Source organism: Mus musculus, chromosome 12 (genome assembly GCF_000001635.26).
Source record: "Mus musculus strain C57BL/6J chromosome 12, GRCm38.p6 C57BL/6J".
NCBI classification, from domain to species: domain Eukaryota; kingdom Metazoa; phylum Chordata; class Mammalia; order Rodentia; family Muridae; genus Mus; species Mus musculus.
Window position 1 is genome coordinate 54,088,009 of NC_000078.6, and position 72,089 is coordinate 54,160,097.

The window sequence follows — 72,089 nt, forward strand, 5'->3', positions numbered from 1 at the left end:
GAGACAGGGTTTCTCTGTATAGCCCTGGCTGTCCTGGAACTCACTTTGTAGACCAGGCTGGCCTTGAACTCAGAAATCCGCCTGCGTCTGCCTCCCGAGTGCTGGGATAAAAGGCGTGTGCCACCACACCTGGTGTCATAATGATTTTTAATAGCTTACATTGTAGGTCTACAGCTTCACAACTATAGTGTGAGCTGATTTTTATTCTCATCTTTAACCTTCTTAAACTGAATCTATTCAAGCCAAAGTAAAGAGAACTATGTAGGTTTATTATAAACTTCCTTGAGGTCATAGTGAGATGTGAGAATGAAGGTGGCCCTGGCTAAATTTTTAGCTCCTGATTCCTAAAGAATAAAGGGGAGTGGAAACTGAACAGTAGCAACCAGATATACAAGTGACCTAATATCATAAACTTCACACCAGAACATACAGGAGCAAAGAGGAAAAAACTCCACAAACCCATTCCTGAGTCCTCACCCCTTGCCCGAGAGTTTAAACTATTGATTGTATTAAAGTACTGAGAATTCTCATTAATACAATAATGCAATGAGGTGGATCTCATTTAACTGCATCGCCCAGGAAACAGGCTCCCAGTATGGCAGCACTAAGGTGGTGGGCAAGCCTCAGTCCACATGGGTACTGCCAGCAGAAGGGGCAAGTACTGCCTTCAAAATGAGAGATAGTCGATTGTCACAAAGTGAGTCTACCCTAAGTGCTTGCTCCTTTTTCTTTTTTTCCCACAGAGCTGTAACTCTTGTCTGTTTCTCTACCCTGGGATTGTCATCAGAAGTCAAGGAAAAAAAAGAGGAGGGGGAGGGGATTAGGAGAGAGGAGGAGGAGATAGGAAGAGGAGGAGGAGAGAGGAGAGGAGAATTGGATTTCCAGTCTCCAAAACCATGAGCTAAATAAGGTTTTTGTTTTTCTTTATAAAGAAACCGGCTTCGGGTATTTTGTTATAGTAACACAAAAAGGGTTAATGACAACACCAGTCTGGAGGGAAGCAAACTGCATGATTAACATTAACTTTCTTCTCCTGGCAGACAATTAGGAAAAACCTACGAAAGTGGGAAAGTAAACTACAGGGCTGATAAAAGCTAGCCAGGGTCATCTCACCTGGCTAGAGGCAAACACTTGAGTGTGTCTGTGAGAGCGTGTTCAAACTGGATAAACTGAGTGGCAGGGTCAGACATAAACCAGCATCCTGAATGTGGGTGGCACCAACACATATGCTGGAGGCTTCCTGGTAACAAAAGCAGACAAAGAAGAAAGGTAGCTGAGAGCTGGCATTCCCCATGTCCTGGCCAGCCATAACACTGAGCTAAGAAGTACTTGCCATGTTCTTCCTGCCATGATTGGCTGCTCTTCTGTGTCTGTGAGGAAACAAATCTCCCTGACCTAGAAGTTGGTTTGCAACGTATTTGTCATAGCAAAACAAAATTAAATACGGGAGCAGAGTGAGGACTCTCAGTTTGATCATTCTGTCCAAAAGACACCATGCGCTCCCCAACGACAGGCAGTGCATCTGGGAGAGAGCAAGGAAAACCAGAGCCCTGGGTTTTATGTCAACTTGACACAAGCTGGAATTATTTGGGAAGAAGAAATTTCAAGTGAGAAAAGACCACCAACAAATTGGTCTGAGGACAAGTCTATGGGGCATCTTCTTGATTGATGGTTGACCTTAGAGGATTCGGCTCACTGCAGGTAGTGCCACCCCTGAGCAGGTGGTCCTGGGTGGTGTAAGAAAGCAGGATGCCTTGGGAAGCAAGCCAACAAGCAGCACTCCTCAATGGTCTCTGCTTCAGTTCCCTCAGGTTCCAGGAGCCTACCTTGACTTCACTCCATGATGGAAGATAAAATTAACCCTTTCCAGCTGGGCAGTGGTGGCACACTCCTTTAATTCCAGCACTTGGGAGGCAGAGGCAGGTGGATTTCTGAGTTCGAGGCCAACCTGGTCTACAGAGTGAGTTCCAGGACAGCCAGGGCTACACAAAGAAAGTCTCGGAAAAAATAAATAAATAAAATAAAATTAACCCTTTCCTCCTCAAGTTGCTTTTGGTCAGAGTATTATCTCAGCCATGGGAATCAAACTGAGACAACAGCCAAGATCACATGACCTCCGTCTACTCTGGGCTCACACCCAAGACCCTGCCACTTCCTCACATTAAAGAAAGCAGCAACAGCCTCCCTCACATTATAGATTTGAGGAAATGAAATGAGATATCACAGGGAAGGATTTTTAAAGTCATCCACACCGGAGCAGAGCAAACAGAAGAATCCGCACACAGCTTCCCAGGCAGAGCCGGGATGGAGACAATGAAAACTGAAAGAATCCAGCCTGGAAGTCTGTCCACACACCAAGCAGAACCAACCGAAGTAAGCAAGTGTTTGCAACTAGAGTTTAAAGACAAAGTGGTAATAGGTGAGGGTGAAAGGAGATGCAGATGAAAGAAAACACACTGAAATCCACAACCACATTATAAAATTTACAGCAAAAAAATAGAACTGAAAAGAACAAATGAGGTACTTCTGGAAATTCATTCCAGAAATGGGAATGGCTCAGGATAAAAACACTGAATACACATGGAAATTAAAGAGAATCTAACAGACACTGGAAAAGTAAAAGGACTTTTGGGGGTTTTTATCATTATTTATTTGCTTGTTTTGCTTTGTTCTGACACAGAATCTTTCTCCATAGTCCTGGCTGTCCTGTCTCTATATAGACCAGGCTGCCCTGAACCAGTGATTCAGCCTATAGAGTCTGGTATCAAAGGAGAACCACCACAGCCCACGCCATAGCTTTAAAAGAGTCTTAAATCTAAGATATTTAATATACAGTACATACTTATAAGCTAGGGATGAATAAAAGAATGTACAATATACATAAGTGCATTACTCTAAGTGTATTTATGTACTGCATGTGGCGCAGCACAGTTATGTGTTAAGTATACACAAGAAGTCATCTAAAGAGAATATCAACCCCAGAACCAACAGGGTGTGTCCTGCCTACATCAGGGAGCACACAGGTTCTGGGGGATCATACAGGACAGCACTTTTGCAGTAAGAAACAAGACGAGATCACGCTCTAATCAAAATGAAGACAAATCCTAATAGTTTTATAAGACTTCAATAATTTTTTTTAATAGAGAATTCTTCAACATCTGGAAAGTCAAATAAACATCACCTTAAGAATGGAAAGAAACATCTGACTGGCTTCAAATTCCTGTACTGAAAGATTTCTGCACCCACACTCAGAGTTAGTGAGAGAGATAGAAAATGTGCATATATCCCATACATACCCCCAAAAAGGATAAATTTCATTTTTTTAAATCTTAAAAAAAAAATTAAAGGAAGGCATTTTAATGCAGGAATATCCAGCCTTAGTAAGATTGGATGTTGAACAGTAAACCCACTGAAATATTAATTCAATACTCTTGCTGTCCTTAATTTGAATTTATTAGCATCTATGACAAAGATGACTAACAGATGCTGCAGGGTATCGGAGAGACAGGAAGGGTGGGGCGTCATCTCCTATTACTTCTTCTGCGTGTCATTTACTGGGAAACTTGAGTTATAACCTGGGCAGCACACAACTGAACGGCTGTCTGAGTACTTTCAAGCCTTTGAGGGGTGCTTTCAAAATCAATCTCTAGGAGCAAAAGAAGATGTGTTCCAAATTCACCATCTTAGTCTTGTTTGTACATTTTTGTTTCTGTTAAACTCAGCAGACTTGAACTAAGTATTTATAGAAAAGAATCTATTATGATTCTATGTCTGTAAAGATTTTTTTAATATCTGAAATTTTTAAAACAGCCTCTATAATAAGCCCCATATACCCACATGGTAGACAGCTTTCTGCCACTATAGCAAAACTCCTGAGTGTACCTGATGGTAGTGGTTTCTTATGCTTCATGATTCTAAAAGGTCCCTATGTCTATGTGTGTGTGTGGGGGGGGGGGGGGAATGATGTGTCTATGTGTGTGTGTGTGTGTGTGTATGTGTGTGTGTGTGTGTGTGTGTATGTGTGCGTGAGTGTGTGTGTGAGGGATGTGTGTGTGTGTGTGTGTGTGTGTGGTATGATGTGTGTATGTGTGTGTGTATGTGGTGTGTGCGTGTGTGTATGTGTGTGTGAGTGTATGTGTGAGGGATGTGTGTGTGTGTGTGTGTGTGTGTGTGTGTGTGTGTGTGTGTTGTGTGAGAAAGGAAACAGAACCCTCCCTGGACCAGGAGGGAAAGACCAGGATCCCAGAAGCCCCTTCAAGAGCAAACCATTTGAGTCCAGCTCCCCTAGTAGACTCACTTTCACCTCTGTCTCTGTAGAAGCTAAGTCTTGAAACATGGACCATAGCAGCCCTCTATCTAACTTGCTGGGAGCTAACATTCACTTGTCTTGTTTCATCCACCAACCATGCACATATCCTGTAACTAACTCTTTTTTAAAAAGTGTTTATGGTTGCCACCCAAAGATCAGGCTTTGTATGGACACCTTCACATATCTATATATTACACTTTGCTCTTATTACCTCTCGATAGCGGCTTCTCCGGAATCCTCTGTCCATCTCTACCCCGATAGCTCCATCCTTGCTTTAATTGCTTACACTCTCCACTGCCCACTTTGCTTCCCTTTAGAACCCATCATCCCCTCTCAGTGTCCCACTGTAAGTTCTTGTCCTACATGTGTGTGTATGTATGAATTTAAGTTCATGTCTCCCATGACAGAAAGCACATGCTTTTGGTCTGACTTGGACTTTATCCCAGCTGCACCCCCTTCTAGTTACATAGCTTCTCAAACCCCCATTTTCCTAATCAGGATGCTGGACAGGGTGGGTCAGGGGTCATACAAGCCTCAAGGTATTAGCTCACCTCGGTGCAGTGAGCATTAAGGGAAACCTGCAGGGTTCTGACCAATAAATGCTACTGTTATCATAGTATCATGATAAGCAACATCCCCTGACACCCTGATCTTCTGCTACAGTCCTGCTAGTTTGGAGAACTCTCTATCTGGCAGATGATGAAGCCAGGGCAACACCGCCTTCCTCTCTGTTTGACCTGGATGTTGACAAAGGATACCCTTCCAAGACCCTTGGGCAGTGCTGCACAGGTTCAATAGTTGCCTAATGGCAGGCACACAGCATACCATCCAAGATGCTTCTAGAGAAGTATGTGGCAGGGCACACCTGTAATGGCAGTACTGTGGTGGGAAGACTGTCAGGCCCTGGGACTTGCTAGCCAGATAGGCTGACCTACTTGGGAAACTCCAGGCCAGTGAGAGACCCTGTCAAAAAAAAAAAAAAAAAAAAAACAAGGCAGGAGTTAGAAAGATGGCTCAGTGACTGAGAGCACTTGCTGCAGAGGACCTGAATTTTGTTCCTAGTATCCATATCATGTGGTTCACAAACCACCTATAGCTCCTGTCCCAGGAAACCCAACATCTCTTCTGGCCTCTGTAGGCACCTGCTGACATTCCTTTGAGGTTTTCTGGGAGTGTACATACATACACTCAGACCCACACACATACACTTAAAATAAATAAATCTTGGGAGAAAAAAAAAAAAAACAAGGTAGATGGCTCACAAGGAACAACACCTAGAGTTGACCTCTAAAGTCCACGTGCACACACACAGATCTCCATGTACACACACACACACACACACACACACACAAACACACACACAAACACACACGAAGTTCCTAGACTATATGGCATCCCAGAAATGGAGTGTTAGCCTTCCCAACTATATAATCTATTGGAAATGTTTGTTCCCATGAAAGAGTGCGTTAATAACCAGGAGCCAGGGCGCCTAATTAGCCGTACAGCATTATGCAGGCAGCTTCTCCCCACAAAACGATGTCTGATGTGGAACTGTGACCCTAACTTCTCTGCCAGCTCGATGCTCACTCTGATCAGGTGCCTCCCACAAAGCTGGCAGAGATGGCCAGAAGCCATGGCAGTCTAAAAACACCTCCACAAAGAGCCTCTTACCATCAGAGCTGTCACATTTGACTGGAAAAACAAAACTCTTTGTCGCTTCTAATAAGGATGAAGAGCCTAACGAGGTAATGACTTCTTTTCCTCCCCCAGCACTAATCTCAAATACAATAATGCCTAAATACGATTTTTATGCTTGGACATTCTACTGCTGACTCAAAAGTGAGCTCTTTGTTTGTACCTCAGTCCACAGCTCAGAAACCAAGATGGGGGGAGGTGGATGTGCTGGGGGAACCGCCCTCCCTCCTGCCTGAAATGGCTTATGACAGACGAGATATATGATGAGGTGTACAAAGCCCTGGTGATAATAGCTTTTCTTATTTATCGATTGCAAATAAAATTCACAGAGTGTGAAGCTGCCAACTACAGTGGCAGGAGCTGGGCTGCTGGGAGGCCATCGGGAAGTGTGTGCACAGCTCAGAGCTAGGAAGGTCTGGTGGAGGCCAGGCTAGACCTGGAGATGGCTGAGCCTGGTGGCAGCTGCCCACTACTGCTAGCCTACTAACATCCTGGGCAGAAGGCGCAGTTGCCTTCCTGCCTCTGTCTCCCTAGGCAAGGGAGAGGTCCCCAAATTTAGAACCAGCTGCTGTACCACTTCTGAGCAAGCTATGAGACTGAACAGGAGTTGGTAGCCCTCCTGGCCTCTGTGTTCTTCCCTGTGAACTAAGAGGCTATCCTCAGTCAACAGACAGCCAGCTACACAGAGCTGGGAAGTTATGGTGCCAAGATGGGCAAATGAGCGCACCAGCCTTGCTGGAAAGAGCGGGCAGGTAGGTTTTCAATCTACTGCATAGCCAGCACAGTGAAGAGAAAGCCTGCGGCATCTGAAGTGCAGGACATTCCCTGTGTCTGTTATGGATCTCATGCTAGACCCCACACTCCAAAGCCACACTGTCCACACACACTACAAGATGTTCACCACAAGAAAAAATGGGCTCAAAATCAACAAAAACAGAAACCGGACTCCCAGGAGAAGCCTGAGAAGGAACAGAAGGGATGGTAGACCCGAGGGCTCATTTGCATATGGCTGGAAGCTTTAAATGCTCCTGGAAACCAAGCTGCCCCTCTCTGGACCTTCTCTCCTCTCTCGTGTCACTACTCAGATGGCGCAAGAGAAAAGACCGACTGGCTGTCAGCAGTTCATACGGTGACAGAGCTGAGAGCCCTGGCCCCTCTTACTTGCAGTGTGGGCATCTCTGTAACATGTCCTTTGTATTTCAAGATCTGCAGAAGAACCGGACAACTTCTCTCATCGGATGAGGTCAGGCCCACCTGTGTGGAGCATCCTCTTGATTAAAATCAACTGATTTGCCTTGAAGATTTCTAGGACCTTCATCATGGAACCCAAGCAGAGGAATCACATCACTCTCCTCCTTCAGCAAGGTCATATGTGTATGCAAGTCGCTGCCCTGCCCCCATTATCCTCTCTCTCCCATCCCCCACTCCCTCTGAACCTCTTCTTTTCAGCAGTCCTCCCTCTATTCTTCATGTTCGTGTCTTTTGTTTGTGACCCATGGGTGTGAGTTCCTTGGGGTGGCAGAAAACGACTCCCTTTCCCTGAGTACCCCTTCACTGACAAGAGCCCTCCAGGAAGAGGTGGCATGTCCTGAGCCCCTACCCATCCACCTCCATCATTTGTGGGGATGCAATTGTACAAGCACATGGCCATCTTGGACTCCACCAAAGGATCCCCCTTCATACCCTTTCGTATGGTTACTACTTGGGTTTGAGTGACACATGTTGTATAGGCTAATTGCCATGTGCTCTTTGAGTTCATGGAGAAGTTGGCTATAGAGACAGGATTGCACATAAACACACACCGTGTTTTCTCAACACAGCCTCCAAGGCCCCTTATCCAAACATGGGTGGGTGTGCCCCCCCCCCCCAGCGGGTGACTGTGACACGAAAAGCAGAGAACAAAACAGCCCGCACTGTACTCTTGAGAGCATCTGGAAACTTAAACATTCGATTCTCTGGCTTACCTCACACAAGCGGGCCTGCAGTGGGCAAGAGCTGCCAGACATTCAGCCAATGGGAAGCACTGCCACAGAGAGAAAGCTCAACCGGGAACACCAGCTGACTGCCTCATCTGTCCAGTCAGCTTTGCTGGATGCTGTGAACATCCAGTTCGAAGATGTTTTCTGCTATTTGGTCTTTTAGTCAGAAGCTTCCCCTGAGAGGACCCTGTTCTGCTTCTGTCCTCTGCCCTCTGTCTCTCTGTCTCTCTCAATATCTCTGTGTCTCTGTCTCTGTGTCTCTGTCTCTCTGTCTGTCTGTCTGTCTGTCTGTCTCTCTCTCTCTCTGCTACTTGATATTTACTCTTTTACTTTGGCTTGCCGTATATTTAATAAATTCACTCATTCAAGACTGAAAGACTCATTCATGTGTGTGGTAAATCAGTCTCCAGACCATAAAAAACAGTTGGTTTCAGTTGTAGAACTTTTGACTCTTGCTAAAGGAAAATCTTCTAAAGAAATAAGCCTTCCCCCGTTAGAACCATCAGTGTGGTACCCAGGTTCTGTCTTGTTTATTCTGAGGTTGGGAACTGAGAGTTATGGAAAGGGTTTTACCTCTATCCTAGCAAGTTTTTTTTCAAAAAGAAACAAGATTTATTTTATGTGTGTGGGTGTTTTGCCTACACGTATGTCTATGTACCTTGTGTGTGTCTAGTGCCCAAGATGGCCAGAAGAGGGCATTGGGTCCCCTGTAACTGGAGTTACAGACTAGTAAGAATCCTGTGGGTGACTCTGGGCCTCTGGAAAAGCAGACAGTACACTTCTGCTCCAATCTTGCAATCCCTGGTGCATCTCTCCAGGGTGCAACTAGAAGAAGGTGCTGTCCTAGGGCAAGGCCAGTTTCTAAGAACGTGGCTGGGTGAGCCTGAGTTTAATCACATAGTGATTATCACTTCTCTGCTATTAAATATTCAGAAAGTTATTTGAGCTTGGGGGTGGGGCTTTGCTCGCAGACTGAGTCTGCTCTGAAACCTATGACATGATAACTTCAGCCAGCAACTGTGTATTGGACACTTGGACCATGCTCAAAGGGAACCATACATATTCTTATTACAAAAAGATAACTATGTGAGTTGATGGACACTTTAATAATCTTGACTGAGGTGACCACTTCACACTGCATACGTCAGTGTTTATATTATAGATAAGGTTCTGTATTGTATGTGTTCACAATTTCTCAGTTGACATCTCTAAAGTAGGGGGAAAGAATTGCCAGAGGTAGGATCTATGAGAAGTTTGCATCCCTCCCATGTGGAGGCTGCAGGTGGAGACTGCACTGGTTGCTCTCTTTGGGGTTAGCGTTCTGCAAAAGCATACACAATAAAGCCTGAGCTAACTTTTTACATTCATACAATTGATGTGTGAAAGAGTCGGGGCGGGGGGGGGGGGGAGAGCTGTGGACACTGTAAATCAGATCAACCTCATCTGGAAGCCCTGAAGACACCAAGTCAAGGAAATAGAAGTGGCCATTTTCAGTTAAAAGACGAACAACAGTGGCTGGGCGTGGCAACATACATCTTCCATTTCAGCACTCAAGTTGCAGAGACAGAGGCAGAGGCAGGTGGATCTCTGTGAGTTCAAGGCCATCCTAGTCTACATAGTGAGACCTTGGCTCAATGAAGGAAGGATTGGGTGGGAGCACATCAGCAACCTTAAAATATTTTCAATATTCAAAAAGTCAATTTGGAAAGACTTTGAGCATACATATAGCCAGTGAGTGAGGTGCTAAATAAATCATGAACCATGTTTAAATCCTTTAAAAAAAAATGGAAGGCAGGCTGAAAAGATGGCTCATAGGTTAAGAGCACCTACTACTCTAGCAGAGAGCCTGTGTTCCGATACTAGCACCCAAATAGCAGCTCACTATTGAGCTCCAGTTTCAGGGAATTTGATGTCCTCTCCTGGCCTTCATGGGCACCTGCATGCATGCCACATATGTACACACATAGGCAAATACACACACACACACACACACACACACATGATCAATAATTAAACCTTTAGAAAAAAAAGCACTTCATGCATTAAATCAGACTCTGGTCTATAGATTCATGTGTGAGTCTTTTCAGCAAAGATTTGGATGGCAGAGCAAGAACGTGGGTTTTCAGTTAATAGTGAAAGTCTCCAGACAAGAAACAAATTACAGAGAATAAAACTCAGGATCACAGAAGGTCCCAGCCAAGGCTGAGCTCCTGTAGTTGCGATGCAACTGCTGGAGCACTGATGAAATAAACCAAACCAGGTGTAGAAGCCCACGCCTCTAATCTCAGCAGATTAGATAGCTGGCAGATGTCTATGAGTTCCAAGCCAGCCAAGGATATGTAGCAAGACCCTGTCTTTAAAAAAAAAAAAATTAAAATTCATCGTGCCTCAGAAATCAGTGTGCAGGCTTCCATTCATGACTGACACACACAGTCGTTATTCATTCGACGGAGATTTACTGGGTGGTTGACAGGCTGGCAGAGGGATGCCAGAAAGATCTCTATCTTCCCTAAAGCTTATTGTCCAGTGAAGACTAACTGCAGCTCAGCCAAACTGTTATCAGAGGCAGTTCTTACTTATTGGAGATCTTAAGCCAAAGATAATGATAACCAGCATTTTCTGACTGATCTGCAGATAGCCAGCCGTTCACGTTCTCTTCCCCATTCAGTCTTCCGCTGGCTAATGCTATCCCAGGTCCTGAAGGAAGATGCCAACATCATATGCAGGTCATTTCCTACCGTGGTTCCTGAACTTTCTGCTGTCAAAGCTGTGCTGCCACACCAGGCTCAATTCCTCACTGTTGCCTATCAAAGCCTTAAGCCTCTAAGATGGCACTAGAGTGTGGTCTGCTGGAGTTTTCGGCTGGCTGCTATGTTCTTATGGGCCATGGGTAAGGGAAGCTACAGGATGCCTTGGGCAGAGACTGTGCCTGCCTGTCTGACATGCAAGGCGACTCCCACACCACTGCCCTGCCTGGATGGAGCGGACACGCCTTGGGTTGTGGGAGAATTTGGCCGCTAGAGGGCAGGATGCACATTGAGCAATCCCCACAAAAACAGGGATAGACCTTTGTAAGAAGACAAATTGCAGGCCTCCTTAAGGAGCCCAATGCTGGTAAATGTTTGCTTTGTTCCCACACTGACTTTTACAACAGAATATAATACATGATATTCCCACGTCAAGCCAAAGTGATGGGAAGAATCTTCCTTGTGATTGGCTCCCATTTTTTTCTATTCTCAGAATTGCAAAGCTTCATATAGTTCAATTAAGAGATGAAAGACCAGAAGCTTGTTATCTTAGCATCTTTCATGAACTTTACAGTACAGACTAAAAGAGCAAACACCCACAACCTAATGTCCATGGGATAATAAATCCCAAGGGCTTGGGTATCAGCCAAAGGTTCAAATCCTGGTCCAAATACTCACCAACTTTGACTTTGTTCAAGTCTCTTAACCTTCATGAACATCAGTCTCCTCATCTATAAATCAGAGCCTACCCAAGATGGTTTATAGAATGGGGCAGGTGTTAGATGAATTGCTAAGTACGAACACTTATAGTCAGCACGCTTAGCCTAGGCTGCCATCTGTAATGGTCATTGTTAGCAGGATAGAAGTTTAGCTGTACATTCTAAAGGTTACCTTGTCCTCCTATTGTCACAAATCTCCTGTGGTGCAGCCATCACCTTCTTCTCTGTTACAAATCAAGAGGTTTCCTTCCTCAGACAAAAGGCCAGCCCTTCAGTCCACAGCCCAGAGTCAGTCACATTCTCCCATCTTCCCTGGGAACTGGACGTCTCTGAACAACACCACACCTGATTGTACATCTTCATCTCTCTCCCTCCACCCACCCACTCACCTCTCCCCTTGCATTCCCAAGTTTAAATGTAGCTGAGCCTATTTTGTCTCAAAAGAAAAACAGATAAGTAATGGCAAAACCTCCATAATAGCTGTGGTGATTTGAATATGCTTGGCCCATAGGAAATGACATTATTGGTAGATGTGGCCTTACTGGAGGAAGTGCAACCTTGTTAGAGGAAGTGCGTCACTGTGGAGGCGGGGCTTTGAGGTCTCACAGGTATGTTCAAGACTGGCCAGTGTGATCCAGACCCTCCCACTGGCTTCCTTTGAATCAAGACGTAGAACTCTTGGCTTCTCCAGCACCATGTAGGCCTGGAAGCTGCCATGTTTCCCGTCATGATGGTGTCTACCATTCCATTTCGCTTCTCACTTGACTTTCAACAGTGGTGGCATCTGAATCAGCAGTTTGGCACAAGTGTCCCTCGATTGCCACAACACAAACTATTCTTAGGTCTGTGGTTCCCCTACCTTTTCTGCCAAGTTGGCAGATGCTGGGAACCTCCAGGCTCCTAGACCATCTTTCCTCTCTTATCTACTTATGATTGGTCCTTAGGGTCCAGTTCTCTCTCCATGCCCAGTGTGCCCCTTTGACACCTTAGCATCACCTGAACACCTGGACTCATCACGCTCAAACTGAACATGCTTCCTCCTCCCTGTGCCCTGCCCATTACACATGTGACTCTGCTTCTCCATCATGCTCTAAGGGTGAAGCAAAATCTGCACCTCATGCAGCCATGCAGTGAGGTCAGAAATTTCTAGAGCATTCTTACTGCTTTCCTTTTCAATTTGCATGCACTTGATGTTCTTTCAGAGGACCAGAGTTCAGTTCCGAACACCTATATGGAGCAGTTCCCAACTACTATCTATGACTGGTGTACCAGGGGATCTGAAGCCTTCTTCCAGCCTCTGTGGGCATTCACACACATGCACACACACATATACACAGAAGGTGTTTTAAATTAACTATTTTTTTAAATTTCCATCTCAAAATCCATGCTCCAAAATGCATCTGGGTTTGGGAGTGTAGCTTAGTGTTGCTGCTTTAGCACAGCTTAACATGCTGAGGTCCTGGACTCAGTGCATGGGCCTCTCAAAAAGTGAATGGAATGAGCTTACTGGGCTTCTTGGTGTGCCAGACACTGCAGGGATTGGAAAGCTGAATAAGTCACAATCCCTGCCCTGAGGACGGTGCAGCCCCAGGAGCAGGACACAGCTACGACCATCAATGTAAAGTGACAGTGTCATCAACAGCTGGAAGATGAGCACCTGGGAACCTTAGAGAAGGAAGAACTGAGCAGAGGCCAAGAGAGCCAAGGGCAGACACAAAAAGGAAGAATGGTGGCTCTTCCCAGACTGTGTGGGAAGACAGGCCTCTGGGGGAGGGAAGGTTAGGAGATATAACAGCCTGGGAGTGGGTCAGGAGAAATGTCACTGAGGCAGAAGGGGGTCAGACCAATACCCACGTACACCCAGAAAACACACCCTGGGTTGTAAGAAAGTGAAGAACAACTATAACCGGCTATTCTTTCAAAAAAATTCCTTCCCTGCCCATCATGGAGGTCCATGCTGCCCAGCACTCGGGAGGCAGAGGTAGACAGGTCTCTGTGAGTGTGAAACCAGCTAGGTCTACCTACTGAGTTCCAGGCCAGCTTGGACCACATAGTCAGACTCTGTTGAAAGAGGAAGGAAGGTTGGGGAGGAGAAACCAGAAGGGGAGGAGGTGGGGCGGGGGGGGGGGGGAGGACAATTGTTCACTAGCAAAGGCAAAAGCGTAAAAGAAGCTTGGGAATTTAGCTTTCATGATCACAGGGAGGACCAGGGATGGACATAGCCCAGCTGGAGTTAGGCACAAACAGTCCCCAGTAGCCTAGCACCAGTCATGTGACAGAGATCCAGGAAAAAGATAGCATGGAGAAAAAGACCTGTTTACACCTTAGGCTCAGCTGGAGAGCCCCTTCCCCAGGACCCCAAGAGTAGCCTAGGGACCAACAGAAGGCAGAGCACCCAGCCCTGCTCTCAGCCGGAGCCATAAAGAGAGTGGCACAACGGAAGCTGGTTGTAAAACTTAAGCAGATCAGACACCATAAAATACTTTGTAATGCGCCATTGAGGCGGCCAAATAAGAGGCTTGAATAAATTTATATTCCAATTGCTAAACATTACAGTCAATTTAAAAACCCACAAAAGTTTTGCCGAACAACTGTATAACTTAGAATGGATCTGTCGCAGCATACAGTCCCTAATAGACGAGACATAAAACAGTCACAGCTAACTCCCTCTCACCTGCTAAATCATCTTGAAATAGTTCTGCTAGCTCAACTCTCCCTTTTTCTTCCTTTCAAAAAACACTGTAAGGTAATTCTTAGGTTAATGTGAATTTTATTTATTTATTTATTATTTATTCACCTTTTTCCCCCTCCAGACAGAAAGTACTAAAAACTGTCAGAGCCAGGGATTTATTATGCCTGAAGCCCTGCCTTCCGCCTCTGGTGAAAGCCCTCTGCCTGTTTTGGGGGTTGTTTCTCATTCATTAAGCTTTGGTGAGATTATCAGCTCATGGCGGCTGTTTTATAGATGTTGAAATTGCTAAATATGCACATACGTGGTCATATACTGACATGCGTAGGCAAACATGAACATGTACACACACACACACACACACACACACACACTCGTGCGCGCGTGCACACAAGGCCCAGTACCAAAGGGAAAGCAGATGTGCTCTGACTGACAGGCTCCCTTCCCCACTCTTCTGCTCCATTCCAAACCACTCAACCTCTGTCAGAACTGAAGGAAGCAAGGAAATGCCACTCACCCAAATTCTGTGGCTGTTCCGCTCAACTAAAGAAGCCATTTCCTATCTCATTCAGAAGGGTCATCCGGAGATCTGTAGTATCTATTAGCATATCAAAGCATCAGAGGGCCTCCAGCCTTTCTCAGTACCCATGGTTCTTAGCCTTTCTCACCCCACCTTACCCTAAACTCCAGCTCATGGTCTTCCTCTTACACTGTCTTCCCCTCTCCATCTCCTTTCCTATACCTCTTAGTCTGCTTTGTTCTCTCTCTCTCTCTCTCTCTCTCTCTCTCTCTCCCCCCCCCCTCTCTCTCTCTCTCTCCCACCCCCTCTCCCAGGCTGATCCAGTCTGCTGGCCATGTTTAGTCTCTTACTTTCTCTCTCAGCTCTGAACCCTTCCACACTCCTCTGGCTGTACTGTCCTTCATATCTACAATAAAAACCTTCTTCTCAAAAACCATACCTTGGAGCTTCCATGTCCTCAGTCTATGCAATTGCCGGTTGTGAAGCCTCATACTGCAGTGAGATATCAGCGAGAACCATCTTTGCCTTGGGTGTGTTCCCATTTCAAAGCCAAGAGTTATCTCGAAGAGAAAAAATAATAACAATAATAAGATAACGGTGGCTATCCCCATTGTTCGGCTGTTGTGACTGAGATCTAGGGAGGCTGACACTTTGTTAAGTATGACATGTCAAAAGACACACATAGAATCAGTGCTCCAATTTCTCTGTCCTGTGAGGAGAGCTGCGATGGGACCTGAGCAAGAGCGGGCCCATTAGAGGGGGTGTGAGGAGGGACAGAGTAGATTACCGGGTTTTTTTTTTGACTGTTCCATTCACAATCAAAACATTTCTACTCCTTTCTCCTAGTCAAGGTCCATTTTCTGTGAAAGTGGGATTGTAGTAGAGGTAGAACATTATACTGCAACAACGAGTATCTCTTTGTTCCCATCTTGGGGTTAGGGGTGGCATTCACAAAGAACTGGCTCTTGAGACACAAATCCACCCCTGAGACAATAAAGAGAAGCTGAAAGGGAAGAGAGGAGGGGTGTCTCCTAGCACCACGTAAGACATGGCTGCAGGGGCGGTAAAACCTGTAGGCTACGTTATGGTCTGCACACCAGACAAAGTATCCTAGTTAGAGCTACTACTGCTATGATGGAGCACAACCAAAGCAAGTTGTGGAGGAAAGGATTTATTCAGCTTACACTTCCACACTGTAATCCATCACAAGTGGGGTATCTGGAGGCAACAGCTCATACAAAGGCCATAGAGGGGTGCTGTTTCTGTTGCTGTGATGAAACATCATGACCAAAGCAACTTGGGGAAAAAAGGGGTTGTCTACCAATTAAGGTAGAATTCTACCTTAAGTGGTTAACTTCTCTGAGCCTGGCACAAAATGGAAGCCTCCCTTTACCAGAAGGGCCTCCGCTCTTCTGACCTTGTCTGGGGAGCCAGAAACCCCACACTCTATAACTAGAGAAGGTTGAGTAGTCCTTGGAAGACCTATAAGTTCAACTTCCTCTTTTCCCAATAAGAGCCCACACAGCAAGTACCTGGGATTTCTGGAATACCCCTCCATGCACATGAGACAGAATGTTATAGAACATTAAACGCTAACCAATGGTTTTCATTTACCCTGAAAACTTCTTCCCACTCTCCAAAGTCCATACAAAGTCCTGATTCACCGGGAATAAAATGTATGCATACAAGCCTACCCCGTATAAAGGTATGCACACAAGCTAAGATCATTTCAGAGAGCTGTTTCAGAGAAGGCCTTTGTAACACTAACATCCTCAGAGAAGTGTGTGCGTATGCGCACACACACACACACACACACACACACACACTCCCAGCTGGCCTGGGATCCCACAGAACCCATTCTGAACACCACTTCATTCTTCCAGCCTGAGAAGGAGAAAGTGAACAACTTGGAACCACACTTGGACCCTAAAACAAATATCACAAGGGTTTATTTGGGTTACACCTCTACATTGTGGTCTATCACTGAAAGAAGTCAGGACAAGAACTCAAACAGGGCAGGAGCCTAGAGGCAGGAGATGAGGCAGAGGCCACAGATGGGTGTTGTTTATTGGCTTGCTTCTCATGGTTTGCTCAGCCTGCTTTCTTATAGAACCCAGGACCACCATCAATCATTAAATAAGAAAATGGCCTTCAGCCGGGCGTGGTGGCACATGCCTTTAGTCCCAGCACTAAGGAGGCAGAGGCAGGCAGATTTCTGAGTTCCAGGACAGCCAGGGCTACACAGAGAAATCCTGTCTCAAAACAAAACAAAACAAAACAAACAAACAAACAAACAAACAAACAAACAAATGGCCTTCAATTTTCTGAGATTTCCTCTTCCCCTGAGACCCTAGCTTGTGTCAGGATGACATAAAACTAGCCAGCACTCATGGGTTTCTCTCAGAGTGGAAAGTGTGAGGATGGACAAAAGCAGACAGGGTGGCACGCCTCATCGAGTGGCACGTGCTTTGCCAATGCGTAGCCGCTTCCTTTCCTGTGTGGTTTAGGAATCCAGGGCCAAAGAATTGAGAATCACAACAACAACAACAACAAACAAACAAACTTTAAAAGAACTGAGTGTGGGGAGCCAGGTGTAATGATGCTGCCTTTAATCTCAACAGAGGCAGGCCAATCTCTGACAGTTCAAGGCCAGCCTGGTCTCACTTTGTAGAACCAAAGAATAAAAAATAAAAATAAAAGGGGGGGGACTTAGACAAGATCACCCAAATGAACTAAGACTAGCACTCTGACTTCCAAAGAGTATAATAAGAAGGTCTAAGGACATTGCCTAGAGAGGCACACCCTGTGAGAAGACATGCAGGGGACACAGGACCAGTAAGAACAAGGCTGCCCAAGTTGCTCTGGATCAGACTCGAGATGAAAACCCCCAAGATGGTGCCTAGGGATAGAGGGGAGGGGCTGAAAACAGGACTCTGGTAGCAGAGGTGGGGCCATACTGATTCGGGATAGGAACAACCACGAACTTACAAAAATAACCAGAAAGATGACTTCCCCAAACTGCAAACTCAGCAATTCACGGATGTCATTTTTTTTTTTTTTAAGCACTACTTCCATAAGCTTTCAAGAGCCATTAATAGAAACGGATAGTTGGAATCTAATCTCTTTTGTGCCACTTGGGGGCAACACCTTCATGTTTGATTTATTGAGACTCTCACCTCTGTTTGCCTTCTGAAAGACAGAAGTTGCTAATCTGAAAGCTTTCTTCTCTTCTGTAAGTGGTTACAGAAAATTCCCAACCTGATAACGACAGAGAGCACTGGACATTTTTATGTATTTATTTATTTAAAATCAAATCATTTCACCCTCTCCTCTGGACCAGGCAAGGTGAATGTCAGCTACAAAGACTGGCTTCTAGGCAGTCCCCCGCCACAGGTCAGAGAGGGAGTTCTGAGCATAGGTAGGCCTGAGGCTGAGGCCACAAGCTGAAGAACCCATTGAGACTATCAGCAACAGGAAGTCCAGTCTATGCTAATCTAAGATAGGCAGTGCTTGGTGAGTCCCAGGGCACCCTTAGAAGAAGGAAACACGAGTCAATTACTCCTGAGACATCAAGTCGGTGTACAGGGCAGCAGCCACCATGGAAATAGCCAGAGGCCTAGTGGGTAACCAGCAACAAGAAGCCAGGGCCCCAGACAGAATGAGACTCAGGAGTCCAGATGCAGGGGATAAGTATTCTGTCTACTTATGGGGCTGGTTCTAGGCCTGGGCCCTTTGCAAGTGATCATAGCCATCAGTCTCCTGATTACCAGAGCGTCTATCTCTACACACTTCCTTGCCACAAATGGAGCTAATGGTGGTTTGTCTAAAACAAGCCTTGGCCCTTCTTTGAGCCCTTCATCAAAGGACACTGCCAACACAGACCAATGAGGAATCTCACACCACAGTAACAACTCTGTCCCGCCCATCATTTGCACCAATTGGTCCAAGCTTTCCCACTTTAGACCCTCCAACCCTCCACTGCCAAGGCTAAGCCCTCGCCATCTGTCTTAGTCAGGGTTTCTATTCCTGCACAAACATCATGACCAAGAAGCAAGTTGGGGAGGAAAGGGTTTATTCGGCTTACACTTCCATACTGCTGTTCATCACCAAGGAAGTCAGGACTGGAACTCAAGCAGGTCAGGAAGCAGGAGCTGATGCAGAGGCCATGGAAGGATGTTCTTTACTGGCTTGCCTCCCCTGGCTTGCTCAGCCTGCTCTCTTATCCAAGTCCCTGACCATAGAACCCAAGACTACCAGCCCAGATATGGTCCCACCCACAAGGGGCCTTTCCCCCTTGATCACTAATTGAGAAAATGCCTTAGAGTTGGATCTCATGGAGGCATTTCCTCAATTGAAGCTCCTTTCTCTGTGATAACCACAGCTGTGTCAAGTTGACACAAAACTAGCCAGTACACCATCTCTTGTCACTACAGGAATAGGTTACTACTTGGTTCTCCATTCCAGTGATCCCCAAAACTGTCTACACTGCCATCAGAACGTTCATTCTGGCTTTATATCCCCTCCTGCTTCGTAAACTTGAACACAGTGAAGCATAGAGCACCTGGCAGAGATCCGAAGGTTTGGTGTACTCCTCCCATTTTCCATGTGTTCCTCCAGGAACTGCTGTGTCCACTAGATCCCTCTGCTGTCCTTCTTGGAGCTTAATTCCTTCTCATCTGTGTGCCCACTGTTCGTAGGCTGCAGGCTTCTCCTGTACTGCCCACTACATGGCCGGATAGCTGTTAGCCTCTGTGTCATTGCCTCTGTAAACAGCAAGAAACAGGTTCTCTTCTTGTATGCCCAGTAGCTACTCTGAGTAGTAGGTACTCAGTCATGGTTACATCGATTCAGACAAGACCCGGGAACCAAAGGTGATAGGGAAGCTAAGGCATAACTGACGGGGCTAGAGTTTATTTTATGCCTGTTCTACAATATTGCAAATGAAATGCTTCTTACACAATATTGTAAATGACCACAGGGAGTGAATAAGGATTCAGAGGTAAATTCAATTTAGTTTTGCTTACTCTTTCCAGAGAACGAATGCAGCCTGTCTGTAAGCTGAGCTAAGAAGCTACATATTTGCCTCTTCCCTCTTAGCAATAGCTGCTTAGGAGAGAGAGAGAGAGAGAGAGAGAGAGAGAGACAGAGAGAGAGAGACAGAGAGAGAGAGAGAATAGAGGACCATATATTCTGGAGATCAAGTCTCAAAAATCAAAAGAATACATGAAATCAAGGCTAATCTTAGTTTTATTTCAAATCACAGCTACAGGTAAGAAAAGATAAACACTGGGGCAGGGAGATGACTCGGTCATTAACGTGCTCACTGCACAAGCATGAGGATCAGAGGTCAAACATCCTCACCGGCATAACAAACCGAGCATGGTAGAATGCACCTATAATTCCAGCCCTGGGGAGGCACAGACAGAAAGAAAGATCCCTGAGGATCAGTGCCAGCCTGCCTAGTCTAACCAGTAAACCAGATCTCAAAGAGAGCTCCTATCTCAAAAACAGGATGGATGGCTCCAGAGGAATGACATCTGAGGTTGACCTCTGACCTCTACACGGATTTGCACATAGGTGCACATGCACCTACACACACAAGACAAATAGCATACAGTAAGATGTTAATGATGCATCAAAACTAACATGTCAGGCTGGAGAGATGGCTCAGTGGTTAAGAGCACTGACTGCTCTTCCAAAGGTCCTGAGTTCAAATCTCAGCAACCACATGGTGGCTCACCACCATCTGTAACGAGATCTGATGCCCTCTTCTGGTGCGTCTGAAGATAGCTACAAGTGTACTTATAATAATAAATAAATCTTTAGGCCAGAGCAAGTGGGGTCGACTGGAGCGAGCAGAGGTCCTGAATTCAAATTCCCAGCAAGCACATGAAGGCTCACAGTACAGCTTCAGTGTACTCATATACATTAAATAAATAAATAAATAAATAAATAAATAAATCGTTTTAAAAACCCTAACATGTCTAGGACTTTCTAGGTGCCATATGCCATGCTATTACCTGATTTCATCTTTTCAACAAATCTGTGAAATATCAACCTCCTCTCCAACCCTGATTTGAATCTGATTTAGAGCTGGCTTCATTTGCATACAACACAGACACTGACTAGCACAGCTCCATGCATACATAGATGGTTCCAGAACTCTCCAATGCATATCCCAAACAGAGGGTTGATATCCAGACTCTGTCTCTCCAGAACATAAACTCTTAGTGCTTCATTAGTATCTATAGCTTGGGTTCCCAGTAAGCCTTTCTGTAGTTAGTTAGTTAGTTAGTTAGTTAGTGATTTCTGTATCTTTAACTGGAGACAGTTTGTGAGCCACCTCTCTGTTGCTGTTTTCAGAATGAAATGAAGGAAGAACTAGCCTGGGTTGTGGGAGCATGTAATGAAGTGCCTGCCATTGTAGGGAAAAACTGGGAACCCTGCAGAAGCCAGTTGTAATGGAATACTTGATATCATTCTGTGCTTATGGGTGACTCTGCAAAGCTGCCCAAGGTATTGAGTAGCAGGCATGGGTTAAGCTGGGGAAAAAACAAAAACAAAAACAGTAGAACCTGGCCCTGGGTCCCCAGTATGCAAGGAGAGAGTTGAGCAGAGGGGAGCAGAGGGGCCGAGCACTTGTCTTCCCTTCCTGAAGCTGTCCCAGCAGCATGAGACACTAAACCCTGGTCCTACAGGGGTGTCATTGGGCAGGGAGACTGCTGTTTCCCTAGGTGAAGAATGTGTACTACATTTCCAGAGGACCTGAATTCAGTTCCCAGTACCTGCTTCAGTGTCTCACAATCACCTGTAAGTCCAGCCCTAGGGGACACCAGGCCTCTGGCCTCCATGGGCACCTGTACCCAAATGCATATGCTCTCATGGCATATGCACCTAAACACATAGAATGAAATATATACACACAAACACATAGGCCTGATGGGGCACATCTCTAATCCCAGCACTCAGGATGCAGATGCATCTAGATCTTTGTGAGAACCTGTCTCAAAAAGAGGGGCAGGTGGGAGCAGGGTGAGCAATAGAAGACAGCTGGCTCCCTCATGCAGGGTACCAACTCATGTGAACACACACATATACCTGAGAAAAGAAAAACCACAAGGGGAAGAAAGAGATGGAAGAAAGGAAGGGGGAAGATCTTCAGGGAATCTCTCTGCGACCTGGGGCACCCCTAGAGGCCCTTTGAGTAAAGCTGTGACTTGGAGAACTGGCGGGACTTTCCACTGGACAGCCCCACTAAGCTCTCTGCCCAGGGAGGGTCACAGAGAGTCTGTAGTGTCAGTCGCAGGAATTCAGCCAGCCACACAGGATCACAGGAGAAAGAACACAGAGGACTTGACAGAGTTTTGAGTATTCTTCAAACAAGCTTGAGATGGAGGTAAGTCTCCCCAGTCTTTCCCCACTGCAGATGGAGTCCTACACCCTCCCTAGTTGAGCCTGTACCTGGTAAGACTGTCACCCCTGAAGTGGAGGACACCTCGGTGTGAAAGGAGATTGGAACCCTTACTGGGAAGCAAGGGACATTTAAGAAGGTCAAGAAGGCGGCCCTTGAAACCAATGTCAGCGGCTTCTGGAAAACAGACCGAAGAACATGAAGGAAAGCCATAGAAACTTGCTCATGAGGCAACTGTAATAATCATAGCAGAAGGGACATGGGTGTCCCTGAGCCCAGTGATTAGAACTCTAAGGTCACAGAATGGACAAGACCAGGTGACTCATGGGGAAGAGGAAAAGGGGGACTCTGGTTCTGGCGTTCAGGGTCTGAACTGAATGGACAGCTGTTTGTTAAAAGGGAAATCTGAGAGGTGAGGCAGAGGCCAGGAGTGTCCTCTGTGAGCCCAGGGTGGAGCCACCACAAAAGGCTGTCAACATCTCAGAGGGAACTGGATGAACCAGGCTTTGTCGGTTGGTCCCTGTACTTGTTAGCCACTGAGGGATGGGGCTAATTCTAAACCCCTTTTGATGCTCACTGCATCCCTCAGAGTGGCTGCTGACCAACTGCTGGCTGAGCAGATATAACCCTGAGCAGAGTGAAGGAAGGAAAAGATGAGGAACAATAGAAAAAATGAACAACATCGAAAGTGGATAAAAAATGGTACACAGATAGCCAGGAGTCAGGAAAACAGCACTGAGCACAGCAGCAGTGAGCATTCTGTGACTTGGGAAAGACACTCCCCTCCACTTTCCCCAGTGGAAACCATCTAAGAACTTAGAGCGCCAAGAAAGAACGAAAGAAGAGACCCCGTGATGAGTGAGGTGTTAAAATGACACAGTTGTGTAACAAGAATATATTTCTTCTCTCGTATTTACTGAAAATGAGTCTATCAGAACAAAGCTGGAACTCTGGCAAAAATAGATCATTTGAATAAAGTAGTTACCCGGGCCAGACCAGCTGCCTATGTGCCTGAGGCATATTGCCCACCCAGAAGCTTCATTTGCCTATCAAATGCCGGCTCCCTGAAGGAGTCAACTGGAAGATGGGAACTCTGGGGCCTTTTGTTTGGATTATCTCTGAAGCAGACTTTCTAAGAGCCAATAATGTATTCATTCCACTTATCTTCACAAACTTTGAAACTGGTGGAGAATATCAGAAGAAAGTTTCAGACTAGCAGTTCCTTGTTTGGGAAGAGGCAAGGGGGGGGGGGGGGGTTGGGGGGAGCACTGGCGATTACTTTGTCTCTGTGGCTAAACAAGCCAGCCTTTCTCACCTTCATTTGGAGGAGAGTTAGTACTAAGAGATCTAAAGCTTGTCGTTCCTTCATTGATCGTGTACTCCCTGGGTGAAAAGAAAACTGCTACCACAATTTTTTAAAGCCAGATTTGATTTTGATTTTGATTTTAATTTTTTTATTAAGTACTGCCAGGAAGATGAACAGTAGGCAGGCCCATACCTGGTATTCCCAGAGAATGTTGCTGAATTACATTAGACAGGCACTTATAAAGGCAAAGCCCACCTACTTCTGCTTTCATCCAATCAGGGGCAAGCAAACATCCTGACATTCTTCCTATGTGCCTACCACCTACGTGTGATCAAACACGTCCTGTGTGTGCAGTTGGCACAACCAATCTTGTTTACTGGAGTGAAAATTGGCTTATCCTACCATCCCTAGCATTCTAGTAAATTATCTGTCCCTTGGGTAAGTAGGGCTTACAGGTTAGAGGCAATTTTGTTTTGTATTGTTTTGTTTTGTTTTGTAGATCTTAAGCACAGTAATTTAATTTAAAACATAACTTTAGCCCTCACAGATACCCCTCCATGGCAGTTAATTTCCATTGCCGTCTTGACTGTTTTAAGAAAGAGAGGGGCTAGAGAGATGGCTCAGTGATTACAGCACTACAGATTCAGTTCCCAGCACTCATTTTGGTGGCTCACACCTGCGTATAACTCAAGCTACAATGGGATCTGACACCTGGTTTTCTCAGGCACCTGAACCCAGGTAGGCACACATGCAGGTACGTAATTGAGTAGGATTTTTAAAACCTAGAATGTTGGGGAGACATACCTCTGAGTGCATCCATGAGGGTGTTTCAAGAGAAGTTTAACTAAGGGAGGAAGACTCACCCTGGATGTGGAAAGGGCACCATCACAAGCCCGGACCCGAATTCTGGTCTGAGTAAAAGCAGGAAGGCAAGGAGGTAAGTTCGGCACTCCACTGTCTCTACTTCCTGGCCTGGCCGGATGTAAGCAAGGAGCCTCCTACCGCCACAGTGAAAGCCGGCCTTCCCCAGGAGATATTCCTTGAACCTTGATCTCGAGTAAGTTTATTCTGCTTAAAGTTGCTTCTTGCCAGGTACTTGGCCACAATAATGAGAAAATTATACTGGTTACAAAGTCCCTAGGAATTCTGGGTTCAGATATGAACTCTTTATCCTGGAGAGGCACCCTCGGCTCCATCCTCTACTCCAAGATCCGCATCTTGCCTCTTTTTCCCTACCCAGTGGTAAAATTAATACTAAATCATACTTTTGGTGTGTGTTTGTATGTGTGTGGCTATGGAGGCAGGGGGATGCCAGGAGATAGGTTGGGAGATGATACTAGCTTTGTATTGTTGTGTAATAAATTAACACAAATTTAGCAGTTTAAATGAACATACATGTATCATCTCATCATTTTATATGTATATACATGTTGGATATTGTGAGTCTACATGTATTTCATCTCTATATGTGTATGGAGGAGTATGCATGCACTTGTGCAGAGGTAGAGGCCAGAGGATAATGTGTGGAGAGCTTTTGGGGCCACTTCTAGAGACTTGGCAGGAGTTTAACATTGGGTGAGGACATGGAAGTAAGCTCTGGCAGGAATCTGACTTTGGGCTTGAACAAAGAAGTAGGCTTCAGGCAGGATTTGACTTTGGGCTAAGACAGGGAAGTAGGCTCAGATATCTTAGTCATCCTGATAAGCCTCTAGAAACAGTGAAATTGAAAGTATAACAACGTAAAAACTGAATTCTAGGCCTTTAGGCCCAGGCTTGGGAATGTGGCCTTTGTAAAGGTATGCTAATCATAAAAGAAATAGCGACATTCCTCCATCCACCCGCTTCCTGGGTTCAAAGAGTGCTCATTCAAAGAAAGTCACCCAGAAACTGCAATGCAAATGTGCTATTGTTGGGGGCTCTTAGAAGCTGTCTTGAGAGTTAACAATTACCAGGTATTCCTTGTGACTCTTGTAACTTTACACTTCCTTGTGACTTTTAACTGGTATCTTTGGTATCTTCCAACAACACCCTCCCCACTTCCTTAAGTTGTGGTTTCTTCCTTTAAATACCCCCTTACCCAGCTACTCGGGGCGCCACGGTCCTCTACCCCTGCGTGGTATATGACCACGGGCCCGAGAGCGCTCTCGAATAAAAAAATCCTCTTGCAATTTGCAGCAAGACCCGTTTCTTGTGGGTGATTTTGGGGTGTCGCCTCTCCTGAGTCAGAACGTGGGGGAGTCCTCACGTTGTGGGTCTTTCAAAATCAAGACTGTTTATTACCTTATTTGTTCCTTGACTATTTGTGTTTATTGCCTTGTTTGTTCCTTAACCTAGAACTGACCTTATTTTTTGTATGTACTTAAAATGGTATAAAAGCTGACTAGGAAAAAATAAACCCGATTCAGCCTCAGAACCAGCTGGGGTCATGCTACAGTGTTGTCTTTTTTTAAAATCATCACTCCCTCCAGGAGAACCCATTGGCTGACTACACTGGCTTGATCACTAATAATCCTTATTTTCTGAGACAGTCTTTCATTGAACTGGGAGCTTACCATTTAAGCTAAATGAGCTAGCCAGTGAGTTTAAGGGACCCATCAGTCTCTGCTCCCATCCACATCTTGAGCACTGGGCAACCAGGACACCAGGCTTTTTTCCCTGTGGGTGACAGCTATCAGAACTCAGGTCCTTGTATTTGCACAGCAAGCATGTTACCCACAGAGCCACCTCCTCAGACTTCCTCACAATTTTTTAAAAGTTTGGTGCATGGTCCCACAAGATAGCAATCAAGATGTTGACCAGGGCTCCGTTCTCTTCAGGGTTGGGTTTTCATCTACAGATTTGCCCACACTCATAGGAATTGGGAACATGCTACTCCTGTGTCCATAGGATACATGGAATCTCCCTTTTCCAAAGCTGATAGCAGAGAGAGATTCTAAGCAAGGGGAACGGCACACTCCTATACAACACATGAGCATGATCTCATTGCCTTTGACATGTCTCCACTGAATGTAGTCAAGACTTGGCAAATGTTCATACTTAGGAGAAGTGTGCATACATGGGCATGGTTAAGATAAAAATGAAGAGGTTTAACACACCCACACACAGCTGCTACACTAAGTTTGGTAGAGTTCTTCCCATCAATGTGGGTTGGATTGGAAGAAGAAGATAGACAAGGTCATCTTTCAATACAATCATCAGTTGCAGGATTTTTGAAGATAACCTGGTTTTACTTTATCTCTTACTAGCCCTAAAAGTTCCTGGGGAAAAGATGGATTTGTAGCAAACCTGATGCCCTGCATAGAGTTCCCTCAATACAATTCGATTACAGATTGGTTTTTGAATGTGTAGTGATTAATAAAACCATCTAAATTCCAGTGCTTTGTTTTCTACTTATTATCCCAATGCATCATCTTTTTCTCACCAACTCATAGAAAACCTGGTAAGGTACCACCCATTTCCACCCTTGAATGGATGCATACTTTGTGAATATATGCTCACAAGTCACAGCTTCTAGTAAATATTCCTACTTAGGAGGTGATGTTTAAGGTGAAGTTTGTTTGCCAAGAATAAACTTCTGCAGGGCCCAAGTTCTCAGACATTATCTTGCCTATAGGAAGAGTATTGTAGATTTTGCAAATATCTCCCAACACCCTGTGGGACGCAGCTACTATTCAGAGAAATCTTTAAGAGGGACCAGCAGAAGTTGGGAGTGTGCCCTTGATGAGAATATCAGTACTTTAGCAACTCTGTCTACATCTGCCTCTCTCTTTCTTTAGCCTCTTCTCCTCCTCTTCACTCCCCCAGCCCCCACCTCTTCTGGCTGTTGTGAGGTAAGATGCCCCATTTGCTCCATTCTTTCCCTCCCATGATAGACTAGAGCATCTATGAAACCTCAAAAATGTGACCCAAACTAAACCTTTCCTACTTCAGGTTGTCTGTCATGTCACAGTTATATGACAGTCACATGACAGAATGTTGGCCAACACAAAGGGGAAGGACTTAGAGCTATCACCTCAAAGATTTGGTTAAAGTGTGAGTCATCCAAGGAGGGGATGGGAGAACAGGAGACATTTGTCCTACCTTGGAAGCATTTATCCTTTCTTCCAGGATCCATATCTCTTCAAACCACCCTCTTCCCCTCTCTTTGGGGAGACACAAGTGAGAGCCCTTAATCTCTGAGCCTTTGCAATGATTGTTGAGAAGTCCCATGTAAACAGAGACTCTAGAGATGTCATTCTCAAGTACAAAATAAACAGGAGGTGAACACAGTCATGAATATTTATAGTCCTGGCTACTCAAGAGGCCAAAGCAAGAGAATCACTTGAGCCAGGAGTACAAGACCATCCTGGAGGACATATTGAGACCCTCCTATCAAAAAACTGGAAATAATAAATAGGAAACAAACTTACTGGTAAGGTATAGATGTTTAATATATTCAATAGTTTAATATTCCACACAAATGTTAATGAGCTGGTCCCTGCTGGGCAAGGGACAATTATACATCTATTATATGGCAACCATATCACACCAAGTGGTTCGATTCCATTGCATCCTTAGAAAGCAATAGATTGATATAGTTTACTGGAGTATGAGGTATGAAAATTGGCATTTGCAATTGTCTAAGAAGTCATACAAATTAAAGAGACTTATAAGTCATTATACTTTCATATCTCCTGGGAAGTCAGGCAAACAGAAAAGCCATTCACACATGCAGCAACTATATTCTTCATGTGTACTAAACCTCACCTTAAACCAAAAAGACTTTCAATTCACTTCCCCAGTTCAGCAGACTGAGAAGGTAAAATATTTCTTCGCGTTTTTAAGGTAAACAAAACAAAATCCCCTTCCACATGAACTTTACTGTAATCTAGAAGGGATATAAAATATACTACTAAAGGCCTAGGTAGATGGCTTAGTGGTAAGTGCTCGTTGTGCAACCATGAGGATCTGAGTTTGGATCTCCAGCTCCCATATAAAAAGTTGGAGGTGGCTTTGTGCACCCCATGGAGCAGAGATAAGATGGAACTGACTTTGTCTTTTGACATTCAGAACTGCGGACTCACTGCTGCTTGGTCATCTGTGATAGCAGCACATAGGAAACTTCTATGAATGCTGTAAAGAAAAGAACACAGGGCAGGATAGAATGTGGACAGGGGACCTTATCGGGAATGATGTCCCAGAGAGGAAAGCCAGCATGTCTCTGAAGGATAGCCTAAGAGACCAGTGCTGGTAGAAAGAACTGACCATGGTTTCTGAAGGATGGATGGTTGAGCCTCCTTGATGCGAATCCTTTCCACACAGAGATGAGACCTGGCCAGGATGAGTCTTAAGATGGAATGAAGATGAACTAGAGACAGCATAGAGTTGATATTACTCAGGAGGGGAACTCTAAATCATAAATCCATTTTTGTTTTGTCTCCTGCTTACAATGATCTGAAAGGTCCAGCTAAACTCAGGTATAGAGAGGTTCTACACTTCACCTGAACCACGTGGCAGGGAAGTGACTGAGCAAAAACTCAACCAAGCTTTCTTAACTATTAGTGTTAAATTCTCTCTATGTTATAACTACCAAAGTCTTTAAAATGTATACAGGATGAGAGTAAGCTGGGACTGGGTCAACTATATGGCTGTAAGTCACTATAAACCAACACTGCCTACTCTGCTTGGGGAAGTCCCTGTGGAAACACAAGAGATGATGCCAACCAGTAACTTGACCAGAGGACACAAGTTCAAATAATTAATTCAAAGTAAGACTCTTTCCTCTCCTCCTCCCCTGGCATTCACCTATATATTGGCCTCTATCTTCTCTACACTCTTACTAAGTCATATAAGCTGGCAGTCCCCACATAGGTGTCCAACTTAGGTACTTTCCTTGGGGCCACCCAAAGCAGTCAGGCTCTGTTGTCCCCCAGAGCTGGTGCTGAAAGATCACCCAGGCACCAGCATGACTAATTTCCATGACCTGGGCTTGGAGATGAGAGAGATCTAACATGGCTCACCTTATGAGACAACACAGCCATTGCTTCTTCTGGTATGGGTAGCCAGTAGGGCATCAGCTTGGGACTACAGTAGCTAGGGCTGAACTTCTCAATGTTTGTATTGTAGTTAACCAAGCATCAGGAGGAAAAGCAAGTCCTGAAGACAATCCAACTGTGCAGCACAGTCCCTAGAAGAATTCCTACCAATCCATTGGCATAGCCAGGAAGGATGCAAGGACATTTCCTACCAATAGATACTATTGAACTGGACTACTGTTCAGAGATGTCACTAGACTGCAAATGATAGATCAGCCAAGACTCCAGCTTCTAGGAGTGCTCCCTTAACTTGAGACCCTAGATCTGATCGGTGACCCTAGAAGTGTGGGTTCTTGAATGACCTTGTGCAAAAAGGACTATCAGTGCTGAGTGATACATCTTGTACCTGCAAGAGCAACTGACAAAAAGAACTGGAACTCAGGTCCTATCCAAACACTGCAAGGGAATTGCCTGTAATCCCGTCCCCCTTCTAACTCCTACAGGCAGCCAGCTGTGAGGGAAGCTGGAGTCTTCCCTATGAGGGCTGTAACTATAGCCTAGGGAACTGGTCACAGGGGTATCCAGATATGGTTGTCCCAGCTTGGGCAACTCCAGTGAGGATGTAGCAAGCTTTCATGGCCATGATGGAGTTGGGGTCTATGGAGCCTGGCCTCTAGTGTATGGCCTGCCTTTAACACTACTCTGGGTGATCAACTGAGTTCTTTTTACCTGGGTTTCTTGAATATCCCTGCCTGGCTTAGCCTCCCAGCTCCTAGCCTCCTTTGTGAGGTAGGGCCTCTTACAGCCAGTTTAAATAAACCAAACATTAAAAGAAAAGTCTGTCCCCGTGATACAGAACACAAGGATGATCAGTGAAAGACTGGACAGGAGACCCGTGAAGCCTATATGCTCTAGCACTGAACAATGAGACTAGACTGAAGAATGCTGCTGTCACTACAGAGGCAACCACAAGCATCCAGGATTGTGTAGTCATCCTCACGATGCTCAAGAAGATGGAAGATGACTGCAGGATGCAGTCTCACAGCTGGTCTTTATGAAGTGTGAGTCTTTATGAAGGTCTGTTTGCCCAGGCTTGTTGGATTAAGTAAGTGTGTCAGCTTCTCTCACCACCGCCTGTGTTATCTTGGGTTATTGAGGTTTTCAATTCCTTCTTGTTGTCTTTGTCACCCAAAAGTCTCAGGCCCTTCAAGATCAGAGTCTGCTGACCCCAGGGACTCTGCTCTCTCTCCCTCTTTTCCTACTACCTCTACCCCCGATACCCTAGCCTTCTCTCTGGAACTCCATGGACCCTCTTACCCCTTGGGTTACCTTACCAGCCTGCCTCCCAGGGGCTTACCCTAAACCAGAGCACCCACTTCCCAAACTCATTGTCTAGTTATTAGGATATAGAGGATAAAGATATGGCTCAGTGGTTTAGAGCATTTGCTGCTCTTGGAGAGAACCTGGGTTCCTAGAATCTACATGGTGGCTCACAAACATCTGTGACTGCAGTTGTGGGGAATCTGATACCCAATTCTGGCCTGCCAGTGTGTTGTAAGCAGACCTACACACAGGCACGGTAAAATTAAAAACAAACAAATAAACAGACTTAAAATATTGTTCTTTCCAAGGACAAGGATTTGGCTATGTTTATCTACAAGAAAAGAGCAGATTGCCTTTTCTGGCCTCTGTGAGCACACACACACACACACACACACACACACACACACACAGGCCCATATTCACATAAACTAATAAATCTTCAAGAAATAATAGAGTTCTCATTCTCCTCAATGAGGCAACTAAGAGAATGCGAACACACACATCTTTGTGAAGACCCTAATAGACAAACCATCACCCTCAAGGTAGAGTCCAGCAGCATCACTGGCCAAGATCCAAGATAAGAAAGACATTGTGTCACCCCCACAGTGACTGACATCCACTGATAAGCAGCTGGGGAATGGCCGCACCTTGTCCAGTTACACCATACACCCCGCACCTGGTGCTGTGCCTGTGTAGTGCATCACTGAGGTGTCACTTGCCCAGCTCACAAGATGTTCTGCCACAAGCGCTGTGCATGCCTACATTCTGTCAACTGTCACAAGTGTGTCACACCAACAACTTGAAACCCCAAGGAGGAGGTCAAATAACGCTGGGGCCTGCCTGGTTCAGGACCTCTAGGCTCAATAAAGTTCCTTTCTGTCAACTGGAGCAGAAAAAGAATTTACCTGGTTTTGTATCCTCCCTGCCTCCTTCACAGACATCAAAGGTCTGCCTTGGCATGTACCCTTTTCTCCCCTGATTTTAGGAGAGCACCGGACATGGACTATCTGACAGCCAATGAGTATTTCATGGAGTGAGTCGTGTACAGAGAAAGTACGGGTTCATTTGTCAACTCACACAAGCCAGAGTCTTCTAGAAAAAGGATCCTCAACTGAGAAAATGCCTCCATCAGATTGGCCTGTAAGCAAATCTATGGGAAATTTTCTTGATTAATGATTGATGTGGTAGGGCCCAGCTCACTGTGATGGTGGCATCACTAGGTAGGTGGTCCTAGGTGTATATAGAATGAAGGCTGAGCAAGCCTTGAGGACCAATGCAATAAGCATCATTTCTCTATGATCTCTGCTTCAAATCCTGCCTCTAGGTTCCTGCTTGAAGTTGTGGCCTGATTTCCCTCATGATGGACTATAGAGTGTAAACTAAAATAAATCCTTTCCTCCACGAGCTGCTTTTAAAGGTCATGGTACTTATCACTGCAATAGAAAGCAAATTCAGACAGCATATATTCATGTATGTATTTGGTCTATATTCAAATATTTTCTATAAGACAATTTAAGTCAATGGTTTAAACACAACCCTAACTCTTGAGCTATGAGATAGTGTGTGAGATTCCTACCTTGTCTATCCTGTTTGTCACCTTTCTGCAGAGTATGAGAAGGACCAGTCTGAGATCATGAGCATAAATGGAAGTATACCACTTCACAGAACACTGCAAATGGCAGAGTCAGCACTTAGTAAACTCTGTAAATGGGAACTTCTTCCCAACAAAATCATTACAATGTGATATATACTGTAATCCACAACTACCACACTTAGCAGGCTACCATGACTGGTAGTTTGAATGAGAAGTTCCCCATAAGTCTTGGGCATTTAAATACGTGGTCCCCAGTTGGTGGCTATTTGGGGAGGATAAGGAAGTGTGGCCTTGTTGGAGGAAACCTATTGGTGGTAGACTTTGAGGTTTCAAAAGACTTATGCCATTTCCTGCTCTCTCTCTCTGTCTGTCTGTCTCTCTCTCTGTTTTTCTCTCTTTGTCTCTGTATCTCTCTATCTCTCTCTTTCTGTGTCTCTGTCTCTCTCTGTTTCTCTCTCTCTCTCTCTCTCTCTCTCTCTCTCTCTCTCTCTCTGCCTTCTTGTTTCGGAGATGTGAGTTCTCAGCTTTCATTTCCAGCTGTCATGTCTGCTACCTACTTTCCCTGACATTGTGGGCCTTAACTCTCTGGAACTATAAGCCCAAAATAAATTCTGTCTTCTGTACTTTGCCCTGATCATAGTGTTTTATCATAACAGTAGAAAACAACTGAGACAATGACAACAGTAGTAAAACAGAGAAAGAGAAAACCAGGCCCATATCTGAGAGTAGCAGCCACATTGATGAGTAGTCACTACAAGCAGCCCTGTGTGTTACTCAAGTTGAAGGCTGTGCCTGGTCTCCTGCAGAGAATTCTTGGGATGGCATTTCACAGTGGGATTGTAGTAATTAGTGATAAAAATGCATCTAAAATTATTATAAAAACCATGTGTTCAATCCGCAGCACCCATATAGTGGTTCACTGCCATACCTCCAGTCCCAGGAGATCTGACACCCAATTCTGACCACCAAGGACACCAAGGATATATATGACACACATACATACATGCAAGTAAAATATTACACATAAAATAAAACAAGAACTACATGGTGGGGAAAAAATATTAGTGAACACCAGGCCCCAGGAGTCTGGCTGCCCGCTAAGCTCTTTGTACTAAGTCAAGATTCTTCATAATAAAACAGTCTCTTTCAGACCCAAACTGGGCTGTAGGCCAGGTTTGGGGCACCAATTTTTTCCAAGTTATAGAAAACACACTGAAAGTTACAAATGAGAACAAATAGCCATTTTCAGAATAAAAGAAGCTTGGTCCCAACCCTGAGGACTGCATTTCTTGTCGCAGGCACATGGAAGAAATGCCTGTCAGAAATGACCAAGAATGACTCCATATGGAGATTCTCAGTCTTCCGGAAGTCAGAGCCCCACAACCAAAGCCTTTACGCAGAGCCCCAGGCCACCTTCTAATAACTGACAAGTTGATATTTTTTTTCTTTCCCTATTAAATGATGTTTTAAATCTTGGTTCTGAAATAATTGGGAGCATGTGCAGGAGACTGGCACTCTTCCTGCCTCCTCGACCCCCACCCACACATGCCAATTCCCTTGTAGTTGTAAGTTCCTCCTGGTGATCTACATGGAAAAGAGCCAGCCAGTGAGCATCTCACAGCATCTCTGGGCCTTACAAGTAACCAAGGTCCAGAAAGGTGATGGGATTTCCCCAAGGTAGAGTCAGGGGCTGCAGGTCAGGCTTTCTGCACCTCGAGATAGCCTTGAGTTCATTTTTAATAATTAGCAATGGCCTGTGATGCCCTTTACAGGGGGATCATAGCACAGCAAATCCTCCCTCTAAGGCCTACATCATTTTACATGTCTAGGATGAGTTGGTCCTTACCATAGTGGGGAAAAGAAATGCAACTCCATATTCTCTTTTAATCCTGTGCATTGTCCCACTACTGAGCTCAGTCTTAAGTTCCACTGAGGCTACCTCGGGCTCAGTCTCTCCCCGTGCCTGGGTCAAATTCTCCAGTGACTCTCGAGTGAGCCACAAAGGCTTTCTTAAGGCTGCCCTGCCTCTCCCACCACATTGATTTTTTTTTCCCAGTCTTTGATGAGCTAGAAATCCTCCTTCTGCTGTGCAGAGCCAACTCCCTATGCTCTCACAGAGGCCCTGCTCATTCCTGGGGAATGGCACAGAGCTCGCCCTCTGTCCCTGCGGTTCACTCCTCGGCCTGCCAACCTTCTGCTCTTTTCCAGCCTTTGAGACACCTCAGCCCCTCAGCATCCCCTCTGCTCCCTCACACCTGGAGTCCCGAGTATGGTCTCTCCAAGAAGGTTGGCCTGTTAAGAAAAAAAGAGAGAAGAGGCACAGACTTCAAGCAGCTACTGGGTTTTGGTCCTGCAAAAATCCCTCAGGCAGAAAAGAGTAGGAGGAGAAATATCTAATTAGAATTCAGTAGAGGGATAAAATATTCAGCAAACAAAATTCAAGTGAAGATCTCCAAACATTGCTCTGGCCTCCCTAGCACAGACTCTTGCCAGCTCTGGCTCCCTGATGCTATTGTATTAAATTTTAAAAGAAGAACAGGAAAGATCTTTAGCAAGACACCTGTTCTAAGTTTTAATGCCCACCCTTTGTATATGGGCATACATACACATACTTAATTTTGGAATAAAATAATGCTTGTGTTTGTGTTACCTGTATAATTTTGAAAGATGTTTCTCTACTCTCATAGCTATTTAGAGAATTTCCCCAAGGATAATGCTGAATTACTTTTAAAATACCATGTGATTCCATAAACTCTATGCTGTTATGTTCTGTCTCATTCTGCTCACATCTCTTTAAGTCTTAGATGCTAAAGGCACTTAGTTCCACTAGTCAGGAACAAATGGTTTAGGGTGTCAGCTAAACACCTCAGCAAAAACATCATGATTCTAGAAGTAGTGGCCACAGGCTTCATGTCCTCCTTCCTCGCCAACATTAGACATTTTATTAACTAATCCAATAGTTGTTCAAATTGGATCCTTTATCAGAAATGTTGGGCTTTTCTGTTTCCCAGATTTGGGGCTATTTGAAGACACACAGTGTGATATGTTATGCTGAGAGATGCATTATGCTTCATGGATAATTTCTACGTACAGTCTGAAGGTACATTTGTAAAGTATTTTTCATAGTTTTCTGCAGGAAAGTGGCACATGTGAAATTTTCCGTGTAGGACATTGTCTTGGTCAGGGTTACTATTGCTGTGATGAAACTCCATGGCAAAAGCAACCTGGGAAGGAAAGGGCTTATTCAATTTATGCCTTCACACTATAGTTCATTATCAAAAAAAGGACATGAACAGAAGCAGGGCAGGAACCTGGAGGCAGGAGCTGATGCAGAACCATGGAGGGGTGCTGCTTACTGGCTTGCTCCTCATGGTTTGCTCAGACTGCTTTCTTATAGAACCCAGAACCACCACCATCCCAGGGATGGCTCTATACACAAAGGGCTGGACCCTCCCCCCTCAATCACTAACTAAGAAAATGCCTACAAGTTTGCCTCCAGTCTGATCTTATGAAGGCATTTTCAAAATTAAGGTTCCCTCCTCTCTGATGACTTTAGCTTGTGCCAAATTGACATAAAACTATCCAGTACAGTCATCATGTGTTTAAGAAGTTGTGGATTTGAAGCATTTTAGAAAATCTAAGCTCTGAAATGTTTCAGATTATTCATTACAACTGACTCTTGTTATTTGTTTATTTGCTTATATGCCTCTATGGAAAACATGTTTTTGCCAAGTGCAGATTTCCCTGTGATTGTACACTTAGGTCAGACTTTTTAACCCTTAGAGTATACATCGTATGACAAATGTTGAGTAAAGTTGACTATTTCAAGAGACTTTAGTCCACCTCATTTTTAGGCCCCACTTTCCCAGGTTCACACCACCAGCTGGAGCATCAGACAAAGGACAGAGGATCCAGGTTCAGTTTCGAGCACTTACATGGTAGCCAACGACTACCTGCAACTCCAGTGCCAGGGGATGAGACACCCGCTTTAAGATTTTTTTAAGAGGAAAAAAACTCCCTCTCTCTCTCTCTCTCTCTCTCTCTCTCTCTCTCTCTCTCACACACACACACACACACACACACACACCCCACAAAGAGAAACAGGGAGACAGAGAGATCTTAGACTCTCTGTGCTTCTATAATAAAATGAATGTTATTGTGCCACTGATCAGCAATAGAAATGTAGTCCTCCCAGCACTGAAGGCTGGGAAGTCCAATATCAAGGAAGGTACCAGTGTCTAGAGAGAATTTGCCTTCTGCCTTCTTGCTGAGCCTCACATGGCTGAAGATGCAAAGGTGCACCTCCACGCTCTTCAGGAAGGACACTGGTGCCATTTATAAGGTGGGAGATCTTCTGGCTCAATCTCTCCTGCCTCTTGTACTCTCACTCTGGATATTACATTTCAGTATATAAATGGCAAGGCAGAAGTAAAAGAGGGCACCGATGTTCAGATAGTAGCAACAAAAATGTATAATAACATCTGTCGTGGCAGAGCATAGAGGATACAAAGGCAAGGCAGAAGTTAGACTCCCAGAAACAAACCAGTTCTTTTTTTAGCCATTCATTTTATAGACCATGAGCCTCAGTGTATGTCTAGGAAGTTGGCAGTTTTACATCTCTCTCCAGGAGAGTAGAGCAGGTAGAGTTGAAGATAGGAATAAGTTGAATGCTTCCATAAACAGCCACCCTAACCCCTCAGTGCTGATCATGGGACTGTCTCCCGACTCTGCAAGTCTCTGAAGATCTGAAGTGCAACATCCTGGATATAGCTGAGATCAGATAACAGGCATTTCAAGAAAATTCTCAGTGACATTGGAGACTCCACGCCTTCTTTTTCTTCTTTACTTGGTCAGCAAGTAAGGAAATTTGTATTTTAAAGATAAGGTCAATGATGGTCCCAAAGTAAAATAAGGCAAGGGCTAGGGATGAGACATTCAGCAGGTAAAAGTGCCAGGTGTGCAAGTCTGGAGAGCTGAGGTTTACCCCAGACCTGTGTAAGGAGCCAGGTACCACGGCACATAATCCTAGCACTCCTACTGTAACGTGCAAGGAAAGACTGGATTATTGACAGAAGGCTTGCAGCCCTTCTGAAAACAAGAGGCACCTTGTCTTGGCAAGGTGAAAAGAGAAAAACCAACTCCTGAAAATTATCCTCTGATCTCTGTGCAAATGCAGTGCACATGAGCACACATTCCTCAAGCCCCATCCTAGCACACATACACAGCCGAGAGTTAGGGGTGCTGGTGATAGGGATGGCTTTCACACAGCCTAGGAAGGTCCTTGATTACTAATCTACATCTGTCCCCAGCTTATGACCTTCCTCTTAGATAATAAGAGACAGTCCAAGAAACACCAGGAATTTATAGACAGCTCCTACCATTGACAGGAAAATAGAGGCGATCAAAGGTGACACTTAGAAGAATAGGGAACATGTAGAAGACAGCGCAGGGGGCTAGGAAAAAAATCCAAAATGGTATAATTAATATCCTCAGACAATCTCAGAAAGTGCTTCACATCCGTTATGTTATAAACAAGATGATATTTAAAAAAAAATAGAGAATACTCAGAGGAAAGGCAAATTAAAACAGTTGGAGGTATTTTGAAAGCCCAGTAGAAGGTTTGGAAGACAAAGTGGAAACAATGTCCCAGAAAACAGAGCAAAATTAAATGAGGTGGAAAATGAGAAAAATGAAACTTGAAATTAGTTTCAAAGGTCAATCATCCAAATAAAAGGAGTTCTAGAGGAGGAAGTGACGTCAGGAGTCAGGACACACTCAGCACGGGAGACACGGAAGCTCTCAGACCGTGGGTGTACATGAAACTGCAATCCGATAAATGAAAAAAGAAAAAGGTCTGGGCTGCACACATCCTCAAACGCTTCCAGAGGTGGGAGGGAAGCCCAGAGGGAGCATTGGGAACGAAAACAGCATCCAACCTTTCTGCAGGTTAAAATAAAATGGAGAAGTACTTTTAAGCTTTCAGTAAAAGCAACTTCCCGGACGGAGGAGATTTCTTTGCCTGGGAAAATAATCAACCAAGTCTGATTGCAGAGTAAAAGCTTCTTCTTCTTTTTTTCTTTTTCTGGTAAGTGAGGACTCAGAAAGGTGACCTGGACATTTTTCCTCAGGAAGCCAGTAGATTTCACGCATTAGCAAAACAAAGGAGCAGGCCAGAAGTGGTGGTGCTTCTTCAGGGAGCTGCATGGGGACGGCTGGCATGTCTTAGAGGGGACAGCAGACTGTGTGAGACAAGAGATGAGATGCTTCAGGGAGCTTTGCTGGCAAGGAGGAAAAGATTTAAATGTGTTTGAGCGTGTTAGTAGATTCTGCCTGTTAATGGGGGTGTTTAGAGATTCATAGAAAATAAAAAGGAACGATTATTTAGCTCAAAGGACTACAAGGTGTCACAATGGCTCCGTTCACATAGTATTGTTGTCATTGGCTTAAAAATCATTGACTGTCCCAGGGCTGGAGAGGTACTGAAAGAACTCAGTGGGGAAACCCCCACTCAGCTCCCGATTCGGCGTGCACCCAAGAATCACGAATAGAACACAACACCTTGATGTAACAAGAGGTTTTTTAATGGCGGAGCTCCGGGTCGAAACGTATCTCACACAACAGGAGACAGTGGATTCGACCACGAGGCTTGGAAGCTAGGGGTTTTTATAGAAAAGGAGTGGGGCTGGGGGAGGAATTGGCGCGGTTTCACATGATTGGTCCATTTAAACATCAGCAGCCTGTAACATTTAACTTAGGTCAGAGGGGTGGGAGCTAGGGAGGCGATGGGCCTGCCCGGGCATGTCCTGGTCTGTTCTGCTATGTTCTCAGCCCCAGGTTTCAAAGCTCACAAACAACTCTTTGGGCTATTTAACATACATTACATGAATTACAGTTTTATTTCCTTTCAGTACTCAGCGCTTAGAGGACTTGCTGTTCTTCCAGAGGATTAGGGTTCGATTCTTATGCCCTGTGTGGCCCACAGACGTCTGTAACTTCAGTCCCAGAGAATCTAATGCTGGCCTCTTGTCTCCAGAGACACCAGGTATCCACATGGTGCATAGACATACATACAGGGAAAATACCCATGCACATGTAAAAATTGTAGAAGTTTTAAAAATTGAATATATTGGGCTAACTAAGAGGTATTAGATGTGTTTCTTGAGAACTGAGCAAGTATAAAGAGGCAGCCGTGACGGGGGGGGGGGTACATGGTATAAATCTGCTTTTTCAAAGTCAGAAGCTCCGAAGGTAAAATCAAGCAGGAAGTAACAGTATAAGCAGGCCATCTAGAAACATAGACCTAGCCAAAGGAACGGCTTATGATATTAAGATAAAGGGCTGAAGAGATAGCTCAGAGGTCAAGAGCACTGGCTATTCTTCCAGAAGACCTGGGTTCAATTCCCAGCACCGGCATGGCATCGCACGATTGTCTGTAACTCCTGTTCTGGGGATTCTGGTGCCCTCATAGAGACGTACATGCAGACAAAACACCAGTAAACAAAAAACAAAAATACATTTTATAAAAGATATCATTAAAATAATAATTTGTTCGAATTATTAAGGGGACCATAACTAAAACTTAAAACTATACCTATATAATCAATTAAATACAGTCGCATTGAAAAACAACCACAGCGAGGATTGTTCAGGAAGCTGGTGTTTCTGTTCAGATCTGTTACGTTTCAGGTAAGATGCCTGACCACAGAGCTAGGGGTCCACATGTTCCAGTGTGCAATGGTGTGTGTGTGAAAGAAGACCAGACAGCTCTATTGGTTCAACCTTGAAGAGATTTGAAATCGGAGGGAAAATGAGAGAAATTAACTTTCCAGATAAAGAAGGACTATGAAGGAAGCAATGGCTCAGTGATGGCCATGTCACCAACCAGACCCTCAGGGGACATCCTGGCCAGAGCAGCACTGGGCTGGGAAGGACTGAGCCTTCAGCTACGCTTGCTTCATCTCTTCCGCCAACATCCTAGCTGTGGCTACTGCAGCTGCTGATCTGGGATTTGTGCCCTCACCCAAAATGTCATAAGAAACCTCTGAGATGAGACTACAATGAACAATTTGTCTTAGTCAGGGTCTCTATTCCTGCACAAACATCATAACCAAGAAGCAAGTTGGGGAGGAAAGGGTTTATTCAGCTTACTCTTCCACATTGCTGTTCATCGCCAAAGGAAGTCAGGACTGGAACTCAAGCAGGTCAGGAAACAGGAGCTGATGCAGAGGCCAAAGAGGGATGCTACTTACTGGCTTGCTTCCTCTGGCTTGCTCAGCTTGCTCTCTTATAGAACCCAAGACTTCCAGCCCAGAGATGGTCCCACCCATAAGGGGCCCTTCCTTCTTGATCACTAATTGAGAAAATGCCTTACAGCTGGATCTCATGGAGGTTCCTTTCTCTGCAATAACTCCGGCTTGTGTCAAGTTGACACACAAAACCAGCCAGTATAGTCACCTCATCCACCTGTGTTTTCTGGACTCCCTGCCTCCAAGCTCCTGCCTATTTCCATACAGTAAGGGACTGACAACTACTCTAAGGATCTTTACATTTTTATGTGGCCTAGGATATCTAGGATCTGGTTCTAGCTCTGTCAACAATAGTCTATATGATTGTATACAAGAAAGGCCAAAATACTATTTGTCTAACTCAGCTCGGAAGCTAAATCTAATATGGACCACACTCCCACTAGGCAGCCAACAGCTAAGTGACAAATGGTGGTTGCTCCTTTAAAAGGGGTCAGGAGTATGAATTTGGCTCTCTAGTGCTCTGAACACTGAGGCTGTAGATTGTTATTCCTTGTATAGCTTACCCTTTTTTTCTATTCTTAGTAGGAAAACCTGTTTAACCCCTTAAACGTTATCAATAGAAACCTAATAGCTTTAATGTGCTGCTACAGATCTGTGATGTTTAAAGTTCAATTATAAACTTCCTACATTGACAGTGAAGGCACTAAGTAGGTTAGCAGGCCTCAGATTTAAGGTTACCAAATTTAGAAAAGATAGTACCTTTGTCTTTTCATTGAGATAGACTAACTCTTCCACAGGGTTGGGACATTAGAGATTTTACTTGCTTGCTTGAGACAGGGTCTTACCATGTAGCCTTGGTTGGTCTGGAACTTGTTATGTAGACAAGGCAAACTTAACGAGTTGGACTCTGCTTTCTGAGCCCTGGGATTGAAGGTTTGTACCACTACACCAGGCAAAACATATAGACTTTTAACTGGATATATATAAATGGATACCCCAGCTATTCTATCTAGATCCCACAGATATTGTACATATTGGCTGTTTGTGGCTCACAGCTGAAAAGCCATCTTTAGTGCATGTCAAGGAATTAGGTTGCTGATTCAGATTTGCCTGAAGACAGTGGACTGTTGAGAAGGATGGTCCCTTAGCTTGATGCAGGGTATTTTACGATGGGATTGAGGACCCAGGCGTCTTCTTCCCTACAAATCAATCCTAAAATAAACTTGACCTGATCACAAACCTTTGTTTCTATCCCACTTTCTTCCTCTCCTTATACGTATTATTCTTAAAAATATATTAACTAAATCCCTGTCTCAAATTCTATGTCTAAGGAAGCAGTTCTCAACCTGTGGCTTGCGACCTCTTAAAGAGCTGTATATCGGATATCTTACATATCAGATATTTACATTATAAATTACAGCAGTAGGAAAATTACAGTTATGAATAGCAACAAAATAATTTTATGGTTGATGATCCACCACAACATGAGGAACTGTATTAAAGGGTCACAGTACTAAGAAGGTTAAGAACTGTTGCTCTAAGGAATCTAAAAGAGATGTGATAATCAGAAGTGGTTCTGGGAATCAGCAAATCTAGAGAGGGGTCGTTTATGTTAGAATACCTGTAAGCTGGACCCTATCGAAAATGCTGGCACACGTCTATAATTCTATTGCTAGCAAAGAAGATGGTGAGTTCAAGACCAGCCAGAACTATATGATAAGTTTGTCTCAAAAAAGCAAGACAGGAAAAAAAAAAAAAAAAACAAGTAAGCAAGCAAACAAGAGATGTAGACATATAATAGATAGGTAGATAGATAGATAGCCATCCAGATAGATATTGATAGTCCTTGGTTTGTTATTAAACTTTCACAAAGGAACCAGGATATCGAGAAGGAAGACTAGAAGTTCTAATGATGCCCCACTTCTCCCTCAGTGATAACAAGTTAACAACATAAACACAACACTTTTGTGAAGAGCTAGAGACTAGCTGACAAGACATAGGTCCCTAGGCCAACATAAAATCAAGATGAACATGAGGCTTAATCTTGTCAACGGGGTTTAAAACTGTCATGGAAACACACCTCTAGCTATGCCTATGAGAGTGTTTCCAGAAAGGTTTAGTAGAGGTAAGAAGATCAATCCCGAATGCAGGTATCACTATTCCATGAGCTGGTTCCAAATGGAATGAAAAGGAAAAGTCAGGCTACCCACAAGCATTCTTCTCCCTCTTCTTGGCGGAGTATGCTTTGTGCTGTGGTGGTTGCCTACCATGATGTTCTGCACCCTCAAATTAATTAACCATCCTCTTTTAGTTGCTTTTGACGGGCGTTCTGTCACAGCAACAGAAAAAATAACTACTGCACAGGAGTTTCAGTAAACAGGGGAGAAAAGAAAACCACAGCATTTTGTATACCTGTTTCTTGGACCCTACAGTGTATAACATGTACAACTGGGAAGAAAATTCCCATTCCAGGTCTCTACCTTGGCATAGAGAAGAACAGACCATGTGCCAACAATCTAGCTTATCTGGAACCTGGCTGTCCAATTCAAAGCTTTTACAGACCAGCAAAGTTGAAAAAAAAGCAAACACCAATGGTCACCAGAACTGTATGTAGTTCACAGGAAAATACCAGATGAACAAGAATTCAAAAAAGATTTGAGAGTTTCTCCTAAAGTTTGGGTTGGTTTGGTTTTTTGGTTTTGTTTTGTTTTGGGGGGTGGGGAGTGCATGTTAAAAGGGACTTACCCTGCATGAAACCAAAATGCAAAACTAGGATGTTGGAATGGAGGTTTTTCAAATGCTCACATTTCCAACAACAGATTACATGATATTTGAAGAAGCAGGAATGCATGGTCCAAAGAACCGAAAGGAAACGTCAAGAACTGAAGCTGAGAACATGTTGTATTAGCTGCCTACCAGAGAATTTAAAGTTACTGTCACGGAGGTTCTAAATGGCAGTGTTGGTGACATCATCCGAAACACAAGGGCTTTGCCAGGTAAACAGAAGGATTCTTATTGAGTAAACAAGCATAAAGTCAGATTTCTTTTTACCAGAAAAGCAGGTCTCAGGAGGCAGGCTTCTATTTATCAGGAATCTCTCTTAATCTGCCCCCCAAAGGTCAACTATCTAGGGCAAGATTTCTAGTTCCCCTTCAGTTGGAATAGCCTGAATCAGCTCAAAGACCCCACCCTGCTAACTCTCATGAAATCCTTTCTTTTCTGTCCTGTTACTCCTCCTTCTGCCCCTCCAGAGTTAGCTTTGGCAGTCTGGTCCCCAGCACATGTTTCTTTCCACCCAGGGAGTGATCTACTGCAGGACCTTCATTCCACCTCATGTCCTGAACACACACAACTAAATCAAGTGACGCAGAAACAAAATGAGACTATCAACAGAGACATAGACTACAAAGATGAGCCAAATAGGAAATCTGGTGCTGAAAACAGAATAAGTAAAACTACAAACATGACTCAAGGAATTCAGCAACCAATTGATTGGGCAAAAGCAGAAATCCGTGAACTGGAAGGTCGTTAGCAACCTAGTCTGAAAAGAAAAAAGTAGGAAGAAAAGAGAACTTACATTTATTTTATGGAAGTGTCAGAAACAAACCATGGAACAAAGAGCTTATTTGAAAACCAAACAACACAACAAGAAAAAACTAAGTGTTTCTAAAGCTGGTGGAAAAGCAAACAAAAACTAAACCATCACCAACAAAACCCCATAGGTTTAAAAGCTCAATGAACTTCAACTAGTCCAAAGAAGGACACGAAGCATCAAAAGCAGAAGAGAAAATTCCAGAAGCCACTCAAGAAATCAATGTATCATGCATCAGGCAGCTTCCTCAAGATTACATTATAATTTTTCTTTATTCTTGAGAATGTCAGACATGTACAGTGAATTGTGACATTTACCCCCATTTTCCTGCAGCTCCTCCTGCATTACCCCCACCATGTCCTCTTCCCATCCCCACCCCCATGTCTTTTTCCTCTGTGATAACTCCCTAAGTCCAATTAGTGCTGCCCATATATGCATGGGTGTGAGGCTCTCCACTGGGGAATGGGGAACCTGCCAGTGGGAACACCTTCGGAAATGAACCATTGTCCTTCTCCAGTAGCTAACAACTTCTAAGGGCTCCTAGTAAGGAGGGGTGTCTAGTACTGTCTCAGCAGAGTTGTGTAAACCAGTGAAAGAAAAAAAAAAAAAAAAAAGCCCTGCCAATCAAAAATACTGTATTCAGAAAAACTGCCCTTCAGAAACCGAAGGGAAAGGACTAGGGAGATGGCTCAGTAGGTAAGAATGCTTTATTGGCAATTATGAGCTATAAAAGCCTTGCTTTTCTCACATCTAATGCTGGTCTTTCAAACCCTACTATAGGGGAAGCATCCCATGTACACAAATAAAAAACGTGCTTTAATTAATTTGGCCACGAGGATTTTGGTCAGAGGTCTTTCTCATCCCGTCTTTGGGATTAACAATGGCATGTCCTAATAATCCCATTAAACAAGATTCTAGAATTTAAGATCAAATGCAGAATGTTGGTTTAGTTGGATTATATGGTTTCTGTTTTCTTGAAAAGAGTTCTTATTATGTAGCCTTGGCATGCAGATCAAATGTAGCTCAGGCTGGCATGAAACTCAAGATCTCCCATCTGCCTCAGCCTGTTTAGTTCTGGGATTGCAGGTATGTATCTCTATATCAAATTTCAGTCTTGTTTTTATACACCAACAATGAACAACCAAAAAAGGAAACACAGGATAGAATCAAAATCTTCCAAACTTTTGTGCAGCAAGGATACAACTAATAAAATAAAAAAGCAACCTATAGAATAGGAGAAAATACTGCAAAGCATATTTATATAAAAGAGTTAGAATATTGAAAATTGCAATAACATATTGAAAACTCAGCAATAGTGTAGCAAAATCAGAAAACTTAATTCAAAATGAGCATAGGATATGAGTAGAAATTTCTCTAAGGATAATCTATGAATGATCAGAAAGTCTATGGGAAGATGTTCAATGATCAGTTCAATTCAGCCAATTAGAGAAATGCAAATAAAAACCAAAATGAGACCAGACATGGTAGTAGGCACCTGGAACCCCAGAACTTGGGAAGTAGAAACAGGACTGTCTAAAACCAGCCTGGGCTCCATAGCAAATCCCATACTCACCTGGATTGTACATCAAGACTATCTCAACAGCAACAGCAAGAACAACAGCTATAGCAACAGCTGCAACAAAAAACAGCAACATCATCAACAAAAATAGCAACAAAATCAATAGCAACAACAACATCAGCAATAACAGTATCAACAGCAACAACATCAATATCAACAATTATAGTAGGACTTTCTTGAACCCACCAGCTGTATAAGTTATGACACAAGACATCTATTATAGTTTAAAGCTTAGGCTGTTTGCTTGGACAGTCTCCCAGTGTCTGTTTAGACTTAGCCCTGTATTTCTAGCCTACGATCAGCTCCTTCACTAGCTCTGTCCCTTTCTCTGTTCTACTCTGCTTTGTGTTTGTCCCTTCTGCGTCCACTCTCAATTCTCTCACTTCTGCTTTCTTCTCCCTGGAAGTTTCTGCCTGGAAGTTCCTCTCTCCTTCTTGCTCTAGCTATTGGCTGTCAGATCTTTCTTATCACTTATCACTAACAAGACAATCTCTGATACAATTCTGATACAATTCTAGATTGCTGTTAAACAGGTGAAGAAGGACAAATATTTACAAAATAGAATACCCAGTGATGGGCAATAGAAAAGACAACACCAGAATCTTTTCAGCACTTATCTCTCTGGAAGTAAAGAATTAAAACTTGAAAATTTAGAGACACACCTTCACATAATGTGAAGAAAAAAAATCACCCTAACAAATAATAACAGCAGCAACATCAACAAAAACAACAAATAGCTCACTGATTAGAATGGATACTTATGCAAACCAAAATAAAAAACTCCAAAAGTGAAAAATTCAAGTGATGTTATAGAGATCTGAAATTCTTTTGCACTACTGATAGGTTATAATTGAACATGACTGCTATGAAGAACATTATAAAGATTCTTCAAAAAGTTAAAAATAGAATTCCTATGTAGCCCAGCAATCTCAGTTAAGGGTACTCACTGAAATGAATTGAAAGCATGCTGCTAACAGTATATTTTCATGCCCACATTCACAGCATGCTATTCACAATACCCAAGAGGAATAAGCAATTCAAATATCCATCAACACATAGATGTAGAAACAAAATGTAGCATATACATTCAATGATACTTATTAAGCATTTTAAAGAGAGCAGGTCCTGTCATATGATCACAATAGAAGTGAAATTTAAGGGCACTGTGTTAAATAAAACGAGTAGTCACAAACAAAAATCACGTAAGAATGATTCCATTCATATGAAATAGCCCCATGCACATTATTTAAATCATGCTTTTTATTTTTAAATTTTTAAAATTTGGATGCCTAAGAACTCCTTGCTGAGTGCCTTATAGTATCCTACAACTAGGCATACTCATGCCTAGGTGAGATGAAAAGGATCCACTTATTGGCATATGGCATTATCCTGTTCAGGTATTTAATATGGGGAGGTGGAACACGAGCGTACGCGTTAGGACCTGAAAGATGGTGAACTATGACTGGGCAGGGCAAAGCCAGAGGAAACTCTGGTGGAAGTCTGTAGCAGTCCTGACCTGCAAATCGGTGGTCCAACCTGGGTATAGGGGCAAAAGACTAATCGAACCATCTAATAGCTGGTTTCCTCCAAAGTTTCCCTCAGGATAGCTGGCGTTCTCACAGCTTCACCTTCATTGTGCCACAGTGGGGCGGAGTAGGGCTGAGGTGGGATCCCAAGGCCTCTCCAGTCCGCAGAGGGGGCACCACCGGTCCTCTCTCCCACCTCACCAGTAGTGGTGGTGCACACTGGTAGGATTTGCTGAAGGAGGCAGAGGCAGGAAGATCACGAGTTCGAGGCCAGCCTGGGCTATACATTCAGATCCAACACTCCCTTGTGTGCGTGTCTGCCACTCTCCGACTCCTTGCCCACCTGAGTACCTGGACCCTGATTTTCCCCTCAGGTTGAGGGACTCCGACTGAGCCAGCCTGTGGCAATGAAATACTTAAAGCAACAAGTGTCATGGAGACAGTGAGCAGTGTGGTGGTTACCAGGTTGAGACAGAAGGGAAGGGGTTTGAATGACTGTAGAGTTTCAGTTTTCAGAGATACATTGCTCACTTGCCTTGTTGCTGTGACTGCAATGCCCAACAGAAAGAATTTAAGAGTGAATCATTTATTTTGGCTCACAGTTTGAGAGAGTTCAAACCAGAGTCACTGGGCTCCACCGCACCCACTGAGGGGCAGACTATGACAGCAGCAGGGATATATAAGACAAGAACTTTTCATCTAGGCAGTGTGCTCTGACCCTCTCCTTTTCCTTTTATTTTATCTGAGCTCGCAGTCCTTGGGCTGGTGCTACCCACATCCAGAGAGAATCTTCTCTGCTAAATTAGTTGTCTGGAAAACACCCTCAAGGACACACCTGGAGGTGTATCTCAGTCCCATGGAAATTATACATCCTGTCAACTTACAGTGAAGACTAACCATCTTGCAAGATGAGAAAGTCCTAGACATCTGTTTCACAACAGTGTGAACATATACCAACCCCAATTCCTTTAACAGCTTTAAGAGGTATCTTTTTCTAAGAGCCTTCTTCCCCTCATCTTCTAGGATATATTTCAAAATCTATAGAAAGGCTTATCATAAAAGAAAAATCTTTTTAAAAAAGAAAAAAAAAGAAAAAAGAGAAAGGTTTATTATGTGTAACCTTAATAAAAACTACGGATAAGAAATGTACCATCCCGGTACAAGTTCCTTCCGGTCTGTCTGGGCTGGTGCCCTGAGCAGACCTTGAGTGCAAGCTCCACAGCCAGTCTCAACAACACCCAGAGGAAGCTCCACTTCCAGGCCCTCTAACATGCCCGGGATCCCAGGATCCCAGGAGCTTGGACACACCAGGATCTCAGGGTCCCAGAGGCAGCTTGACTCCCAGGAGCTGAGACACACCCAGGATCTCAGGATCATAGGATTCCAGAATCAAAAGATCACAGAGACAGCTTGACTTTGAGGAGTTCTGACACAACCAGGATCACAGGAAAGACAGGCTTCAGTCAGATATGGTCAGGGTAGGTAGCACTAGAGATATTCAGGTGGTGGGAGGCAAGTGTAAAAACATAAGCAACAGAAACCAAGGTTACCTGACATCATCAGAACCCAATTCTCCCACCATAGCAAGTCCTAGATACACCATCATACCAGAAAAGCAAGATTCAGATCTAAAATCTCTTCTCATAATGATGGCAGAGGACTTTAAGAAGGACATAAATAACTCCCTTAAAGAAATACAGGAGAACACAGGTAAACAGCTATAACCCCTTAAAGAGGAAACATAAAATCCCTTAAAGAATTACAGGAAACCACAATCAAACAGGTGAAGGAAAAAAAAAAACATCCAGGATCTAAAAATGGAAGTAGAAACAATAAAGAAATCACAAAAGGAGAAAACCCTGGAGTTAGAAAACCTAGGAAAGAGATCAGGAGTCATAGATACAAACATCACCAACAAAATACAAGAGATAGAAGAGAGAATTTCAGGTGCAGAAGATACCATAGAAAACATTGACACAACAATCAAAGAAAATGCAAAAAGCAAAAAGCTCCTAGCCCAAAACATTAAGGAAATCCAGGACACAATGAGAAGTCCAAACCTAAGGATAATAGGTATAAAAGAGAGGGAAGATTCCCAACTTAAAGGACCAGTAAATTTCTTCAACAAAATTATAGAAGAAAACTTCCCTAACCTAAAGAAAGACAAGCTCATGAACATACAAGAAGCCTACAGACCTCCAAATAGACTGGACCAGAAAAGAAATTCCTCCCAACACATAATAATCAAAACACCAAATGCTCAAAACAAAGAAAGAGTATTAAAAGCAGCAAGGGAAAAAGGTCAAGTAACATATAAAGGCAGACCTATCAGAATTACACCAGACTTCTCACCAGAGACAATGAAAGTTAGAAGATCCTGGGTAGATGTCATACAAATCCTAAGAGAACCCAAATGCCAGCCCAGGCTTCTATACCCAGCCAAACTCTCAATTACCATAGATGGAGAAAACAAGAATACCATGACAAAACCAAATTTACACATTATCTTTCTACAAATCCAGCCCTACAAAGAATAATAGATGGAAAACACCAACACAAGGAGGGAAACTACATCCTAGGAAAACCAAGAAAGTAATCTTTCAACAAACCCACACAAACATAATTCCACCTCTAACAACAAAAATAGCAGGAAGTAACAATCACTATTTCTTAATATCTCTTAATATGAAAATTAATATTACCAATATATCCTAATCATTTGAAATTCAAAAATATGGGGAATTAGAAATTTGTAGGCTGTCATCCAGTGGTCTCTCTAATTTGGTAATTGGAGAAACAGGTCCAATATTATACAATCCATATTTACTTTCTGCTTGTTTATATGTGACAGTGTCTTGCTGTGTGCCACATAATGATCTTGAAATCATGCTTCTCCTATCTCAGCCTCTCTATTAGTCGGATTGTTTATTTGATGTTTTTACACTATACTATGGTTTTCAAAACAGCTTATATATTTCAAAATTATTTATATAGCCAAAAGAAACATAGACAATTAATTTGGTGTGTGACTTGTAAGAGAACAACAAAGAGTGAGACTGAATATTTTGCTTGATATTTACAATTATTGTATCAATTTTGAAGAAGAGGAACTTATAAGTTACTCTTTTTCTGAGATGAATGCTTTTCAAAAATTATCACAGCCAATGTACCAGAATCTTACCCTCACCTAACGTCTGTGCCACCCTCCAAGCAGAACCATTGTTCATTGAAACAGTTGATGAATGACCTCATTGGATAGACCATCTTAATACACACACCATTTCTTGAATGAATGTAACCTGTTCCCTGTGGGCTGAGAATGACAACAATCACTCAAGTCAAATAGCTTTGACCACAGCAGGAAATCTGTATCCAAATAATTGTGCCTACAATTTATTCCTGGGCGCAGCAGAACTGTCAACTCTTAGCTTAGCTACTATGGAGGTAAAATCCTTTGGTGATGTGACGGACATTGAAGTACAGCCTTCTTACAATGAACGCCAATGTCTAAAAATTGTTCTTATTTTGTGTTTGTACCACAGTAAGAGTCAAGATTCTAAGCGTTACTAAAAACAAATCAAACAAACAAACAAACAAGAGAAGTTATCTATTTATGTTCATTTAATAACATGTCCATCATTTTTATGGTTGGTATAAAAATATATATTGTGTTGAATATCATTTTTAAAATTGGAAAAAAAAGAATTAGAAAAGAAAAAAGAAAAAAAGAAATGTACCATCCGATGTAAAATGTTAATGATAAAGGACATTTCCTCCAGGCAGTCCAAGGATAGGATGCTTTTAGGAAACTCAAAGTGCTACTTATCCAATTATTTTGAACTGTAAAACTGAATAAAATAATTATTAGAAAATGAAACAAAAAGCATCTCACCATGAAGCTAACTGGGATGGGCAAAACTGAATGGCCTGTGTGATAACTCAAGTGTAAGTCAAGAGAGGATGGCAACTATTTGGCCATGATCTGGAATTACGGCTGCTGATGCTTTAAATACACCAGGGCAATAGCCACAAAAGCGGGGAAGGTAGAGATTCTGTTTACCTCCCTGCTGCATTTAAAGAAACTCTCATCCTTTAGTACCCAGAGAAATAACCAAACTAGAAACCAAGTCAAGAATTAATAGTGAAAACTATCAAAAATAAATCTCAACAGAAAGAAGTCTGAACCCTAGAAAGTCTATCCCCATCTCAGGACCCTGGTGCAGGAGACAGAGAACTGTGGCAGTTGGGATAGGAGTGTTTAGAAGATGGTTTGGTAACATTGAACCTGCAAATTTCCTGGCTCCTTTGATATGGGAAATGTTCTCAATGTTAGAAGACAGTCTCTAACCTCTCAGTTGATGATAATGTAGCATCTTTAATGGAGGTAGGTTTTTCAGACCGAATGGGTGTTCTCCTCAGGACCTGCTCCCATCTGCATAGACTAACCAGAGAGGTTCAGACCTGCAAGGGAGTTGGGGATCACACACAGAAGGAGCTGACAGAGGTGTACCAACAGGAAAGGGGCCGTTGTCTGAATATGTATTGAAGGTCTTGAATCAAGAGTGTTGGGGGAGTGGGGTTACCTGGCTGGATGAGGGAGAGCTATTCCGATGGGGCCCTCCTTTCTAGGATATAAGATCTATTGCCTTGAAAAAGCTCCAGAGATTTTCTTCAACAGCTGGTTGAGTAGCTCATGGCAGCCTGGGAAATTTTTTGCCTCACATTAAGTGAAGAGAAGATAAACACTATCATGATTGGCTGTGAGTGAAAAATGAAAGGACTCTGAGAAATAGGCATGCTGAACTGTATTCATTCCTTGGTACTGGAAAGCCTGTTAGCTGACTAGAGCCCTTGGGAGGATCCAGGAGTCCCTTTGGTCATCAAGACAGTAAGAAGTGTGCTAGTTTAGGTGCTGACTGGCATCACTGAGAAGCTTAGAACGTGTTCTTTCAAAAGTGGATTTGTCATCACCTGTGGGGGTGATGGTGGGGGTCATAGAACATAAAGTAACCAGAGACCTGGTGGTAACACTGGAGTTACCTGAAGCTAGATGATCATAAGCACTCTAAAGAGGTCAGAGTGATGGTTGATACCTGTACCTTCAGAGGCGTATAGTCCTAGAAACAATATGTGTAAGCGGCCAAGTGGATATAGCTTAGTATTATTTTAAAGACTTTTCTATGTCTATGTGCATGTCTGAGTATATGTCGCTGTGTGTGGGTATGCATGGAAGCCAGAACAGGGCATCTGAGCCCCTGGTGCTGGAATCATAGCAATTGTGAGCCTCCCCATGTGGGTGCTAGGAACTGAAATGTATAAGAGTGGCACATGCTCTTAACTGCTGAATAATGTCTCCAAACTCATCAAAAGGCCAAGAGTGTACAGAAATAGTGTTGGCCCTCTGCTTTCCTAATAAAATACAAATTCCCTTTCCTAATATTGAGACCCAAGTAAGTTCTCAGATCCAAAATCCACAACTGAGAGAGAAATTCGAAAGTGAGAAAATGGTAAGTAGTGGCTTCAGACTGGAAGACAAGCTTCTCCTCTGCTTGGATGGACCACACTCTAGTAGATTCAGTGGTATCAGACGTAGAACAGGAGTCTCAAAACGTCTCAGGCATGCCCCAGGGGAGAGTCAAAGTACAGATTTTTTTGGTTTTGTTTGATTTTTATTGTTTTGAAACAGGGTTTCTCTGTGTAGCCTTGGCTGTCCTGGAGCTCACTCTGTAGAGCAGGCTGACTCAGAACTCAGAGATTGTCCTGCCCCTGCTTTCTGTTTGGATGAGAGGCGTGTACCATCATACCCGGCATGGTACAGATTCTCAAGATTCTTAAGGTTCTACAAGTAGAGGGAATTATATAGCATTTGAAAAATAACTCCAAGCATACTAAAAAGGGAATTTCTCAGGAGTTATCAAGTGGCCATAATTGCTCATCATGACAAATAAAACCACAAGAAATGGTACCATAACTAAAGTAACACACGTGGCTTGACAAGATACATGGATCACAAGTGACTGCAGAAGCCAGTATCCCACATTCCCAGGATGCCTACCTACTGGACCAATGCTTTCTCTAGAGCTCATGCCTACAGCTTCTGAGAGAAGTCTCTCTTACCGGCTGCTTCGGTTTGGTCATAGTTCGAGTGTGGCCTCCAAAGACTTATATGTCAAAAGCTTGGGCCTCAGCGTGGCAATGATGAGGTACAGTAGAACTTGTAAGAGATCAGACCTAGTAGATGGAGGTGTTAGATCACTGGCACTACTGCCTACAGAAGGGAATCTGTCATTCTCCCAGGCGGTTACCACAAAATCAAGTTGTTATGAGCACTTCTCCCCATGAGCCCTCCCGTGGACCCATGCCAGCGCTGTTGCATGTCCTCTCACCTTTGCCATGTCCCTCTCTGCCAGGCTCTGAGGTGCCAAAGAGAGGAGGCCACTCGATCCTGACCTTGTACCCTCCAAAGGTATAAACTAAGCAAACATCTTTTCATTGTGAGGTATCCAGTCTTGGGTATTTTGTTTTAGCTGTAGAAAACAGATTAAGATGCCAGAGAACAAAAGAGAAGAAAAATGATTCTTGAGCCCAGCCTACTCAGGGATGAAAGTGTGAGCAATGCCACCAGAGAGGCCACCTAGACTCTCAGAAATAGTTGCTAAGCTTAGAAGAATCTGGAATGAGGAGTAGAGGATGGAGACGATGAGCATTAGTTGTGACTTCAGCCAACTGCACCATTGTGACATCACTATTCCCACAAGTCCTCCACTTGGGTGTTGTTTCTGAGACCATAACTAACTAGAAACCTGCCTGGTTGAATAGCAGAATCCAGACCTATACTTGACATGTATCAAGTAGGAAGCTGAATAGGGCGTTGATGCTTTTAGTATCCCACTGTGGGGGGCTTCTATCCCCTATACTACCATAAGGGTACACTAACCCCACAAGCCAATCAGAACCATGTCTTATCCAGAAGGTTCTATCTCACCTCACCACCTCTCTCATCAGTTCAGGAACTGAATATGGAGCACCAAAGGCACTGTGACTTACACTCCAGGATCCCCTTCCCCACTGAGCTCTGATCTACCGAAGACTCCATTCCTTGATTTGCCTCCTTCTTTCTTTGTTCCACCTCACTGTGCATCTACAGATTTTCCATCACAAAACGTGCCTTACATAGAGTGTGTGCTCCTGAGTACCTACCTACCTGTCTCAGGGACGTGCTTCTAGGAAAACCAACCAGACATCAACACACACGAACATGACTTGTGCTGGGAGAATGTTTGGTACCAACCTGATAGGACTGACCTGACTAAACACCACTGATTCTTGCTTTCTCCTGGCACACTCTGAATATCTTGTCTTAAAAGAAGACTAGAAAGGAGGGGGAAACCCTTAAAGGTGGGACTGGTCCCTACAGGTGAGTCTCACTTCCAATTGTGGTGAGGTGATGCTTAGGGGAGACCCAGAGAAAAGAGCAGAGGGGACTATCACCTTACTCTCTCTCTCTCTCTCTCTCTCTCTCTCTCTCTCTCTCTCTCTCTCTCTCCTGAAGTTTCATTTTAAATATAAGTCGTCTTGCTGTCAAAAGTTCCTTGTGGGATGGCAAGATGGCTCATCACTTATCAGGAAAAGATGCTTGCTAACAAGCCTGATGGCCTCAGTTCAACCCCTGGTGAGAGGAAAGAGATGACTCTGAAAGTCATCCTCTGAACTCATGTGCACCATGGCATACACATACATACGCTAGTACACACACACCCACCCACACACACCCACACACACACACACACACACACACACACACACACACACACACACACACATACACACGCACATATACACACTAAAGAAATAAATGCATGCTATTTAAAACAATTTTATAAATGTCCATAATGTATCTTGGTCATATCTACCTCCAACTCCCTGCTTCCACCCTCCCTAGCACCCTAGCACCCCAGCACCTCAACACACCTTTCTCTACCTCACACTCTCACCTTCTAAAGTTCCCAGTAATATGTCAAAAGTAATGTTTGAAAGAGATGACCTTACCAACTGTTCAAAATAGACTGGGGGTGACTTGAGACATGGGGAAGGAGCCTGATGGAGAGCCCGTTACTCGGGCAACAGCCCAGAAGTGAGGTGAGAGAGCCTATATTTTATGGTAGCAACAAAAATACCTGGAAGAGCCAGGTGTGGTGGCGCATGCCTTTAATCCCAGCACTTGGGAGGCAGAGGCAGGTGGATTTCTGAGTTCAAGGCCAGCCTGGTCTACAGAGTGAGTTCCAGGACAGCCAGGGCTACACAGAAAAACCCTGTCTCGAAAAACAAAAACAAAAACAAAAAAATACCTGGAAGATGTACTTTCTATGAATGTGACCCAAATGCCACCAGACCTTGCTATCCTGTGGCTCCGTTAGTTCTGAGATATCACTGCTGCCTCAGGTCCCCTAGGTGCTGAGCTGAGGCGGATTTGCTCCCTCCCACCTCATCCTCTCCATTTATTCTCTGTCTTCCCAAAGACCGCCCTTGTAGGTACTTGGGGACCAATGTACTCATGGGTTGTGCCCAGCCTCCTTGCTGGTGTCTGCTCCACACACATCACAGAAAGCTGGTGCCTTACCACTGACACACACTCTCTCTCATGTCACCAGGGCTTAGTCACAGAAGCAGAGGGAGTGTAGTTACTGGGAGTGAGGAGATATGAGCAGACACTGGCCAAAGGATCTGAAGTTTCAGTTAGACAGCATGAGCTAATTTTGGAGATCAATGGAGTACATGATAGTTTTAGTTAATATTCATCTATCTTGTACATGAAAATTGCTAAGGCAGTAGATGTCAAATGCTCTCATCACAAAGAGATGATAAAGAGATATGCTAATTTTCTTGAGTTAATTAGATACACAATGATCATATCATATAATATACTGTTAAATATACAAAATTCCCTCAATATACTATAAATACACCTTTTTTAATTTTTCAGTTTTACCCTAATAAATGTAGGGGAACATTAATAAAGTACTTCTTTATTTATTCTCTTATTATGTTTAATGAATGTTCATGTGTGTGTACATACTCATGAGCATGTATAAGTTATAGTAGTTAATAATGTTGGATCACATACCAGCATCTCATTTACTGGGTATTCTACATAGACTGATGAAGCCCAATCAACTATCTTGGATGTTGGATAAGGGGCTTTTCTACATTTTCTACAAATTTATTTAATGATGTGTACAACACACACAGATCATGATGAAAAAGATTCCTTGCTAAATGACTGGGCAACTGAGAGACCTGAATAAGCATGACAAATCAAACTTAGAGAGGGGAAACCCATTTCATTTGCTGTATGACAGGAGCAGAGGTGACAACAGTGACTACAGGAGCAATAGAGCCTATGAATTAATGTCATGGGATGGTCAACTGTTATAATCTGGCCCATAATATGAATGTGCTGGCAACTCAAGATGGTTGGCTGAATTATATTTGAAATGTAAACTGCCAAAGTCAGGAGGTTAGGGTAAGAGGATGGTCCCTTGAGTCTATTCGTATCAGTTACACTTTGAGGAGATAAAAGGGGGTGGGGGCGGGGCTGCAGAATTACTGTCTGCAGAACTCCTCCAGCCCTTGGGTATGTGAAAAAGCCCTCCACATCTGATCTTCAAGTTCTCCCAGGTTTTCTAGGAAGGAAACTGATTGAAATAAACTACGTTGTCTAGTGGCTGGTAAGGTGACATGGTGACAGCACATTGCTATTGCTGCCTTACAAAGCCATACAATTCATTCCCACAAAGATACTTGCAAACCCAAGTAAAAGAAAGCTGGTTCATTGGTAACTCCAAAACTAGTTTCTTGTAGTCCCTTGAAATATATAGCTTAGTGTCATGGGAAGTTAAAACAGAAACGATGCTTAAATAAATTTGTCTTAAAAGATAATAAAGGGAGAGGGGAGATGATTTGGGATTATTGTTTAGTCAAAGAAGTGTATATTCTGCAACCACAGGAACCTAATCTGAGCCTTGAGAACACATTTAAACACACACACACACACACCAAACAAACAAACAAACAAACCCACTTGGGCCTGGAGAGATAACTCAGTTTAAGAGCACTGCTGTTCTTGCAGAAGACCCAAGTTGGATTCCCAGCACCCGTGTGGCAGCTAACAATTGCCTATAACTCCAGTTGCAGGAGATTTGACACCCTCTTCTGACCCCACTGGCTCCTGTATGCACATGGTATAAGTACATACACTCAGGCACACACATGCAGCATAACATTCAAAATGGTTTTTTTTTTTTAAGTCTTTAAAAAAAGAAAAGGAGGCTGGTGAGATGGCTCAGCAGATAAGAGCACAAACTGCTTTTCCGAAGGTTCTGAATTCAAATTCCAGCAATCACATGGTGGCTCACAATCAGCCGTAATGAGATCTGACGCCCTCTTCTGGTTCGATTGAAGTCAGCTACAGTGTACTTATGTATAATAATAAATAAACCTTTGGGCCGGAGCGAGCAGAGACTGAGCAAGCAGATTTGACTGGAGCAAGTGGTGTTGACCAAGCGAGCAGAGGTTCTAAACATTTGATTCCCAACAACCACATGAAGGATCACAACTATCTGTACAGCTACAGTATACTTACATACATAAAATAAAAAAATAAATCTTAAAAAAGAAAGAGAGCGAGAAAGAAAGGGAGGGAGGGAGGAAAGAAGGAAGGAAGAAAGAAAGAGAGAGGGAGAGAGAGAAGGAAGGAAGGAAAGAAGGAAAGAAAGAGAGGGAGAGAGAAAGAAGGAAGGAAAGAAAGAAAGAAAGAAAGAAAGAAAGAAAGAAAGAAAGAAAGAAAGAGAAAGAAAGAAAAAGAAAGAAAGAAAGAAAGAAAGAAAGAAAGAAAGAAAGAGGAAGGAGGAAGGAGGAAGGAAGGAAGGAAGGAAGGAAGGAAGGAAGGAAGGAAGGAAGGAAGGAAGGAAGGAAGGAAGGAAGGAAGGAAGGAAAGAAGGAAAGCTGGGCATGTGGTACTTACTTATAATCCCAGCACTGAGAAAGTGGACATATGCAGAACACTGGAGATTGGTGGCCGGCCAGCCTAGTGTATTTGCTTAAAAATCAGGGTGGCTAGCATTTGAGGAGGGGCTACTGAAAGGTTATTTATCTGATGGTGAAATGAGCCAGTTCAAGCCAGATTAGGTTATATTAAAGACAGGTTTATTGGGAAGCTACTCTAGGGCAAATTTACTGACCCCAAGGATTGAGGCCAGGGGAGTCACCATAGGGGGCCAAGGGGTGGGAAGAGAGAAAGAAGAGAAGGAAAAGAAGGGGTGCAGAGCAAAATGTCTGGATTATATATGGAAAAGCCTCTGGGGAAGGGCAGCCCAGTCTCTGGACTGGAAAGTTCAGGGTTGAGGTCAGGGGATGCCAGGTAGGAACTGAGTGATGCTGGGAGAACCTGGAGGCCAGTCTACTTTAATATGTAACATATGCACCTCATTCCCTTGTCCCAGGGTCTGAAACCAAACAGCAGTCAACACACACACACACACACACACACACACACACACACACACACACACACACACACACTTTGGAGAGGTAAATAGAGGGGAGTTAAACCCTGCTAAGGTTTTTCCTCCAAGTTAGCTGGTTGTTTTTCAGATATACTCCAGAAACTGCTAGATAGGGAATAGGCACGAAGTGAACTGTGGCCACCATGGGATGAAGAGTTCAAAAGACAAGCCCTGCTGCTGCTTTGGACCACGAGTGTTGTCCTGGCGCAAACAGCAGAGTACTCAAGGGAACTGAGGCAGAAAGCTGAGCGCCAGAGTGACTAAGCAAATCAACTCCTTCCACCACAACAGTCACAGAGCCAGCACGGAGCAGCCTTCAAAGTCCTGGTGGCAGGGTACTCCCAGCAGGGGGTGTGACACAGGCAGTCAAAGGCAGGGACAGTGCTCTCTCGGCCTGCCCCCTCTGAAAACGGAGCCATTATTACTAATGATGTAGGCAGAGAAACAAAGACAAGACCTCTTTGCTTTTGAACAAGAATCCCCACAGGAAAGCTGCTTTGCGCTGAGTAGGTAGAAATAGAGCTGCAGGCAAGTGGTCACATCTAATGCTTTGATCTCCTTGCTGCCTAGCAACATCCACAGGTAGTGTGCGGAGAGGGAAATCCTCACAGAAACGTTAGAAGAAGGCACCAGGTATGTGGTGTCACTGAAACAGCCTCCGATGGGTTGCCCCTGTGGAGAGCAGCCCTGGCCCAGGAAGGCACTAGAGCGTACTCCTGTCTTAGTCAGAGTCTACTTATGAAGTTGCTTATTTGAGCTTTGGGCTAGATTCTGAGCGAATGTCACTGTCTGACACCAGGGGAAGGCAGTAAGTACTAACTAAAGCCAAAGGAGCAATGGTTACCAAGCAAACGGGACTAGAGAGATGGCAACTAGAGAGATGGCTCTGCGGTTAAGAGCACTCTCTCAGAGGGACCAGGTTTGATTCTCAGTCCAAAATGGTGGATCCCAACTCCAGTTACAGGAGATCCAGAGCCCTCTTCTGACTTCCACAGGCACCATGTACATGGTACACACATACACAGGTAAAATATTCATACACATTAAATAAGATGAAGAAATCGGCCGGGCAGTGGTGGCGCATGCTTTTAATCCCAGCACTTGGGAGGCAAAGTCAGGTGGATTTCTGAGTTCAAGGTCAGCCTGGTCTACAGAGTGAGTTCCAGGACAGTCAGGGCTACACAGAGAAACCCTGTCTCGAAAAACCACCACCACCAACAACAACAAAAAGATAAAGATATCTAAAATATATACTTTTAAATAAACAAGTCCAACAGCATCACCTGCCTTCATCCCTCTCGACAGAAGGTTCCAGCATCAGTGGCAGGAAACTCAATACCCTTCCAGAACTTTTTTCCCTCCCATTAAGAACACTCAAAACTTAACCCCAAACTTGACTCTTGGGGGTCCTCAAGAAAGGATGATGTAAGACAAGGAACAGGGTTACAAGACAAGAAAGAGCGCCCTTGGCGGGGGTGTACAGGACTCCACCAACTACAGGGGAGAATGCTGTTCTTTGAAGATCTAAAAATATTTTACATGTTTTTAGAGATATTGTGGAGAATTTCTGAAATTCAAGTTTACTGCAGTGAACTCTGCAGAATATTAGAGAAAGAGCATTAGTGAGAAGGGTTTGATGCACTTTCGTATGCATACGAATAATAACGTCTTCTTTCAAAAAACAGACATGCTTTTATGCTTTTGGAACAAAACCCATTGAGATTACTATTCCCTTTAAGACTCTCAGCTTTAAGTTTTTAATTATGTTCTGTTCAAAATATACACCCACACTGGAAATAAGTAGAAACAAAAGCAAACACACTAACTACTTGGGGATTTTCAACAAAAAAGTTATTTTCTATTTGATAATTCATACATGTATATATAATGAATTGGGGACATTTTACCCCTATTTCCTCCCTCAGCCCCCTCTATCTTCTGCAGGATTCTATGATGAATCCTTCTTCCTCCCGAATCTCCTCTCTCCTTGTTGATCCTGATAAGGTCTCTCAAACCCATCAGGCCACGTGACCAAAGGTACATTGCCTGATAAAATGGCCTGGGCTATGCTAAATGAAAAGCCTGCTACCTCATCTCCTTGTTCTCCTCCTAGCCAATCAGAGACATCCTCTCCAATTCTCTCTGGGGAAGGGACATCCCCTTTCTCCTTTCCCTTGCTAGAGTTCTTAAAATGGCCATAGGCCAATTGGCCATCATGGTCTCTGCCCAATCCAGAAGCATCCTCTCTGTCCCCAGCCCAATAATAAAATCTCCTTCTGAGAATGTGGTGTCTGGTGTGTTCTGCGCCAACCCTGATGCCTCCCTGATACTTTATTTTATTTTTCTTCTACACACTAAGCTTAATTAGAGTTGTTTGTGTGAGCATGGGTTGGGGATTATTTACTGAAACGTGGAAAACTTATCCGTGGCTACAGCACTGAAAAATAAAATGACATTTCCCTGGCCAGTAACCATTAACTACCAATAGTCCCTCAACAACAACCACACCTTGATTCAGGAAACAAAATGTGAATGGACTTAGAAAATACTGAGGAATAAATAAAAATATTAATTGCTAAAATTCAGCATTCCCTGTATCACACAGACCTTGTCTTTTGAGTTGTTCACCCCACTGTGGCCAACGTTCATTCTTACCTGTTCTTTATCTAACATTTATAGAATATATCTGCAAAACAACCAGCAATTAGGCAGGAAAGCTCTCAGGAAGATTTGACTCACACACACACACACAGACACACAGACACACAGACACACAGACACACACACACACACACACACTTCTTATTACTCTATATGACAGATGCTTTGCTTTTTTTTTTTTTTTTTTTCAGATTTGAAAACTGAGGCATGCGCTGGCAAGATGGCTCAGCAGGTAAGAGCATTGACTGTTCTTCCGAAGGTCCTGAGTTCAAATCTCAGCAACCACATGGTGGCTCACAACCACTTGTAATGAGATCTGATGCCCTCTTCTGGTATGACTGAAGTCAGCTACAGTGTATTTATGTATAATAATAATAAATAAATCTTTGGGCCAGAGCAAGCAGGGACTGAGTGAGTGGGGTCAACCAGAGCAAGCAGAGGTCCTAAAATTTCAATTCCCAACAACCACATGAAGGCTCACAACTATCTGTACAGCTACAGTGTACTCACATACAGAAGACAGATAAATAAATAAATCTTTAAGAAAGACAAAGAAAAAGAAAACTGAGGCACAAGGAAGCTGAAATCACTCCATGGATTCAGTCAAGCAAATGGTTGGCAGACTGACTCTAAAGCCTATAGACTTGCCCCCTATAGCTGGCAACGTCACGCAAAACCCATAGGAGTGGGCAAAGCCCTGAAGAAAATCCACCCATATTAATAATCCCTATTGAAAACAGCCTGCAGCGGATGGCAGACTGGGCCAGGGATAAGGCTGTTTCTTTCTGCATGAAATGTGGAGAAAAGCAGAGCCAGAGCAAGAAATGGCCACGGCACTGCCCTGGCTGAAAACTCACCTAGAGTCTGTATTGGTGTAGAGGAAAGAACAGGTCTCCGCACATATGCAGACTGGGTTGCTGGAATGCACACGTGCAGTCGGGTTGCCGGAATCCTTACTTTCACAAGGAATAGCATATTACAATATCCGCAGATATTGAGTCAAAATTATTGTTATGGTGCACATTGAGTCAAAATTGAGTTCTCAGTGATTTCATCTCTAATGGCTTTAATTATAGCAACTTGCTAGGCCTTTACAAATGGAGACTACTGGGGTACTGCAGTTGAGGGCTGGGGCTATGGTGTCAGGCTTTAGCCTGTGGCTATGGCTTGGATAGCAGATGGTTTTAAGACCTTGATGAAGTTACTTAACCTTTAAACTCTATAGTTTTCTGGGGCTATTGCAAAGACAGATTATAAAACATTTAGTACATGCCTGGTGGAGGATAGCTTTTTCTGTCATTTAGATACATAAGATATTTATATAGTGTTGATTAAAAATTGCAATTAGCAACCCAAAACAGGAGAGTATGTGTATTCCAAAGTTAGAAAGCAAAGAGGAATGAGTTGTCAGAGAAGACTATAAAACATCAGATTCTCTCTAACAGTGCTCTGAGGCCGTGGACAGCCCTCATAAAAAGAAACCAAACCAAACCAAACTGAAAGTCTCTGATTAAAGCATTAGGGAGTGAAAAATCACACCCTTCTTAAAAGTAAGAGGTGCTAAACACATAGTGAGAAGTTACCTATCAGAACTCTAGCACTCAGCACAGCATAGGGCCCACACCTATCACCCAGCAACTGGAAGATAAAAACAGGAGGAGGGTCCTCCATTACATCAATACCAGCCTGGAGCATGTAAGGACGACCTCAAAGAAAGAAAAGAAAAACCAAAGAACCCCAGAGGCAAATGAACAAAGACCCCACTTCTGTCTGGAATGATTTATTTTTCCTGTTATTTTTAAATTTGTAGGTGAATAATTTGGGGCTGCAGAAAGAGGCATTACATGGTGGCCCAGACCCACATAGAAAGAAGAGGGACAACAATAGAAGACTCTTTAATCTGACATCTAGGTGTCAGAGGATGAGGATAGAACAAAGGGTTCCAGGCCCTGTGAGATCCTACATCCTCAGTAGTTCTAGAACTCCAGAACTCTGGGGTTAAGAGGGCCAGATACTCACATCACCCACAGGAAATGTTCTTCACAAAGGTCATACTCTAGTTAGCCACTAGTCACAGAGATATTTCCAAGGCAACAGTAATCAACAATGAATACATATTTAAAACAAACAAGGAAGGGAGAGATGGTTCAGCGGTTAAAGTACTTGCCACAGAAGCAAAAGGACCAGAGTTTAAATCCCAGAACCCAGGTCAATATAAATGCTGGGTGAACATGGTGGCCCACATCTAATTGAAGCCTCCTAAAAGTGAGTTAGGAATTTTAAGGAGCAAGCTGGCTAGCAACAAGCCATATCCACTAGCTCTGGGCTTGACTGAAAGACCTTGCCTCAAAAAATAAGGTGGACAAGTGATCAAAAAACATTGCTAAATTTAACCTTGGAGGCCTCACATGCACATACATAAACCTGCATGTACTTGCACATACTTATGCCCATATACATGTACGCATACATCATAAAAGATTTATATCTATATATCTATAAATATAGACAGTGCCTTTATCTCTAGTGTGATTTCTCTTCTTTTTAGCTATATATCTGTATCTACATTTACATCTACCGCTACCTTTCTACATCTACCCATATCCATAATCTATATCTATCAGTATCATCTATATCTATGTCTATATATACAGATATGTACATTTATCTATCTATATATAGAACGAGATGATAGCTATATATGTATAGAGATAAATATATAGAGATATAAGATATATAGATGATATATAGGTATAGATGACATAGATTATAGGTGGATATAGACATAGATAGATATAGATGTAGAAGTAGAGGTAGAGACATAGACATAGATATAAATGATATAGATGGATATAAAGATGGATATGGGTAAACCTAGAGAGGTAGATGTGGATGAAAATGTAGATACAGATAAGAAGAAGAGAAATCACACTAGAGAGAAAAGTACTCTCAGGAGAATGGGGATACACACCAGATATGCTTATTAGAAAATATAGATTGTTGTATTTAAAGAAATACAAAAGATATATTTCTAGGCATCTGTAGCAATCAAGAGACCATTACAAAATGATTTAGCAAATGAGAAAAGGAACCCCAAACACTCCTTGAATTAAAAAATATGATGACCAGCCAGGAATGGCCGTCCACTCTTGCAATTTCAGGGGAGTCTTTCCCCCTTGGGAGACTGAGGAGTAGCATTGTGAGAGCAGCTGATAGTGTATCAGGCACATTCATTGATGCCGATTTTTTTAGATTATTACTTTGAATATAGTCCAAAGAGACAAACAAACCCAAAAAAGGAGCCATCCAGTAATTCGGAAAAGTCAAGGACACCCTGACAGAGTTCCTACAGAAGAGGAGAATGGGGCAGAGACCACAAGAGAATGTCTGAGAATTTCTATAGCCACCATATTCTAGGAACTTGAAGCCCAATTAGAATGAGCAAAAGAAGTTCTTGTTTACGTCCTACAAAAAGAAACCACTGCCACCTAAACAAGGAGTCTGCTTCTAAGCAAAGCCAAGGGTAAATGCACAGGTTTGCTTTCAGTAGCTGTCAGACTGCCAGGAACAAGGCATAAGACCTGGGAGCACCAGCTGGGAGGAACCAGGCCTGGAAGGACAGAGCATACAGTAATGCAGGGGCCAGAGAACAAGATCCCAGGGAGTGCAAGAGCAGGCAGGTGAAAGCCAGGCTGTACTGTAAAGTAAACATAGTAGTAGAGGCTAGTAAAGTAGACATAGCTAGATGCCATCTCACAAAGACACCTGGGATCACACATTACACTTCATATAGCAATGTGTATATTATGTACAAACATACATTGTACAACAACAGAAGGGCTAAAGAGTTCAAGGAGGCTTAGCTGGAAAGAGAGGTAACACAGATGCACCATGGATGCTGGTTAGGTAAGACTGAGCAGCAGAGCTGCTGAGGTGCACAGAGCCCCGCAAAGAGTCCAACAAAGTTGAAGATGCATAGGGCTATCCAGGCAAGCACAGGTGCAGGTCTGCACAGATGGATGCATAAAAATGCAAGGGAACCATGTTCAGCAGCAGGAACTGTGCTCAGCTAAGGCCAGGAGCAGCTGGCAGTTCTCTGTCTATTGGTCCCCTGACCTGTGTATTAAGTTGTTGGCCAGTCAGCTAATAAGGCTGTTACCACAGAGATGTTAGATATCCTTTTTGTAAGATTCTGGTGAGGTAGTGTACCCTTTGTTGATGTGTCTTCATTAAATTCTTGGCATGGTTTTACTGATATGGTTTTCTATGTCCCTATGCCCTGTACCCCAATCGACTTCTGAAAGTTCACAGATGGGACCTCTCCACTTACATAAGTAAGTTATTTATCCATTTATGTCCCATGCTTTATGCTAGACAGATAGTGGCATCTATATACACAAGCAAAAATGAAGTCATTCTGCCTCTGCATTTATACCCCAAATAGAATCAACCCAGGGCAAGATACATCTTGAAAGTTATTGTTTCATGCAGTATCAAAAGCTTAGGGCAAGATGACACACAGCCTGATCACACTGTTACAAAACTATAGGAAGGAAAATATCTAACTAACTTCTGAGCTATAGTCTAGCCATTCACTATTAGTGACACTCTAAGGACTTTAATCCAAGGACAAAAAGTAAACTGCAAAGAAACTTCAAACTTTCCTTACTATGTTTGTTGGATAGTCCAGCAATCATAAAATGTTTTATTATTTCAGGACTGAGCAAATATATCGTTGGGAACCTAATCTTTTATGGTGGAGAAAGAGGTACAAAAACAGAAATGTGGCCAGGAGAGTGAAGGCCTCTGGCGTTCAATGGAATTGAGATATCAGTAGGATAAATACATTTGATTGCTTAGTTCTTTCTGTAGAGAAGGGCTGTTGTGCTAATTTTCCTGGGTGATGTCAACAAATAGCTGTTCTCTTCAGATAGGGAAATCAACAACAAAGAGATTATTTCCCCCAGGGCTAGCCTAATAAACCACTGAGCCTAATTGGGGTTATTTTACAGGAGCACAGCAACTTATGGGTAGCTATATCATGTCAGAAGACTCTTCTCTGAGAAACTGACAGCTTACATACCCTCAGGGAGGGGCTGAGTGGCAGAGTGGCCTGTGTCTTCACATGCACCCTGCCCCCACCCTCCAAAAAGAAGTGGTACTGGACCCAATCTTATGTGGGCAATCACAATGTCATGCTCTGATGATAGAGTTCCACAGGGCCTAATTAAATTAAATCTCTGTTCCAAAGGTCATGCCTCTTATCCATCTCAGTTTCTACATGTTGCTTCCTACTGTAAAGAAGAAAAGGGCTGACTACAGAGCTTAAAAAAGAAAAAGGCAGGTCAAAAAAAGATAATGAGGCAAGAAAGACAGTTTGGTGGGCAGGAGCCCTGGCTGCCCAACCACGAGGCCCTGAGTTCAGATCCCAGCATCCATGTAAACATCCAGGCCTGGCCACACCCATGCTTATATCTCCAGTGCTACAAGGCACATGTGTAAAGGGGCAGAGACAAGAGGCTCACTGACAGAGCTCCATGCTCTGAGAGACCTGTCTCAGAGGAATGAGGCAAAGAGTGATAAAGCAGGACACCCAGCATCCTCTTCTGGCCTCCACACACATGTATGGATGCTCACACTCACATATACACATACATTTACATAGAGCACACAACTATAGGCCATACTCACAAGGTATATCCACATACAGTTATTTTATTTTCTACAAAAATAAGAAGACTAAAGAACCGCAAGCTGGGACAGCTCTATAGTTATCATAGAAGAGAGATTTTAATCACCGAACATCACCAAGAAAAAATATATTATCTTATGATCTTCAAAAAGTTCGAGGCCAGCCTGGGCCCTGTAGCCTTATGTTTAGTGGTGTTCGATGGAATAAAAAATATATTATTTTATGATCTTCAAAAAGTTCAAGGCCAGCCTGGTCTACAAAGTGAGTTCCAGGACAGCCAGGGCTATACAGAGAAACCCTGCCTCGAAAAACCAAAAAAAAAAAAAAGTTTGATTCAAAAAGAATGTATTAAAAATTCTAAGCTTGCATATATCTAATAAAATTATTTTACCATAATAGACAAAACAGACACGACTACAGAGAAAACTTGAAAACTTACATTTGTTTATCCCACACGTCCTAAGAAAAAAAGCAGTGGTGGCACTATCACCATACTTGACCTCAAAATACACTACAGAGCCACAGTAACAAAACTGCATGGTATTGGCACAAAAGTATACATGGAGACCAGTGGAACTGAAGACACAGAAATATACTCACACCAAGCAGCCAACTTTTGACAATACAGTTGGCAATCAGCCCCTGAACAAGTGGTGCTGAGAAAACTGCATATCCACATTTGGAAGAACAAGCTGCGTAAGGATCTCTCAGCCAGAGCAGAAAGCTTGAAATGGAAGACCTGAAACTTTGGAACTGCTAGGGGAAGGCACAGGAAAAATACTTTAGGGTATGGGTGTAGGCAAGAACTCCTGGAAAAGGACGCTAGTACAGAAAGCAATTCCAAGAATTGAAGAATGGTATTCTGCGAAACTAACAGGCTTCCGTGCAGTTCAAAACAAACAAACAAACAAACAAAACAGAAGCAAACCTGACTGAAGACATACTCCTACATACCTTTTGCTAAGAGAAGAGATTAATAGCTAGAATATACAAAAGAACTGAAAAAAAAAATTAAACACCAAAAGATTCAGTACACCCCATCAATACATGGGCTAATGAATTAAATAATTCTCAAGAGAAGAAATGCCAGTGGCCAGTGGCTATTTGAAGAGGTGTCCATCGGTCTGGGCTCCCAAGAAAATGTAAACTGAAATGGCTTAAAGATTCTGTCTCACCCTCGATCAGCATAGCTACCATCAAGAAAAGACAACAGTACTGGCAAGGAAGTAAAGGAAAGGTGTCTGATGCAGGCACTATGGACAAAAGGAAGGAGGTTCCTTCAAAACACTACCATAAAACTACATGGCCCAGGTGCCCCCTTTCTGGATATATACTGAAGGACTGTACGTCAGTGTACCACAGAGATGCTTCCACAACCATGTTTATTGCTACAGTATCCACAGTGACTAAGTAAAACTAACCCAGGTGTCCGTCAGTAAATGGATAAATAAGAGGACAAGGCACAAAAAATACAACAGAATTTAATTTATTCTAGCTGGGGAACAAAACAAAGCCACGCTTTTTTCGGGGAAAAAAAAATACGAATTGAACTTGAAATTATGTTAAGCGAAACAAGCCAAACGCCGAATGACAAATGTCACATGTTTTGTCTGATACGTGAAATCTAAATGTGTGTGCGTCTATATGTGTGCACATGCATGCACATGTGTGTGTGATGAGGGTAGGCAAGGGATCATGAGCAAGAAGGATAATATCTATGAAAATAAAGGCACATATTTATGAAAACTCCATATTGACAGCCATTACTACTGTGTTAAATTTGAAAATTAATCTAAATGATAATGACACTCTGGCAAAAGAAAACTCTGCATTCACAGTGAAAGACTGCAACCTAAACCCTGGTTAAGCCTAGAACACATGAAAGAAGCATTCAAATAAGAGGAGGCCCACTGTGCTTGGCACTCACATCTACCTCCTGAAACAGGACAAGGGGGTTCGTTCTCTTGCTCAGGAGGAAGACATGAATCCAAAGGGAAAATGTGAAATAGAAAATGCCAGGTTAGAGGTGGAAAGATGGCTCAGTGGTTAAGAGCACTGACTGCTCTTCCAGAGGTCCTGAATTCAAATCCCAGCAACCACATGGTGGCTCATAACCATCCGTAATGAGATCTGATGCCCTCTTCTGGTGTATTTGAATATAGCTACAGTGTACTTACATATAATAAATGAATAAATCTTTTTTAAAAGAAAGAAAGAAAGGAAGGGAGGGAGGGACAGAAAGAGGGAAGGAGGGAGGGAGGGAGGGAGGGAGGGAGGGAGGGAGGGAGGGAGGGAGAGGGAGAGGGAGAGGGAGGGAGAGAGAGAGAGAGAGAGAGAGAGAGAGAGAGAGAGAGAGAATATATCAGCTAAGAACACAGGAGGCATTGGGTTTGATGCCCAGCACTAAAATAGGGAAGGAGATATTTGTTGACTTGGGAGTCTCATAATCCAGGTTAACCTCGAACTTGTTATGTAGCTAAAGCTGTCCTTGAATTACCAGTTCCCCTGCCTCCATTTTTGGGCTTATAGACCTGTACCAACTCATCTAGCTTAGAGATTATTTTTATTGAAGAAAACAAAATGTGAAAGATTATCTGAGATTATCTTTGTGTGAGACTTAGGTTGGCTACAGGAAGAAATTCAAAATGTAGGAATAGTCTTATTTATGAAAGAACCTATATATACTGTCTAAATGTAGGCGAGAGGGGAAAATAATTAGGTACATCAAAAACTTAAGACCAGAAAGATGTCAGTGGGGTTTTGTTTCTAAATTATGAAAATGAAAAGAGGAGCAAGAATGAAAGTAGACGAGCCGGGTGTGGTGGCATACACCTGTGATGGAGCACTCGGGAGACGAGGCAAGGGGCCTGCCTCGGCTACAAAGACTGTCTCAAAAATAGTAAAATGAAAATTAAAAAGCAAGCCTTCCTTCCCACCCCCATAAAAAAATCAAAGACAGAAATGGGACAAAACAAACATGGAAATAAAGAAGGTGGCAGGCAGGGTGTGGAGAATCAAACCTGAAACACCAGATAGCTTTCCTGAGAGGCAATAAAACTTAGGGCTACTTCCAAGAGACAGCCCTAAAGTAAGGTTTACATAAACACTGGGATGGAGTGTGTGTGTGTGTGTGTGTGTGTGTGTGTCTGTGTGTCTGTGTGTGTGTGTGTGTTCTCAAATGTGCATATGCTTCTGTGCACATGCACTAGAGGCCAGAAGTTGACCTCGGGTCCATCTTTCTCCAGGACTTCATGGTGGTTTGAATAGGAATAGCTATCATAGATCCACGTGTTTGAATGCCTGGCCATATGGAAGTGGCGTTGTTAGGAGGTGTGGCCTTGTTGAAGGAAGTGTGTCACTTGTGAGGGCAGGCTTTGAGGTCTCCTGTGCTCAAGCTACAACTAGTGTGACACAGAGCCTCCTGCAGCTATCTTTAGGTCAGGATGTAGAACTCTCACCTCTTCCAGCCCCATGTCTGCCTGCACGCTGCCATGCTTCCTGCCATGATAATGGACCAAACCTCTGAACTGTAAGCCAGCCCTAGTTAAATGTTTTCCTTTATAAGAGTTGCCCTAGTCACAGAGTCTCTTCACAGCTATGGAAACCCTAACTGGGATAGGCTTGTAGCCTGTCTTTTTAAGAAGAGACCTCTCTCAATGAACCTGGGGCCTGATCACTCAGCGGGCTTCCTCTCTGCACCTCTCCAGCTCAGGGGTTATAGGCACATCTTGCTGTCCTGACTGGCTTTTTATGTGCGTGCTGGTGATTAAATTCAAGTCATCATGCTTACACAGTGAGCCCTTAACTGACCCTGGAAACAGATTTAAAAAAAAAAAAAAAGAAAGAAAGTAAATACTTATCTGGAGAATAGTTTCAAGAAGAATGATGATAATAGTGAGTATAGTGATATAATTAGTTGATTGAACTCTATGCTGTCTGATGTCACTAAAAAAGCAAAGGGGATAGCTTTAACTGCAACCCACAGAACTGTAAGAGTCACAAAGACTTGGACATTAGCTTCAAAGGTCATCAAACAATAGGCCTAAGAAACATATAGGCAGAAAAGTTGGAACTACAATGGGCCTGATAGGCTTGGGCACCTCAGCCATGCATCTTCTCCAGGCCAGTCGTGGCACATGAGCAGTGTCTCTAAGTTCACCTAGTGTCCATCTAAGGCACGCCTTCTCAGGTCAGAGGTGATGAGCACCCCTGGAGTGTAATGAGGACAGATGCAGTTTGGAGGGAGATGGCGGTGAGGGACAGCTGTGGACAAGCCTCGGGGAGGACAAGACCTTCCTTCTGTGGCACAGGACTTTCACACAAAGGGAAATTAGCCTCTTCAGACATAAAAGTCAAGAGATGCCCCTGGGGGAACGTTTGTAGAAACTTAGGGTTTCAAGATGGCCAGTTCGGGAGCTGGTGAGATGTCTTATCAGGCAAGGACACTGCCACTCAGCTTGATCACCTAAGCTCATCTCCAGGACCCACATGGTGGAAGGAGAGATCCTGAGCTCCATGCACACGCCCTTATACTTGTGCATACATACAAAATCAATGTAAAAAAATTTTAGTGATTGTCAGTTTTATCAGAATCTAACTTGATATTCTCCCATGTTTCAGAATTCTACTTATTCCCATTTAATACCCTGCATTTTAGTTTAAAAAATTCGGAATGCTGTGAGTGTGTTATAATTCAAGAGCTCATACAATTACACTCTGGAGCTTATACCCAGCAATATCACTCTGTGGTCAGAAGAAATAACTCTTTTAGAGCTGAAATCGGAGCTCGGGGTTTCAGACATGACCGAAACAGAGGGCAAAGGACCTGGCCTTGTCAGTTCCACTCAGTAAATACTCTGGTAAATGGCCAGAAAGTTCACACAGTGTCACGGTCCGCAAGGTCATCATGGAGTCAAGCACCTG

At 43.5% G+C, this 72,089-nt stretch overlaps 1 long non-coding RNA gene across 5 annotated transcripts; it reads right to left on the bottom strand.

Moving 5' to 3' along the window:
* Positions 1 to 3,435: 3,435 nt before the first annotated feature.
* Positions 3,436 to 53,909, bottom strand: Gm35818. 5 transcript variants are annotated; one of them, XR_872758.1, is made up of 7 exons: positions 53,636 to 53,909; positions 45,718 to 45,777; positions 19,220 to 19,421; positions 15,098 to 15,218; positions 14,656 to 14,736; positions 5,175 to 5,272; positions 3,436 to 3,646 (listed from the first exon to the last, which is right to left on the bottom strand). It is a non-coding gene; the product is annotated as a predicted gene, 35818 (long non-coding RNA). The 5 variants fall into 5 exon arrangements; XR_872757.1 differs by having other exon boundaries at positions 5,135 to 5,272; XR_872756.1 differs by lacking the exon at positions 3,436 to 3,646 and having other exon boundaries at positions 5,086 to 5,272.
* Between the last annotated feature and the right edge of the window lie 18,180 nt (positions 53,910 to 72,089).